This window comes from Heterocephalus glaber, unplaced genomic scaffold, assembly GCF_053883595.1.
Source record: "Heterocephalus glaber isolate CG9 unplaced genomic scaffold, H.glaber_assembly_v1.0 deba00001428, whole genome shotgun sequence".
Lineage (NCBI taxonomy): Eukaryota > Metazoa > Chordata > Mammalia > Rodentia > Bathyergidae > Heterocephalus > Heterocephalus glaber.
The window spans coordinates 25,151,475-25,223,563 of NW_028258293.1; the positions used below are offsets into that span (position 1 = coordinate 25,151,475).

Sequence of the window (72,089 nt, forward strand, 5' to 3'; positions counted from 1 at the left end):
TTTACATTCTCTTGAGAATGATGTCACACAGCACAACTGCACATCTGTAATCATGCATTATTTTCTTTTAGGGCAGAATGTAAACTCCCAGGAGTCTAGGCTAAAGGATAAATCCCATGTGTCCAGTAGCATTTATATTTATGTATAAAATTCCCTACTTCTCTTGCATCCTTTGTCACTAACACAGAAGACTCCATGTCTACAGAAGAGATATTTGTTCTAAAGAGTGAAGAATAGGGATGTTATTTTACTCCTTATGAAAACTGTATTACATTTAATCTTCTCCCCAAAAGCTGATAAACATTACTAGAACAGGATACTAAAAGCCTACATAGTTTTCAATCACTCTGTAGATACTTTTTAGTCTTTTATTAATGTTTACTATCTCTATATCTAATCTCAATAGTTCTGGATTTGTTCTCACTGGCTTTACTGGCCTAGCAGTTGACTACCTCTGGGTCTCTATCCCCTTCTTCCTCATCTATACCGTGGTGTTCCTCGGAAACTGCATGGTTCTCCATGTGATCCGGACTGAGCCAAGCCTCCATGAGCCCATGTTCTACTTCCTGGCTGTGCTGGCCTTCACTGATCTGTCCATGGGGCTGTCCACAGTCCACACAGTGCTGGGGGTCCTGTGGAAGTTCATTGAAGAGATCAATCTGGATTCCTGCATTGCCCAGTCCTACTTCATCCATGGTCTGTCCTTAATGGAATCCTCAGTTCTCCTGGCTATGGCCTTTGACCGCTACATCGCCATCTGCAACCCTCTACGCTATTCCTCCATCCTAACCAATGACAACATTAGGGCAACTGGGGTAATAATTTTATGTAGGAGTTTTTTACTCATACCTCCAGCTATCATCCGCCTGAAGTTTTTAAACTACTGCCGTCCTCATATCCTCTCTCACTCCTTTTGTCTCCATCAAGACTTACTCCGAATGGCCTGCTCAGACATCCGCTTCAATAGCATCTATGCTCTGGCTCTGGTGATCAGCACCCTGCTGTTGGATGCAGTGCTCATCCTAATCTCCTACATCCTGATCTTGCACACAGTTTTAGCCATTGCATCCAGGGAGGAGAGAATCAAGTCCTTGCAAACTTGTGTGTCTCACATCTGTGCTGTTTTGGTGTTCTACATCCCCATCATTGGTCTGACCATGGTGCATCGCTTTGGAAAACACCTCTCCCCACTGGTTCACATTCTCATGGGCAACATCTATATCCTTTTTCCACCCTTGATGAACCCCATCATTTATAGTATCAAGACCCAACAAATCCGAAGGAGAGTCCAGAGATTGTTCTTTCTGAAGGAATCTTAGGTTTTGAGATTTAATGTGAATGTATTTAGCAGTCAACAAGTGGAGTTAATATGGTGAAAGCAGTAAGAAATTAAAAATGCATTTACTCAATTTTATTTTAATGTTGTTTTATATGTTACAGTACTTTCCTGTCCTGTTTTCAACCATTATTTTTTGATGGAATTATCTTGTATGCTATAGTCATCAATTTTATATATAGGAAATTGCATGTAAAATATCCTGAGAATCATACTAATACATGATGTAGTTTCTTTAGTAACAACCTTATTGTGACCAGTTCAGTAAAAAGAGAGTATTTTTGTATCCACCCATTAGAAATAAATAGATTCTGGTGGCTAAAATCCTTCAAATAATTACCAGAAGATCAACAATTTTTTAGTCAATTTTATAACTTTATCCTATATTTCTGTTTTATACATGATTCCACCTATGCAGTTAGGTCAACCATATGAGTAAATAATGAATAAGTAGCACAAAAAGATTGGACTAGTTAAATCACAGGTAGTAAAGCAAACAGCAAAAAATGTTATCTTGTTGTTAGGTAATCTGCCAACCCTAACCCACCCTCTGAAGAGGGAATGAGCTTTTCATCAAGTACAGTAATAAGTACAAGAGTAGGAGGAAGTAAACTTTTGTGGTTTGTGTATATATTCAAGTAGTACAAATACCAAGTACCATTGGAAAGTCATTTCAATCATTTTAAAATGTTAACTTCAGCTTATAAAATTGTCTAATCTCATTCAAATCTCAGGTTACAATTAAAAGAATATAAATGAATACATCAGTACTATGACTGACTACTGCAAATGTTTCTAATTTCATCTCTCAAGACTCTGTGGTAGATTTTATTTTCCTTTATATAAATAGAGCTTTTGATACACATTGGTTAAATGGTATGCAAAATTGTATTGGGTAATACATTATGGATTTGGATTTATTATTGTCTCTTTCAGTTGTTTTAATCTCATGTTTGCTCTTCCTTTCCTACTTTTTCTATGTACTTCTTTTTAAAGTAAAGTTTTTAAGTGATGCTGTGACCACTGTAAAATATTTGTATGATAAATAAAGATACAAAATTCACCAAAGTAAATCATGGGTGTTAATGAAGTTTACTCATTTACACACTGTTTGTGTATTTGTTACCTTACAACATCATTTTTATAATGCACAATTAATTTATTTAATATTTTTAGAGCCTATTAAACTATATTTCCAACCAATAACTAATTCATCTTTCCCCTTCCACTACTTCAAATTCTTATCAGCCACTAATCTAATTTTGTCATATAGGTTTACCTTTGAAAAAATCTAATAGAAATAAAATAATGACTAACATAATCTTTTCTATTTGAATTGCTCACTTTCATTCCACTTTGGACATTCATTCTTACTGCTGCTTTCATGCATAGGTCATTTTTATTCCATTTGTTGTTAGTGTTCCATTGTGTCACACACAAGAAAGTGTTTAGTCATTCATGAATTTATCTACATCTTACAGTTTTGTTTTGTTGTTTCTGAATAAACTTACTAGTAACATAGATACCATATGATTGTGACAGTTTTCCTTAATGAAGAAAAATTTTTAAAAATCGTATATAATTATTAAAGCCCATTAATTGTCAGGTTAATAGGTCTCATTGTGACACTTCTGTGCATGCACATACAGAGCTTTGATCTTATCCAACCTCCCTTCTACTCTATCTGTCTTATATCTTTACAATTATAAATACAAGAACCATCAAATAATGATTATGATAATTTAAAAATAATTCATTTATTTTAATCAGAGGCAACAAGTATAATTTTGCTTTTAGTCTTCAAGACCAATTTGTGAGGTAAATCATAGTCATTCAATTTTGTCACTAACGATATTGAGGAGGGTGTACAATTATTAGAAAACAGTTGGACAGTTGATTTCAGAATTAGTACCTTTATTACAGCTACTACTGTTTCATATTATGTAGAACTATTTTTCTATGGTGGCCTTACTAAGTCAAAAATTTTATGCTGTAAATACATTAATGTAAGTGTATACTTTAAATGAGTTACCAACTGAAAATATTCTTTAATAGGCCATTTTTTCTCAGCCTATTCTATAATATACCAAAATTCCATCTCAGGTTTTGCACTTTTACATGTAGGGAGGTTTTATCTTTTTGTTTTTGTTCCAAGTGACTCTATTTATGCTAACAGTGTACCGACAACCATTCACTTAAGAGTTAATCAATACTTTTGAGCTTAAAAATATCTTTACTGTGCTATGATATAAATTATTTGAGTAACTCTTCTGCCAACTTGAAGTTGATAACACATTGTAGGCTATTTGCTTTCTACACAGGTCTCTGGCAAATCAGTCCCAAACTGGGTATTACTTACATCAAAGGGGAAGCTACATGTCTTTGAGGATTGAACTTTCTGAGCCTACAATCTAATTGTTAAATTACTTGACTGATGCATGTTGGAAGCATTTCACTGTGCCTCCTTACTTTGTATGGAACCTCCTCAGTTCTGCACCCTGTGTGGAATTTTGACTGCTCATTTCCCTTAGATTCATTCAGTGATCCTTCCATATCTTTGGCTTTTATTCAACAAGTCCTGGAACCTGAACCACATTCTACTTTCCGGATTGAAAATGTGTTTTATGGACCTCAATGACAGTCTTTGCCCAGTCTGCACACAGTCAATGTATCCATCTTAAGAACATCTCAAGTGTAATGTTACTCAAGTGTAATGAGCTATGGGTTCTCTACAGAGATGTAAACAACTTCTAGATCACTTCGTGTCTAGTGGAAGAGAAGGGAACTAGGAGAAGTCTTTCTCTCTTTGACTGAATATGCCACACACTCATTTTTACTCCAGTGTTCTTCCATTGTTCTAAGATATGTCCCATATTCCGAGGAGAATCTCAGAACTTGAATGGAAAAGATATATAAGTGAGAAATAGGGAATTACTGTCTCTTTCTTTTATTTGGCCTCTCCAAATACATTGGATTTCTATCCTTTCATAGCCTGATATTTTGAATGAGGACTAGACAATATGTAGATATAACTGTTCTTTAAGATGATGTCTTTCTTACTTTCCTTCTTCTTCCATCTCTCTCCACCATCTCATGCTGGAAGGGGTTCACCTATTTTTTGTTGTGGTTTTTGAAAGGAATTTTTTTATATCCAAGCTTCCTCTTCCCAAGCCTAATTCTATTTGATATTCTGCAAGGGAGATTCTTAACAACAGCAGGGCTTTAGTGAAAGCCAAATACAATCAACAATATTCAAATGTCAAAATTCATTTGCATTTTAAAAATCCACATGGAACATGTATACATGTATATAAATTCTTTTTATATGTACAATAGATTTGTGAAGACATTTAAACTCTACTTTCAACCAGGTCATTTCTTATGTTAATAAGTCCTAACCTTTGCAACATCTACTTATAGGACGGTGCAAATATATATTGGTATAATTTCTTTTCCATTGTACTACATTTAAAGCAGTTGCCAACACCACATAAACTACAAATATAAAAACTAAATGTCATCTTTGTATTTATAAATTATTACTCACATCTGTGTAACATTTATTATGTTGCAGACATCATTAAAAGAGCATTACATATACTTTCTCAATTTAAAAATTTACCAATTAGAAAAAATTTTTTAAAAGTAGTATAATTATTAATAGTGAAATGGACCATTAGTGACCATCTGACTTTAGAGATGATCTTCTTCATCATGAATCTACATTTTGTCCTAATGCAAAGATATTGGATCTCCTGATAATTATATGAAAATCACTGCACTAACTGAAAATCCTTAACATCCCAAGAGACTCCATTAGTAAGTTCTGTTTTGATTCTATACATCCGCTCCACTGTTTTGTCCAGTAATTTCCAGTATCCTCATCACTTTCCCAATTCTTCTAGTAACAGTTGCTTTTCTAGATTAAGTTTTCTAATTTTCTTCCACCAGACAGATGCACAATGTAAAGTTTAAGTTACAGTACACCCAGATATCTAGAAAGTATTAATACAGTATTAAATAGAGTCTTCTCAGCAAGGAAAGGAGGTGGTTCTGTGTCATCAGGTCTTAAAACAACCCTTATACAAGGCTGAGAGCCATTAACTGGTCTTGTTTCTGTGAGTCACTCCATTTTTATCCACCTTTGTAGATTAAATGTGATTAGTTCTGTGGATTTCAATTAATTCCCTATGACACACAAGTGAAATTGTTTAAGAAGACAAAGACTTATACAAGATCTGACAAAATTTAACTGAGGATATGTTAAAAAAAACTTACGTAGGTCAATAACTAAGAATTAGATTGCAACAATAGTTAAAATTCTCACAACAGCGAAAATCATCCACAACCATCTGGATTCACTGATGATTTTAACAGATATTTGAAGAATTAATTTAAAAAATTTTTAAACTATTCCATAAAATAGAAGAGGAAAGAACTCTTCCAAACTCATCGTGTAAACTTTGTATTACTCTGTGACAATAAGGGAAAAATGCAGACAAATATTCTCAATGAAGATGCATGCAAAAATCCACACTAAAATAACTGCAAATCAAATTTATCATCTCATTAAAAAATCATAGACATTAAGTACTCAGTTTTATACTAGAGATAGAAGTGTTTCAAAATGTACTGATCAATAAATATGAAACATCACATAAATAAAATCAAAGATAAAATTACATGATCTTTTCAATAAATGCAGATCAAACTTTCAATAAAATTAAATGTCCCTTCTTACATCACTTTTCTTTTTACTTCCTCTTCTGATCCCTTTCCTTACATTCAGTTTTTTAAAATAAAAAAAGTCAAGATGTGTGATGTACATGTGCCTATTCCCTAAGATAAATGTAAAATTTATGTACTGAAAATATGTACTAATAAAATGAAACAAACCATAAAAGAAAATGAACATTAAGAAATTGGTAGGACTATTTATGTCTGTCAAAGTCACCCAACCTTTATGCAAGACCTAGCTTGTAAGTGTTTTGTGGCTCTCCCAAGCTATTACTTGCTTCTTTTTAAGAGCCCTACAATACTGTTACATGCTTCTACATATATTTTAAGGTAAATACATTGAAGTACAAAAAAATTAAATGCCCCTTCATAATAATAACCATGAATAAACTAAGTATTGAAGGATCATACCTCAACACAATAAATGATACACATAGTAAATCCATAACTCATTATGCTGAAAAAGGAAAAATTAAAAGCATTTCCTCTAAAATCAAGAAGACAAAGTTATTGACTCTAATTATTTTATTCAATACAGTACTTGAAATTTCAGTAAGAGAAAGAAAGGAAAAGAAAGAAATAAGAAAGAGAAAGAAATAAAAGGGATATAAATTTTAAAGGTGAAGTCAAATTATCCATTTGCAGATAAAATGGTTCTATATCTAGAAAACACTAATTGTGCTTCAAATCCTCTTAAGATAAATTCAGTTAAGTAGAATACAAAATGCATAATAAAAAAAGTAGCATTCCTATGCACAAATAAAGATCTAAGATAGAATTCATGAAAATAAGACTGTTCACAATAGCCTTTGAAAAGGTTAAAAAAACACTGTAGTTGAAAGACTTCTACAATATAAAAATGCAAAATATTGAATAAGCAAGGGAAGGAGTCAATACAACATGAAAAAAGTAGTACAAAATACTTTTGTACTCAAGAAAAAAATAGACAATCTGAGCACAACTACATCTGGTAAATCAATTAAATATTGAATTACAAACATTCAAGTAAAAAAATTGCAGGTGTAGAGAAGTTCACTTGTGATTCTAATAAAAAATGAGAGGAAAGTAATACCAATTCTCCATGTGGTCTTTCAGGACATTAATATGGACAGAGAATTTTCCAGTTTTACTCTGAGAGTAGCATTAAAGCCATGGTAATTCAACAAGAAAAGTTGAATCATAGAAAATTACTCTTGAGAATAGAGATGCTAAAAATATAAAAGAAAACTCTTGGCAAATATAGTAGAGCTAATTTAATAGTCAAGTGTGAACCAGTATAGCTCAGATTAGTGAAAGATTAAAGGAGAAAAATATTCTAGTTGTATTAGAAGTCATTTTCATCTTTATTTATTAATTCCTTCCTTCCAAGACTTCTATTTAGATATTCAGTTGTGTTCTGAGGATAATGCCTAAGTGTTTATAATATATGAATATTTTCTTTATATTTGTAACTATTCCATGATATCTAAAAATTGGATTCATTCCCTGTAAGAAAGAATTTTCAGTGACCCAACCATACAAACAAATGATTCCGCTTGAGACACATTTGTATTCTGAAATCTTAGACTTATTCTTACAAGACCTTACAACTCATAGACTCTTTTAACCAAAGAAATTAATGGCATGGTATGTTATCTACTTAATATGAGAGAGTTTCTGAAATTATTCTGTACTAGGTATAGACCTACAGTAGGTGAGAGTCTGTGAGATTGTGACATGTTTGAAAAACCCATATTGTTCCATCTAGACAGTTATCACAGACATTGATAACATAGATATTGCAAAAGATACTTATTTACTTGCTCCTGGTTTAAAATTAATCTCATTATGCTATCTTATAAGTGAGAGATATGAGTTAACAATACTGTAACATTTAGAAAAGGTATAAGTCCCATCTATAATGAAGAGGCACCTGAAAAATAGAGAAACAACAGTACAAATTAAATTGGTAAATGGTTTAGAAAGGAACTAACAGTGTAGAATGTGGTAAAAATCCACATTCCATTTTGTTTGTTTAGTTTCTCATGGAAATATTTTATTTTCTAAAAAATTTGAGCATGTAAAACAGTCTATTTCTTTGGGATATTATACATTATGGGAAGGAGTGAAAATTACAACTGTGGTACTAAAGATAAAAATGGCCCGTGTACCTCACAGTCCCTTCTGAGCAAAGATGGACATTGCAGAACTACACAGCTGTGCTCATGCATTATATTCCTTAAGGATTTTGCAGGGACTCCCAGAAGTCTAGCCTGCAGTTTAAATCCCATGTGCCAATTAGCATTACAGTTTCTGCATAAAAATCCCTAATTTTCTGGCATCCCTCATCATGATCAATATAAGTTCCATGTCAAGACAACAGATATTTGCCTTAAAGGATAAGATTTAGGACTGTATTATGCTGCTAGTGGAAATTGCATTTAATTATATTTCCTCTTCAAAGCAGATAAACCTAATGAACAATTTGGTAATGCAAACTCTTATGAAATTTCCTGTAACTCCAGCAAATTTCCAGTCTCTTATTAATGTCTACTATGTTTATTTCAAATTTAAATAGTTCCAGATTTCTTCTCACTGGTTTTCCTGGCCTAGAAAGTTACTATCCCTGGGTCTCCATGCTTTTCTCCTTGACCTATGCCATGGTGTTCCTGGGAAACTGCATGGTGCTCCACGTGATCTGGACTGAGCCAAGCCTCCATGAGCCCATGTTTTATTTCCTGGCTATGCTGGCCTTCACTGATCTGTCCATGGGGCTCTCCACGGTGCACACAGTGCTGGGAGTACTGTGGGGGTTTATTCAAGAGATCAGCCTGGATTCCTGCATTGCTCAGTCCTATTTCATCCATGGTCTGTCCTTCATGGAGTCCTCTGTCCTCCTGTCTATGTCTTTTGACCGCTACATTGCTATTTGCAACCCTCTACGCTATTCCTCCATCCTAACAAATGAAAAAATCATGAAAATTGGGGTAATAATCTTATGTAGGAGTTTCTTACTCTGTCCTCCAGTCATCATCAGCCTTAAGTTCTTAAAATATTGTCGTCCTCATATTCTCTCTCACTCTTTCTGTTTGCACCAAGATTTAATTCAAACAGCTTGTTCAGACATCCACTTCAATTACATTTACGGTCTCGCTCTGGTGATCAGCACCCTTCTGTTGGATGCAGTGCTCATCCTCATCTCCTATATCCTGATCTTGCACACAGTTTTAGCCATTGCATCCAGAGAGGAGAGATTCAAGTCCTTGCAAACCTGTGTGTCTCACATCTGTGCTGTTTTGGTGTTCTACATCCCCATCATTGGTCTGACCATGGTGCATCGCTTTGGAAAACACCTCTCCCCACTGGTTCAAGTCCTCATGGGCAACATCTACATCCTTTTTCCACCCTTGATGAACCCCATCATTTATAGTATCAAGACTAAACAGATTCAAAGGAGAGTCCAGAGATTGTTCTTGTTGAAAGGAACCTAATAGGTGTTGAGATCAATTGTGAATGTATTTAAAAGTCACAAAGAGGAGATAAAATGTGAGAGTAAGTAATTATATATTTCTATTTCATTGATGTTTATGTTTTACAAATACTTTTCTTTCCCTTTTTCCATGGCCATAAGTCTGTGTGGTTGTCATGTATAATGTGGTGACGAATTTTATAAATTGGAATAGGCATGTACAATAGGTGGAAAGTCAAATAATGTGTGAAGTAAGTAGACTTGTTAATAGCATCCACACCTTTCTATGGCCAGTAGAGTGAGTGTATTTTTGTATCTTCCCATTATTTTATGTAAAATTTGGTGATTAAATTCCTTCAAGTAATTACTGAGAGATTAACTAGCCTCTTAATCCATTTTAGAATTTGAAGCTATATTTTTATTGTATATCCTTTGTCCTTGCTACTCAGTTCAGCCATATGGTGATAAGATGAATTAAACATAATGACATAGAAAATCCACTGTTGAAATGAGTTAAAAAGTGATTAAACAAAGGACAAAAGTTACAATCTTGATGCTAGTTTGTCCACAAACCCAAAAATCTCCAAGCCTTCCCTGTTGATAGTAAGATATAAATGACCAGCTAACTTCAGAGTACAAAAAAGTAGACTTTTGATGTTGGTTTATTTATCCAAATAATAAGAATAATAGAAACTACCATTAGAAAACCACTTACCACTTAAATAATTTGAACATATTGAGGAGTCCATATCCTTGCCTTTTCTAACTTAAATCTCTGGCTCCAATGTTTGCATATCAAAATGCCTAGATTTTTGATATGGCTACATAATATAAAATATTTCCAATTTAATCTCTCCATCAAGACCATAAAGTAGGTATAATTTTCAATTATATTAATGGGGTGCTTGAATGTAGATAGGTTAGACAATAAACCAAAGCTTTAGTAGGTAATATCTGATGGGCTTTAGAAATATTGTTTGTTTTAGTTTGTCTCAATATCATATTTTTTTCTGCAAATCTCCTATGGAAATTCAAAAGATTATCAATATCTACTTCAAGAACCTTAATCTAATAAAATAGAAAACATAGAAGAAATGGACAAATTCCTAGATAAATATGAATTACCAAAACTGAAGCAAGAAGATATTAAAATTCTATATAACCCAATATCAGTCAATGAAATTGAAAATGTAATTAAAAACTTACCAACAAATAAAAGCCAAAGATTTTATGGTTTCACTGCTGAATTCTACAAGAAATTTAGAGAAAATCTGATGCCAGTTCTCTTCAGACTTTTTAATGAAATTGAAAGGGATGCAATACTCCCAAAATCATTCCTGACAACAAGTATTACCCTGACACCAAAACCAGAGAAGGACCCAACCCAGAAAGGAAACTACAGGCCAATCTCCCTAATGAACAGGACACAAACATCCTTAATAAAGCACTGGCAAACAGAATGCAGCAAATCATCAAGAAGATTATACACCATGACCAAGTAGGATTCATCCCAGAGACACAGGAATGGTTCAACACACAACCATATCAACAGAGCCAAAGACAAACATCACATTATCATCTCAATAGTCACAGAAAAAAACATTTGACAAAGTCCATAGCCATTCATGGTAAAAACTCTACAGAAAAATTTTAAATATTTAGATAATCATTGTAAAACATTTATATAGGAAATAAAAGAACAAAAAATTACTACAGTAAAGCATGGATGATAATAAATTATACTTGTGTATGTAAGTTTCTTCAACATATTTCTACAATGATTTGTACAATATTTACCTGATATTTCAAAGGCAGATAGATTAATATGTAATCTCAAATACTAAATATGCCTTATTAGATAAATATCCACCACTTAATGAGCTTTGAGAAATATTTATAGTCCTCTAAGCATCATTAAAATCATCTGAATATTTCCGTCACCCTCACAAGTGTGTTTATACCTGTTTTCCATTGATTTACTCCCACAACCTCATATTGCCACCTAATTCAATTCCTGTCAGGTTTGTCATTAAGAGAAGGTCATGTAAACTAAATTGTAAAAAACATTATCCTATTTGTTTGTATTACTACACTTTCAATAATTGTTTTCAGATTCATTATTAGTGCTTGTATCCATAATTGAATTTTACATCCATTTGTGTTACATTGTATTATATACAAGAAAATGTTTATGTATAAATCAGTTGATCTATATTTTACTTTGTTATTTAAATTTTTAACAATGCAGCTTTAGACAAATGCAGCATATGTAATTATGAAATGTTTTTCCTCAAACTGGTATTATTTTTAATGTTCACACATTTACTCTTAAAGATGGAACAACCAGTACTGTAATAATTACTATAATCTTAAAACAATAATAAGTAGTTTGTATTTATTGGATGTGTGTTATTTGTCATGCACCTTGGAAGCACCTTGCTGTTAATCCTCAGATCAAATCTGTGGACTAAATCATAATCGTTCAGTTTTGTAGATGAGAATATTGAGACAAAAGCATTTTAAATCACTAGAAAATAACTGTGAGACAGAAAGTAACTGTGGTTTTAGAGTTCACACTTTTACTAAGGGTACTGCTGTTTAAGATTATGATGGAACTATTTCCAATTTATTTTGTTTTACCATCTTGGTGATGGTTATATGGTTTAAATTGTATGTTAATATAAATTTATGTTTTCATGTGAGTTACTCACTGATAATAATGTTCGATTGGCCACTCCTTTCTGAGTCAATATTATGACATACCATATTCATGTGCAGTGTTACATTTTATAAAGGTAGATGTGGAGACTTATTTGTTATTGTAGTTTTATCTTGTTCTAAGTGAATCTATTTATGTTAATGGTATGCTGAACCACATGTCTTCCTTCCCCTTAAAAGTAGATTAATGTTTTTGCCCTCAAATATACCTTTACTGAGGTGTAACTTAAACTGTTTACTAATTTTTCTGTCAATCAGAAGTTGATAATCTGTGATAGACTACCACTTTTCTCCTTGAGTCTCTGCCCACCTGTGCACCCTTCCCTTGTCATTGGCATGCAAAGGAAGTTGACCTGTCTTTAGGATTGGGTGTGGAAACTGAGTAAGCCTCTGCTCCATGGGCTGTGCTACCTGGGTGACCGAAGGAGGACTCCCACAATGCCTCCTTTCTCAGGGTGGTCTATCCTCTCTGCACCCTGTGTTGAATTTTGAGTGCTATTTTCTCCTGGAGTCACCTAGTGACCCCCCCATGACATTGGCTCTTACTCTACAAGCCTCTTACTTCCCTGACTCTAACAGTTTTGAATGTTCCTGCCTTAAAAATTATTTGACATAGGTTATCAGAACCAATGCAACTACCTTGGCAATTTCATGAGGTTGTATTTGCCTTGAAGTGTGTGGTTGTTACAGTGCTGTAAAGAACTCTTCTCTCTTTTTCACCCCAGTGGAAGTGAAGGACACAAGAAGCCCTCCTTTCCCCTCTCTCTCTAACTGAACATGCCTCATACTCATTTTCTTCCTATTCTGCTCTCTCATGTTCTGAGGTATCACACAGTTACTCTCTTTCAAATAATCAATCAGGAAATATGGTATTAGTGGCTCTCTTCTTTGAGCATTCTTGTCAAAATACTTTGGGTTTCTGTACTTTCATATCATGCAGATGAATAGGGGCAGCAGATGTACTGAAAAACTGGGACATTGTAGGCAATACCTCCCCTATTATTCTTTCCCATTTATGTCTCTTTTACCTTAATTCATGCTGAAAGGGATTTTGCCACAGCTTCATCTGTTTAAGAAGAATTTTCCCTGAAGCCAAAATGCCTTCCTTTCAATGCTACCTCTGATTATTACCCTCTGACTGAAGCATCTGACAGCAGGGCTCAAGAGGAAAAAAAATAAAACTAGCAATATTCAAATGGGAAAGTAACTTTTCATTTCAAAAATATTTTATGAATTAATATATATGAACATATATATCTTATGTGTTGTGTGTGTGTATACTCTTCTTTCAGTGATTTCTGTCCTTTCCCTAACATGTTCCAATTTTGGCAACATTTACTTATAAAATGCCATTAATTCATTTTTAGTACAAGTTAGTTTGTTCACTGTGCTACAATTGTCAGTTCATTACAATTGAAGCCAATTGTCAACCCAATATGCCTCTGCAATGTAATTTCTCTATTATATATAAATATTAATATTTAAATAACATTTATTGTGATCCAGCACTAATATAATATTTCGCATATACGTCCTCAATTTAACAAAATTGACACATAGGTCAGATGACTTTCCTGGGGTTTTGTGACAGAAACAGTGGAACATAGACCTAATTTTTTGCATTCTGACTAGGGTTATCCTGGTAGTCACAAGGCTACATTTTATCCCAATGGATAAACTATGTTTCCTGATAAATTTATTTTACTGACTAAAACTATTTAAAGTCCTATGATTATCCTTTCATAAACTTTACTTTGATCTTGTGTATCTTCTGCTCTATTTTGTCTTTTAATCTCCAGTAACAATTTCACCTTTCTGTCTACTCTAACAACAGTTTCTTTTCAGGAACATATTTCCCCAATTCCTCCTGATATGTCTGATGTACACTGTAAACTTTATTTTAGGTGGCACAGCATTTAGATATCTAGGACAAGTTAATATGTGTTAAATATAAGTCCTGAGTTATGAAGGTCCTAAAGTAACCCTTGCACATGTTGGGATCCATCAACTGGTCTTGTTCCTTTGGGGAGCTCCTTTGGGGAGTTCCTTTGGGGAGCTCTGGTAACATTCTGATCTACTTTTTTCCTCTTAGTGTAATAAACCTGCTTTACGTTCTTCCACTGGAATCTGAGCATTCTAGCACTGACTCTCACAGTCCTCCCTATGTCTATGGTTGCAAAGTCATTTTTCCCCTTACCTTGCCAATGCCATTGTTTTTGAAGCTATGTAGTTGGATCTTGGGATAGACAATTTAAAATTTATTTGTCCTTAGGCAGTGGACTTTCTCTTTAAACTAGGCCATCCATTTTAACTAAAATACCCTTTTTAGGCAGATTAGCTTATTTTCAGGTGTCTTTAGCCCCACCACAATCCTTGACAATCACTAACACATCATGCTTGGATATTTATACTTAGAGACAACATCCAGTGGAGTCACACTGTGCCATAGCATTGAGACTTGACGAGGCTGCACCCCTCACCCATTTAATTCACTCTTCAAGAGTAGCAGTAGTGACTAGATTCAGGGTCTATGCATGAAGATTCAAATCAACTGGAGATCATGACCTTCTAACCCAGGGTCCTGCTGAAAAGGGAAATTCCTGTATCTCTTCTTCTGCATGCAGAACAATGTTAGGGCACACATCCAGAACTCTACCAACAGCTGATACAAGACCCCATGAGGTCTGTCTTCCGAAAACAGTATTTGTTTTCATAAGGTGTTATTGAAAACCCGACTAGAACTTCAGTTCCTGAACTAACACATAAAAGGGTGACCAGAGATTGTAGAAGAAGTGACCTATCTCCATAGGAAGACATCCCCAAGAGTTTCTCAGGAGGGAAACTCTCCAAGATGGTGATACTCAGAGAGAAGGAAGTTATATTATTTTGGCCTCAAATTCTAACAGTTAGGACTAGAATTGTTGTATGTGAGGAAGCAAAGTTAATTCTTTAACTTGTAATGACATAGTCTCAATTTTGGATCAGCATAAATCTGCCCAATTAAAAGATTTGGGCCAGGTTTGTTTTTTTTTTTTTTTTTTTTACTATTTTTGAGAAAGATTTACATAGCTTTCACATTATTTTTCTCCAGCATATTTGGTTATATTAATCAGGTAAACCCAACTGGACCTGGCAAAAGTCTTGTTGAAAGTTTTCAAATACAATTTTTCAAATAAGTGCAAAACTCATTAAACTATTTCTTTTGGAAAGAGGTTTGTTAGTTTCTATATTACAAACTGTTCTCTTATCCAAGCTATTAAATATGCCATTTAAATTTGATTATAATATATTCACTTATGTAATTTGTAACTTTTTTTATATTCTTTTTTTTTCTTAAATTCTTTTATTGGTACATTTTAGGTATACAATACGCTTACATTTATCATTGGGTGCTTATACCTGTACATGATGTATCTTGGTTCTTATTTTTTTCCCATTACCTGTGCGCACTTCATCCCCACCACCTTTCCCTACTCACATAGACTTTGTTTCCATTTTTTTCTTTTCTTATAATTTTCCCTTTCCCTTCTTTCCTTTCGCCTTCCACTCTCTATACCCCTACCCCTTTGGACCATTGTTTCCTATTTCAAATTATCAATTATTCATTTTAATTCTTTTAATCCTTATTTACACTTTCAGTTTCTCACACTAGAGAAGCTATTTGGTATTTACACATGTGTGTCCTATTTATTTCATGTAAGAGTATAGCCGAATATGAATTCATTTAGATATAAATGTCTCTAGTTTGTCGTTCTTTGTGGCTGAGTAGTACTCCATTTTATAAAAAAAAAAAAATCTTCTTTATCCAGTTTCCAGGGGATGGGCACTTGGGCTGTTTCCAAGCTTTAGCTATTACAAACTGTGCCACAATAAACATGGGTGCAGATATATCGCTGTGGTATGATACTTTTAATTTTGGGGGGAAGATACCAACCAGGGGAATAACTTGGTCAAATGGGACCTCTAGTCCTAGTTCTGTGAGGTGTCTCCAATGGATTTCTACAGTGGTTGCACCAGCCTGCCCTCCCACCAACAATGGAGTAGGGTTCCTTTCTCTCCACACCCCTGCCAACATTTCTTACTGGTTGATTTCTTGATAGCAGCCATTCTTTCTGAGTTGAGGTGGAATATCAGTGTTGTTTTCATCTGCATCTCTTGAATGACCAGTGATATTGAACAGTTTTTCAGATATTTATTTGCTGCTTTTACTTCTTTGTCTGAGAGATGTCTGTTCATTTCAGATCCCCATTTTTGAATTGGGTCTTTGAATTTGGGGGGTCTGATTTTTTCAGTTCTTCATATATTCTACACAGTAGTCCTTTGACTGAGGTACAGCTCCTAAAAATTTTTTCCCACATTGTAGGTTGACTCTTAGCTCTGTTGGTAGTTTCTTTTTCAGTACAGAAGCTTTTTAATAAGATGAGATCCCAGTTGTTGATTCTTTGTGTTAGTTCCCATGCTACTGAGATTTTGTTGATACAGGCTTTTCCTATGCCAATGTCTTCAAGAGTTCTACCTAACTTATCTACCAGCAAGTTTAATGTTTCTGTCATAATATTTGGATCTTTGATCCACTTCAATCTTAGTTTAGTGCACAGTGATAGGTATGGGTCAAGTATTAATCTTTGGCATGTTGAAATCCAGTTTTTCCATCACTACTTTTTAAATAGGCTATCTTTCCTCCAATGATTGTGGTTGGCTCCTTTGTCAAAGATGAGGTGGCTGAGTATGTCTGGAGTTGTTTCTGCATCTTCTAACCTATTCCTTTGATCCTCAGGTCTGTTTCTTTGCCAGTATCATGCTGTTTTCATCACAGTAGCTTTGTAGTATAGTTTCAAGTTGGGGATTGTGATACCCCCTGCCATGTCTCTGTTGCCTAGAATTGCTTTTGCTATTCTAGGTCTCTTCTGGTTCCAAATGAATTTTTGAATTGTTTTCTCCAGCTCTGCGAAGTATATTGTTGGAATTTCAATCAACATTTCATTAAATCTATACAGTAGTTTTGGAAGTATGGCCATTTTCACTATATTACTTCTTCCTACCCAGGAACAAGGGGTGTCTTTCCATTTTCTTATATCCTCTTTGATTTCCTTTTTCACAGTGCTCTAATTTTCGGTGTAGAGGTCTTTTGCTTCCTTTGTTAGATTGATTCTTAGATATTTCATTTTTTTGGATGCTACTGTAAAAGAAATAGTTTTCCTAATTTCTCTCTCAGTGAGAAACTGGTTTATTAGTGTCATATCCAGCTACTCTACTGAATCTGTCAATTAAGTCTAGGAGTCTTTTGGTGGAGTTTTTTTGGTCTTCTATGTAAAGCATCATATCATCAGCAAATAATGACAGTTTCACTTCTTTCTTTCCTATCTTTATTCCTTTTTTTGCTTTCTCTTTTCTAATGGCTGTGGCTCATGTTTCCAGAACAATATTGAACAGGAATGGTGATAGTGGGCATCCTTGCTTTGTTCCTGATTTTAGCATGACAGTTTTCAGTTTTTGACCATTTAGTATGATGTTGGCTGTTGATTTTTCATAGATAGCCTTAATCAGTTTAAGATAAAGACCTTCTATTCCAATTTTCTGTAGGGTTTTTATCATGAATGGGTGTTGGATTTTGTGGAATGGCTTTTCTGCATCTTTGAGATGATCATATGGTTTTTGCCCTTGGCTCTGTAAATATAGTGTATTATATTTATTGATTTACTAATTTTGAACCATCCTTGCATCTCTGGGATAAATCTGACTTGATCAGGGTGTATGATCTTCTTGATGACCCTCTGTATTCTATTTGCCAGTATCTTGTTGAGGATTTTTGCATCTATGTTCATTAAGGAGATTGGCCTGTAGTTCTCTTTTTGGGTTGGTTCTTTCCCTGGTTTAGGAATCAAAGTAACACTTGCTTCCAGGAATGAATTTGGAAGCCTTGGTTCCCTTTCAATTTCCTCGATGAGTTTAAAGAGTAATGGTGATAGATCTTCTTTAAATGTCTTGTAAAATTTAGCAGTGAAGCCATCTGGACCTGGGCTTTTGTTTGTTGGTAAATTTTTTATTACATTTTCAATTTCACTTATTGTAATTGAGGTGTTTAGAATTTCTATATCTCCTTCATTTAACTTCGACGATTTGTATGCATCTAGGAATCTGTCCATTTCTTCTGTTTTCTGTTTTATTAGAGTATGGGTTCCTGAAGTAGGTATTGATGATCCTCTGGATTTCTCTTGGATCTATTGTGACTTCACCGTTTTCATTCTTAATTGCATGGATTGGGGCCTTTTATTTCCTTTTCTGATAAGGTTGGCTAAGGGTTTATTGATTTTATTTATTCTTTTGAAAAACCAACTCTTTGATTCATTGATTTTTTGTATCATTCTCTTAGTCTCCATTGCATTGATTTCTGCTCTGATCTTTGTAATTTCCTTTCTTGTACTAGCTTTGGGTTTGTTGTGCTCTTCTTTTTCTAGGAGCTTGAGGTTCTGCATTAGGTTATTTATTTAAGTTCTCTCTGTTTTCATAATATGGGCATTCACGGCTATGGGAAATTCACTGAATTTCCCATGTAGAACTGCTTTCTGTGTGTCCCATATATTTCTGTATGTTGTACTGGCATTATCATTTACTTGTAGAAACTGTCTAATTTCTTCTTTAATTTCCTCTGTGACCCATTGGTTATTCAGGAGGGTGTTATTCCATTTCCATGTGTTTGTGGGAGTTTTTTGGTTTCTTATGTCATTGATTTCCAATTTTATTGCACTATTGTCTGATAATATACAGGGGATAACTTCAATTCTTTTACATTTACTTAGATATCTCCTATGAGCTAGCATGTGGTCTATTTTGGAGAATGACCCACGTGCAGCCGAAAAGAGTGTGTATTATGAATTTGTGGGGTGGAACGCTCTGTAAACATCAATGAAGTCCATTTGTTCAATAGCTTGGTTTAGATCTAGAATTTCATTGTTAATTTTTTGTCTAGATGATCTGTCTATTTGTGATAGTGGGGTATTGAGGTCCCTCACTACAATTGTGTTAGTGCTTATTTGGTTTTTCATGTCCATTAATATTTGTTTTGTATAGTTAGGGATATTTGTATTTGGTGCATATATATTTAAGATTGTCATCTCTTCCTCTTGGATTGTTCCCTTCACAAGGATATAGTGACCATCTTTGTCTCTCTTAATTAGTTTTGGTTTGAAATCTACTTTGCTAATAAGAATGCTATCCCTGCTTTTTTCTGGGTTCCTGTGGCATGGAGAACTGTTTTCCATCCTTTTACTTTCCATCTATGAGTTTCCTTTTGAGTTAAGTGTGTTTCTTGTATACAGGATACTGTTGGATTTTGCTTCTTAATGCATTCTGCCAGTCTATTTCTTTTGATTGGTGAATTGAGGCCATTAACATTGATGGTTATAATTGATAGACTCATCCTTTTCATGATGTTTTACTCTTGTTGGCTCTTTTATTTCTTATTTTTCCCCTTTTCCCTTTAGTTTCTTACCTTGCCTGGTGGCTTCCCTCTGTTGGGCCTCATGGAGTTGTGGCCTTCATTGTTTTTTTCTAGGATATTGTTTAGAATTGTTTGGAGTGCTGGTTTGCTGTTTTTGAAATTTCTCAGGTGTTCTTCATCGTGGAAGTATCTAATTTCCCCATCAATTTTGAAAGATAATTTTGCAGGATACAGCAGTCTAGGTTGGAAGTTATTTTCTTTTATGGCTCGAAATACTTCCCTCCGGGCTCTCCTTGAGTTGATGGTTCGTGTTGAGAAGTCTGCTGTGATTCTGATGGGCTTTCCCTTATAGGTGATTTGTTTCTTTTCTCTAACTGCTTGTAGGATTCTGTTCTTTTGTTGGGTTTCTGGGATCTTGACTATTATATGTCTAGGTGTAGATTTTTTTTGATCATGGCTAGTTGGAGTTCTGTATGACTCACTTCTCTGTATGTTCAATACTCTACCTCTGTCTGGGAAGATTTTACTATTATTTCTGTGAACAGGTTTTTTTATGTCAATTGTACTTTTTCCTGCTTTTCTGTGGACTCCTATCAGTCTTATGGTATTCCTCTTTGCATCGTCTAGCAGCTGCTGGATTGATTTCTCATGGTCCCTTACTATTTTTAAGAAATTTCTGTTTTCATGGTCCTTAACTGCAATCCTGTCTTCTATATCTGATATTCTGTCTTCAGATTCCCTTAATCTGCTATGCATACTTTCAATGGAGTTTTTAATCTCCTGTACATCTGTTTGAATCTGTCTCATGGATTCCATTTCTTTCTTATGTTGGGTGATCATGGTTTTCATTTCTTTCTCATGCTGAGCATTCATGGCTTCCAGCATGTTTCTGAGCTCATTTTTTTTTTAAAATCTGTTTCTGTTCTAGAGCTTCTAATCATGTCTTTCAGTCTGCTCACCATCTCTGTAGTTATCTGGGAGATTATTTCAGCTTTGAATTTTTCTAGAGCTTCATTCATCTGTTTTGTTACTTCCTGTGCTCTCTCAGTTCAGGGTGTTCAGGTGGTTGATTATCAGATTTTTCTACCTCATTTCCCCCAAAATTTATCATTGTTGGGATGGAAGTCTGAGTTTGTGCCTTGCTTAAATGTCTTCTGATTTTTTTTTTGGTACTGTTCTTGATTTAATTCCTGGGTTGATACTTCAAAATTGCTTATTGTAAGTATCTTTGTTGCTTCTAATTAGAACCTTTGTGAAATGATTGCTTCTCAGAGGTGTCTTCCAGATATAGCTGGTCTTTAGGTTTTGAATCTCTAATGACTCTGAGGCTATCTCATTTTCTTTATACCAGGAAGGACCACTGACTAGATCAATAACAACCCCTTAGCCCAAGTGATACAATCAACAACACCATAGCATCAAGTACATCTTAGAAAATGACAATTTGTGGTAGTTATTAATCTATCACCTTTAACTGTGTGAATTAAATCAAAATCGAGGACCAACCCAACATATGTTTATAGTGAACAAACTCTTCAATATAGCAACTTTACCATTTGGGATGGGGAGTTAGAAAGAGTTGGGGAGGGAGGGATAGATAGTAAAAGGATAGGGGAAGGTTAGCAGTGAGGCCAGAGGACAAAAGCAAGACAAGGAAAAAGAGAATAAAAGAAAAATAAAGAAAAAATCCAAATTAGGGCCAGAATCAGAACAAAAAGGGAGATGAAGAACAATGTGGGACAGTAGGAGAGTGAATGTGAGAGAGAGAGAAAGGAAAGAGAAAAGAAAGTAAAAAAAAGAACAGAAAAATAAAAATTTGAAAAGATATGGAAAAAATTAAATATAAGAGGAAAAACTCCAATAATAATAATTTTGGAAATAAAAGATAAAAATGAAAGTGAAGGGCCTCCTTCAGGTTATGTCTCTGCTGTCACAATAGACAACTTGGGTAGCAGTGTGCAGATATATGTCAATGAGTCTCACCAAGCCAGTCATACACCCATGGTATTCAGGCAGATTTCTGGCCACAAGCCCCAAGTTGAGCTCTCTGTCTTGTAGGGTTGAAGTCTGCAAGGTTGTACTGAAGCTTCCAGCTGCCCTTCCCCTGAAGATAGTCCAGGTTTCCATGGGAGGTGATGATCCCTCCAACTTACCCAGTATGGTGGTCTGGCGGTCTGGTGTCCCCTGTGTCTTTGTAGTGTGGAACCAGGTATCAGTACAGCCAAGAGGCCAGAGAAGGGGGAGGGGTGTCCTGCAGGTGCCTGCATGACTAAGTGGATCATGCGTATGGCCAGTGGTGAGGGTTCCTCACCTTCTGACTGGTCCCCACCAGTGTGCTTGGCATGGGCTGGATCTATTTTTTATATTCTGATAACTGTAACTAAGTTTGTGAGTTATATTGATGTTTGCAAAGCACCATTTCATGCTCTGACTGCTATAAATTCCAAGGAATCATATATAACATATAATAAGTAAAAATAGTGCTAGTCTTTGTGTACCAATACTGATCTTCAACAGAAAACTGAAACAGGATTATAAACAAACATTTGAAAATTATTATAAATTAAATTATCTTCCTTATTGCTCAATTTTAGAATAAAATATAAATTATTTCTACTGAATTTGTTAAATATTATATATAAATATTAAATATAAGTTCAACATTACATATAAATATATATATACATATGAATATTTTTCTTTCAAAGTTTCTTGCTATAAATTTAGGATTATATTGGAGAAAATAATACCATGGACAATATTGTAAAACTATTTCTCACAAACAATATTTTTCAGAAACACAGGGGTCATTTGTAAATCTGTCATCCTGGCTTAGTTTGTCAATGTCATTTCATGCTTTTGGATCAAATTGTCTAAGAATTTAACTTATTGACTACATAGAATTTATTTTGCTATTTAAATAATTTATTTATACTTTTTGTTCACTGAAGTTAAAGATAAAAGAATAATGAAACCATTTGGTCCACAGTTGGCATGGTTTTGTGAAGAATGTTCTGTCATGGTGGGATGTAGTATGAACAAATCAAACACTGTATGTATAGAGTTTACATTTTGAGAGTAATGGAGTAATTGAAGTTCATCTTTAAAAGCAATCTAATAATGAATGCTTCTAAGCAGGCATGATAATATTCTACGACAATTCTCCTACAAACAAATAAAAACACTCCTGAAAAACATGAAACTCAAAATAATAAGTTAAAAGATAATTTGAAATTCAATGAAAGCAATCAAATATATATCAAGGATACTTTTAATTAAATACTGAAAATATTTATATAATATAATAACTGATGTGTCAGATTATATTATGTTAAAAACAACAGAAATCTCTATAGTACAGGTGGGATTATACAATGTCAGTGTCATAAATGAAACAGGTCTGAACAGTACAGGTTTAGTAATTAGTTCCAAATTCACGCAATAATGCTGTAGTAATATAGGAGAGAGTAAAGAGCTGACAATTGTGTGAGATTAAGAAATGCTTACACCTCAGGATAGAAGTTGAATGAAAATAGAGAAGAAAAATGAAGCACAATTGAAATGTACAAATAAATTAGATAGCAGCTACACATAATGTGAAAAAGTCATAATTCTACTCTGGTGTATAGTTATTTTGGCTAATTTCTATGTGTTCCTCAATTGCATTATGCTATAAATGGTCATTTCTTTGGGACTTTATGGCCCATTGCAACAATTAAAGGCACATCTGTGGTATCCAAGATAGAATTGACCTAGGTATTTCACATCCTCTTGAGGGTGATGTCAGACTTGGCAGCAGTATACACACTTGTCATCATACATAACCACCATTAGGATTGGATAGACACTCCCAGAAGTGTAACCTGCAATCTAAATCCCATATGCCCATTACCATTTCTGCATAAAGATCCCTAATATTTGGCTTTCCTCGTGACTAACACTACAACTTCCATGACTAGACAACAGATTTTTCCCTTCAAAAGAATCAAGTCACAATTTTGTTGCATTTATGAAGTTTACAAAAATTATGTTATATTTTATTTTCTTCCCCAAACAGAAAACATTGCTAGAACTTAGGACATCAAAAATATATGGAACTTAAAATAGCTCTCAAAATATTTCTTTATTTCCTATTCATGTATACTGTCTCAGTCTCAAACTTCAATAGTTCCAAATTTGTTCTCACTGGTTTTCCTGGCCTAGAAGGATATTATTTATGGTTTTCAATCCCTTTCTCCTTCATCTATGTCATGGTGTTCTTGGGAAACTGCATGGTGCTCCATGTCATCCGGACTGAGCCAAGTCTCCACCAGCCAATGTTCTACTTCCTGGCTATGCTGGCCCTCACCGATTTGTGTGTGGGGCTCTCCACCGTGCACACAGTGCTGGGAGTGCTGTGGGGGTTTATTCAAGAGATCAGCCTGGATTCCTGCATTGCTCAGTCCTATTTCATCCATGGTCTGTCCTTCATGGAGTCCTCTGTCCTCCTGTCTATGTCTTTTGATCGCTACATTGCTATTTGTAACCCTCTACGCTATTCCTCCATCCTAACAAATGAAAATATCATGAAAATTGGGGTAGTCATCTTATGTAGGAGTTCTTTACTCATTCCTCCAGTCATCATCCGCCTGAGGTTCTTAAATTATTGTCGTCCTCATATCCTCTCTCATTCTTTCTGCTTGCACCAAGATTTAATCCGAATGGCCTGCTCAGACATTCGCTTCAACAGCATTTATGGTCTGGCTCTGGTGATCAGCAACCTCTTGTTGGATGCAGTGTTCATCATTATCTCCTACATCCTGATCTTGTACACAATTTTAGCCATTGCATCCAGGGAGGAGAGAATCAAGTCCTTGCAAACTTGTGTGTCTCACATCTGTGCTGTTTTGGTGTTCTACATCCCCATCATTGGTCTGACCATGGTGCATCGCTTTGGAAAACATCTCTCCCCACTGGTTCACGTTCTCATGGGCAACATCTACATCCTTTTTCCACCCTTGATGAACCCCATCATTTATAGTATCAAGACCCAACAGATCCGAAGGAGAGTTCAGAGATTGTTCTACTTGAAAAGTGCCTAAATTTTAAGACTTAACGTGAGTGTGTTTAGAAATCAACAAGTGGAGTTAGAAGGGTGAGAATCAGTAAGTAATGAAAAATAGATTTTCTAAATTTTATTTTAATGATATTATACATATTGCAAATAGGTTTTCTATACCTTTTCTCACTGTTATCATATTTATGTCAGCAAAATTATGAGATGTTTATTGATTTTATAGATGTGAATGTGCACATACATGTACTGAAAGTCATATTAATGTATGGGGTGGATTTGCTTGATCCAGACCTTATTAGAACCTGTTGAAGGAAGGCACTATTGGATCTACTCTGTATTAACAAGGTAAATTTTGGTGATTAATACTCTTCAAGTAATTACCAAGAAGTCAGATATAACTTAAATTTATTCTTAGTACTGTATTATTTATTCACATGGCCGTATAATTGAGAAAGCATAATAGGGAAACTGGAATGTTCAAATAATTTATAGTGAAACAAACAAAAAATATTAATGTTGATTTTAGATTATCCACTAGTGGACAATATATGTACTCTCAGCCTATGAACAGTAATGAGCCAGAGATATAAACAATGTGTAATTGCCAGAATAGGGATAGATTTTTGCAACTAAAATCTTTTTCAAATATCATGTAGCATTAGAATGCAATTGGAAGCAATTTTAAAAACTTGATTTGAGTCCAAATTGTTGTCTAATTTTGCTTAAATCCCTGACCCAACCTAAAAGAAAATAATATGCATAGATTGTGTCTTTGATGAATTAATGCAAATATGTTTATAATTTAATCTTCTTGTCATTAATGGGGAAAATATTATTTTCTGTTACATACATTAATATTTTTAAATGAATGTTGGTTAAATTATACAACAAATTCTGAGTTGGTACTACATGATAGGATTTAGGTATATTATCATTTTAGTTAGTTTCAAATCTCATTTTGCCTCTATGATTTTTTAATGCAGTTTTTAAATGCTTTAACCATCATGAAACATTTATATGATAAAGTAAAATTGTTCACCCTTGTAAACCATGTATAATAAAATGTATAAATATTTACATTTTTGTGCCTTAAATGGTCTTGAAATAATTCTGCAATAATGTGTATCTGACGTTAGTACTGTTTTTAAGGCAAGTTTAGTATAATTACAATTATAATTATAATTACAAATAGTACAGCATCCCTGTTAGATAATATGTGCAGATTGATGGGCTTATACTCATGTAACCAGCCACACATTCATGATATAGAATACTTACATCACTATCAAAAGTGTCCTTATACCTGTTTTTGATCCAACCTGTATCACAACGTCGTTTGTTTTTTTATATATTAAATTCTTTTATTGGTACATTGTAGGTATACAACACAATTACATTTCTCATTGGGAATTGTACCTTTACATAATGCATCTTGGTTCTTATTTTTTCCCCATTCCTAGCCCTCCCTTCATGCCCTCCACCCTTCCCTATTTACAAAGACTTTATTTCCATTTTTTCCATTTCTCAGCATTTTTCCTTTCCCTTCTTTCCTTTCCCATTGTCCCTCTCACTACCCCTACACATTTGGACCTTTTCTTCCTATTTTGCATTATCGATTATTCATTCTAATCATTGGTACATTATAGGTATACAATATAATGACATTCATCATTGGAAATTTGCACCTTTACATAGTCTCTCTTGGTTCTTATTTTTCACCCTTGCCCAGCCCTCCCTTCAACCCCTCCAGTCCTCCCTGTTTACAAAGATTTTGTTCTTATTTTTCCATTTTCTCATATTAATCCCATTCCCTTCTATCCTTTCCCCTAGCCCTCCCACTTCCTTCCCCTTTGCCCCTTTTCTTCCTATTTCACATTACCTATTATACATTTAGTCCTTATCTACACTTTCAGCTTCTCACACCAGAGAAACTATTTGGTATTTATACATGTGTGTCCTATTTATTTCACTTAAGAGTATTGCCTCAATGTGCATCCACTTAGCTATAAATATCTCTAATTTCTCATTTTTTATGACTGAGTAGTACTCCATTTTATTTAAAACCCCCACATTTTCTTTATCCAGTCTCCAGTTGATGGGCATTTGGGCTGCTTCTAAGTTTTAGCTATTACAAACTGTGCTGCAATGAACACAGATGCACATATATCACTGTGGTATGATTCTTTTAATTCTTGGGGAAGATCCCCAGCAGTGGAATAGCAGGGTCAAATGGCACATCCAGTCCAAGTTTTTGCGGTATCTCCATATTGATTTCCACAGTGGTTGCACCAGTCTACACCCCCACCAGCCGTGGAACAGGGTTCCTCTTTCCCCACAGCCCCGCCAGCATTGGTTATTGGTTGATTTCATGATAGCAGCCATTCTTTCTGGAGTGAAGTGGAATCTCAGCGTTGTTTTCATTTGCATCTCTCAAATGACCAGTGATGTTGAACATTTTTTCATGTATTTATTTGCTATTTCTACTTCTTTGTCTGAGAAATGTCTGTTCATTTCAGATGCCCATTTTTGGACTGGGTCTTTAAATTTGAGAGGTCTGATCTTTTTAAGATCTTTATAGATTGGAGATAGTAGACCTTTGTCTGAGGAAGAGCAGGTGAAGATTTTTTCCCACATTGTGGGTTGTCTCTTCACACTGCTGGTGGTTTCTCTTGCTGTGCAGAAGCCTTTTAATAAGAAGAGATCCCATTTGTTGATTGTTTGTGCTAGTTCACGGGCAACTGAGGTTTTGTTCATAAAATCTTTTCCTACACCGATGTCTCCAAGGGTTCTACCTACCCTCTGTTCCAACTGGTTCAGAGTTTCTATTTTAGTATTTACATCTTTAATCCATTTTGATTTTAGTTTAGTGCATGGTGAGAGATATAGGTCTAGTTTTAATCTCTAGCAAGTTGAAGCCCAATTTTTCCAGCACCATTTATTAGCTATCTTTCCTCCAGTGAGGGTGTTTGGCTCCTTTGTCAATGATGAGATGGTTGAGTGTGTCTGGCGTTGTTTCTGCATCTTCTAGTCTGTTCCACTGGTCCTCAGGTCTGTTTCTTTGCCAGTACCATGCTCTTTTTATCACAGTAGCTTTGTAGTAGAGTTGCAGGTTGGGGATTGTGATACCCCCTGCCATGTCTCTGTTACCTAGAATTGCTTTTGCTATTCTGGGTCTCTTCTTGTTCTAAATGAATTTTTGGATTGTTTTCTCGAGGTCTATGCTGCTGGGATCTCAATTGGAATTGCATTAAATCTACATAGCAGTTTTGGAAGTATGGCCATTTTCACTATGTTAATCCTTCCTACCCAGGAGCAGGGGATGTCTGTCCATTTTCTGATAACATCTTCAATCTCTCTTTTCAAAGTGCCATAATTTTCAGAGAAGAGGTCTTTGATTTCTTTCATTAGGTTGATTCCTAGGTATTATAGTTTTTTGGATGCTATTGTGAAAGGAATTATTTGCCCTATTTCTCTCTCAGTGAGTCTGTCTTTGGTGTAGAGGAAAGCTATTGATTTTTGTGTGTTGACCTTGAAACCAGCTACTTGACTAAATTTGGTTATTAAGTCTAGAAGACTTTTGGTGGAGTTCTTGGGGTCTTCTATATAGAGTATCATGTCATCTTCAAATAATGACAATTTGACTTCTTCATTATCTATCTTTATTCCTTTTACTTCTTTCTCTTGTCTAATTGCCATGGCTAATGTTTCCAGAACTATATTGAAGAAGAGTGGTGATAGTGGATATACTTGTCTTGTTCCTGATTTTAGCGTGAAGGCTTTCAATTTTTGACCCTTTAGTATGATATTGGCTGTTGGTTTTTCATAGATGGCTTCTATCAGTTTGAGGCAGAGACTATGTATTCCAATTTTTTGTAGGGTTTTTATCATAAATGCATGTTGGATTTTGTCAAATGCTTTTTCTGCATCTATGGAGATAATCATAAGGTTTTTGTCCTTGGCTCTACTGGTATGGTGTATTACATTGATTGATTTGCATATGTTGAACCATCCCTGCATCCCTGGGATGAATCCCACTTGATCAGGGTGTATGATCTTCTTGATGATCTTCTGCATTCTATTTGCCATTATCTTATTAAGGATTTTTGCATCTATGTCCATTAGTGAGATTGGCCTATAGTTCTCTTTTTCAGTTGGATCTTTCTCTGCTTTGGGGATCAAGGTGATGCTTGCTTCCAGGAATGAATTTGGGAGTATTGCTTCTCTTTTAATTTCATTGAAGAGTTTAAACAGTAGTGGCAGCAGTTCCTCTCTAAATGTCTTGTAGAATTCAGCAGTGAAGCCACCAGAGCCCGGGCTTTTCTTAGTTGATAAGTTTTTAATTACATTTTCAATTTCATTGGTTGATATTGGGTTGTTCAGAATTTTTAGGTCTTCTTCGTTCACCTTTGGTAATTCGTATGTATCTAGGAATCTGTCCATTTCTTCTGTGTTGTCCATCTTATTGGCGCATAGGTTCTGGAAGTAGGTATTGATGATCATCTGAGTTTCTGCTGGATCCATTGTAATTTCACCCTTTTCATTCCTAATTGCTTGGATTTGGGCCTTTTCTTTCTTTTTTCTGATAAGGTTGGCTAAAGGTTTGTCAATTTTGTTGATTCTTTCGAAGAACCAACTCTTGGCTTCATTGATTTTTTTGTATTGTTCTCTTAGTCTCCATTGCATTGATTTCTCCTCTGATCTTTATAATTTCCTCCCTTGTATGAGCTTTGGGGTTGTCCTGCTCTTCTTATTCTAGAAGCTTGAGGTGCAGCATCAGGTTATTTAATTGGGCTTGTTCTGTTTTCCTAATATGTGTATTCACTGCTGTGAATTTCCCTCATAAGACTGCTTTCATTGTGTCCCATAGATTCTGATATGTTGTATTGTCATTGTCATTTAATTGAAGGAACTGTCTGATTTCTTCTTTAATTTCCTCTGTGACCCATTGGTTATTCAGAAATGTGATGTTCAATTTCCACGTGTTTATGAAATTTTTCCTGTTTCTTTTGTTATGGAGCTCCAATTTCATCACACTATGGTCTGATAATATACAGGGGATAACTTCAATTCCTTTGCACTTACTTAAGCATGTTCTATGTGTGAGTATGTGGTCTATTTTTGAGAATGACCCATGTGCAGCTGAGAAGAATGTGTATTCTGATTTTGTGGGGTGAACACTCTGTAAACATCTGTTAAGTTCATTTGTTCTAGAGTTCAATAGAGTTCTAGTAGTTCATTACTTATTTTTAGTCTAGTTGATCTATCTGTTTGTGACAGTGGGGTGTTGAGGTCCCCCACTACAATTGTATTAGTGCATATATGACTTTTTATGTCTGGTAGTATTTGTTTTATATAGTTGGGTGCACTAGTGTTTGGTGCGTAGATATTTATGTTTGTCATCTCTTCCTCATGGATTGTTCCCTTTACAAGGATGTAGTGTCCTTCTTCATCTCTCTTAATCAGTGTTGGTTTGAAATCCACTTGATCTGCAAAGAGGATAGCTGCTCCTGCTTTTTTTCGGGTTCCTGTTTCATGCAGTATTGTTTTCCACCCTTTAACTTTCAGTCTGTGAGTTTCCTTTTGAATGAAGTGTGTTTCTTGTATGCAGCACATTGTTGGATTTTGCTTCTTGACCCATTCTGCCAGTCTATTTCTTTTGATTGGTGAATTGAGACCATTAACATTGATGGTTATAACTGAAATGTATTGTCTTGTCATTGCCATGACTTTTTCTTTTTGTTGGGTTCTCCTCCTTTACATTTAATTTCTTGTCATGCCAGATGGGTTCATTCTGCTTTGCTTCCTGGGGTTGTGATCCTCAATGTCTGTTCCTAGGATATTGTGTAAAATTCTTTGGAGTGCTGGTTTGGTATTCACGAAGTTCCTGAGGTGCTCTTTGTCATGAAAGTATCTTATTTCTCCATCCATTTTGAAAGATAGTTTTGCAGGATACATCAATCTGGGTTGGAGTTTGTTTCTTTTAGAGCTTAGAATATGTCACTCCGAGCTCTTCTTACCTTGATGGTTTGTGTTGAGAAGTCTGCTGTGATTCTGATCGGCTTTCCTTTGTAGGTGATTTGTTTCTTTTCTCTATCTGCTTGTAGGATTCTGTTCTTTTGTTGGGTTTCTGGAATCTTAACAATTATATGCCTATGGGTAGATTTTTTTTGATCGTGGCTAATTGGAGTCCTATATCCCTTACTTATTTGTATGTCAATCTCTTTTTCCCTGTTTGGTTAGTTTTTTGCCATTATTTCTGTGGAGAGATTTTTTATGTCATCTGCACTCTCTCCTATTTCTTCATTGATTCCAATCAGTCTTATGTTATTTTTCTTTGCATCATCTAGCAGCTTCTGGATTGATTTCTCATATTCCCTTTTAATTTTGAAGCAATTTTTCTTTTCCTGGCCACTAATTGCAATCTTATCTTCATATCTGAAATTCTGTCCTTACATTGGCTCATTCTGCTGTGTAGACTTTCAATGGAGTTTTTCATCTCCTGGAAATCTATTTGCATCTGTTTTATGGATTCCATTTGTTTCCTATGTTGGGATTCCATCCTGTTCCTCAGCTCCTCTCTAGATTTATTAGTCATGTCTTGCAATAGGGGCACAATTTCTCCTGTTATCTGAGAAATTATTTCTGATTTCATTCTTTCCAGATCCCCTTTTATTGCCAGTTCAGTGGGTCCAGGTGATTGAGTATCAGAGTGTTCCAACTGATTTCCCTTTGGGGTTGCTGTAGGTGATTTGGAAGTCTGGTTTTGAGACTTATTTACGTGTTTTCTCATTTTGACTTGGGGGGCTGGGGGTGCTGTTAGTGCCTGCACGGATTACCTCCTCTGAGCTTGGAGAGGTGAGACAGGGGCCTGGAGCAGCAGTAGGGATGGTGGCCCAAAAGCCCTTTCCTCTGGGCTGGGAGCAGCGGGAGGGATGGTGACTGGGAAGCCCCTTCCTCTGAACCAGGAGCAGTGGGATGGCGGCTCAGAAGCCCCTGCCTCTGGGCTGGGAGTGGTGGGAGGGATGGTGGCCCCAAAGCCCCTTCCTCTGGGCCAGGAGCAGTAGGACAGAAGGTGGCCCAAAAGCCCTTTCCTCTGGGCTGGGAGCAATGGGACGGTTGGTGACCAGGAAGCCCATTCCTCTGGACCAGGAGCAGTGGGATGGCAGCTCAGAATCCCCTACCTCTGGGTCGGGAGCAGCAGGACTCAGTACCGTGGTCTGGTGGTCCGGTGTCCTCTGAGTCTTTGTAGTGTGGAACCAGGTGGCTGTACAGAGGAGTGGGGCAGGGGGGTCTAGTGGATTGTTGCCAGGGCGTGGGCTGATTTGGCATGTTCCATGCAACTCGGGACCTCGGTAGGGTGTGGGCAGACCTGCCTGTCTGCAGTGGGGTGATTCACAACATCAAGTTTTTGAAGTCATTGATCTCATTTCTTTGATACAAGTTTGATGTTACATAACATAATGCTTTTGAAATTTGTCCTTATTACTATTTGTACCCGTGGTTGTTGTTAGTATCCGATTGTATCATATACAAGAGGCTACCAATTCAGTTATCTATTGATATTCTTCTGTTTTGTTGTTTTAGCTTTGAATAAAGGTCCTATAAAAATATACACAGTATATGATTATAAAACATTTTTGCAGAGTGGTAGGCTTTGTGTTTAATATTTATATTTTTATGACTAAGAAGACAAATACAATAATAATAAATATGATATCTTCAAAATAACAAGTAATTTATATTAATTAGATGTCTATTATATGCCAGGGAGCTTGGAATCACCAAGCTCTGGTTCTTTCTATTAAATCTCAGCCCAAATCTGTGTGGTAAATCATAATCATTCAGTTATACTCTAAGGATATTGAAGTAAAGGGATTTAAAATTATGGTTCCAGAAAATGATGGTGGACATTTTGGTTTCAGAGTTAGCACTTTTATCAAGGTTGTGGCTGTTTGATAGTTATTGTTGGAGAGCTTTCTCCATTGTTCTGTTACTTTGTTAGTGGTGGTAATACTCAGGTATGAGGTAAGAATTTTAAACTCTTAATTTATGTATGTGTATATTTGCAAATGTTTCACTGACACCATTATTTAATACATCATTCTATTCCCAGACAATAACATGATATTCCATATTTGTATATGCCTGGTTTTGTACTTCAAAGTTAAGGGTGGAGAGGCTTCAGTTTGTTTATTTTTGTAATGTTATTTTATTCAATGTGATTCTGCATTAAGTTTCTACTGCCTACTTTTCCCTTTAAGGCAAGTTATTCCATTTAAGCTTAAAGAAATCTTGGCTGTGTAACTTCCATTGCATGAGTAACTTTTCAGTCAACTTACCTGCTAACTCTGTCCACTCACCCACAAAACCATTTCTTCTCACATTCATTAAAATCTAAGCTGATAAATCTTTGAGGATTGAGAGAACAAGGTAAGTCTCTGGTCTAGGGTAATACTGCATGAGAGACCCATATTGGAAGGATCTCCTTTTGCCTCAACTCTGTACAGAACTCTATCATTTCTGTACCTTCTGCCTAATTGTGACTGATATTTTCTCTTGAATTCACTTAGTTTCTCATGTATAACATTGTCTCTTATTATACAAGCCATAAAAACTGACCCACTTGTCTTCCTCTCTGACTGAACATTTCTTTTCCTGGCCCTTGGCTAAAACATCACTTGTCCAACATGGGTACAGTCAGGCTAAGTCTCTTGCTAACTTCACAAGTGTGCATTCACCATGACTTGTGTAACACTTGTAGTGCTGTGAAGAATGCTGAGATCTCCTAGTGCTCAGTGGAAAAAATGGAAATCAGAGGCACTCTTTCCCCTTTTCTCTGACTGAACATGTCATGTGGTTGTTTTACTCCAGTGCTTCTTCCCCTTACTCCAGTGTTTCTTCCCCATACCAGATACCATGCAAGGGAAAGCTCCTTCTGACATGCAAGCAGGAGAAACATGGTATTAATCTCTTTGCTTTTAGCTTCCCTCTAGGAACTCACTGGGTTTCTGCTTCCTCATACCATGATAACTTGAGTGAGGGCCAAAGAATACATAACTGAAACTGGGATCTTTACCATGATGTATTCCCTATTATCCTTTTTGTATCTATATCTCTCTTCCCCCATTTCAAGTTGAATGACATTCTGTTGCTTTTTTGTATTTAAAAAAATTTCCTCTGAATCAAATCCTATTTCCTCCTTATCCTACTTTTAGCTGGTATTCTGTGGTAGAAGCACTTAAAGTTAGCAGGGCTGTAGAGAAAAAAAAAGAGAATATTCAAAATGAAAAATATCTATTCATTTAAAAAAGTAGTTCACACATCATGATGTACCAGATGTCTCTGAGGTTGATGTTAGTTTTAAGAAGTTTTCATCTTTTATTCTCTCCTCTGATACTGACACTTAGAATGGAAAATTGAGAATAAAAATGAAGAAGGTTTATTTTGCTATGTTGATTTTGAATCTATGCATTATGGTAAAATTATTGCTTCAAGAAAGGATTGGTGATCATTCATGATCCAAGATTGACAAGTCACAGTTCATTGACATGAAAGTCACCATGGTTTTATACAGTTTATGCTACTAAAATTTATAATGATAAAAATAAGAAACATTACTATGTAATGTGATGTGGACACTAATTAATAGTATACACTTACTGTTTTAGGTCCAACATGAAAGCATCTTGTATGCTTGTGCACAGTATAATTTTCATGTTTGTCTTATCATTTCCATGGTTAATCACTTTTGCTTTCAAGGAGATCTATAAATGTTGCAATCAGAACATTGTTGAGGCATTTTCAGTAAGTCAACACTATGGAATCAGTGACGATCATTACTCCTATAATCTAATACGAAGCCTTTCATAAAGTAGCTTTTCCTTTCTCTAAGAGTTTAGAGAGAAAGAGAAGTAGAAGTATAGGTAGTCCTTACATGCTTCCCACAGTGAAGTATTAGTATAATATTTTGTATATTAGAACCATTTTCTTGTTTTGCATGGACACACTATCCATGTGTTGCAGTAAAACCAGTAAAATAAACCAGTAAAACCGGTAAAATTATTCCTGCTGGTTTGTGTTTTTGTTTTGCTTTACTGAGTTTGAACTCAAAGCCTATGCACTGAGCTATATCCCCAAGGCCTTTTTAAATTTTAATTTTTGAGACACATCTTTCTACGTCACTAAGTTGCCCAGTATGGGCTCAAGCTTGAATCCTCCTGTCTCAGCCTCAGCCCTCCATTAGTCCACCACCATACCCAATTCCACATATCTCTACTCTAACTAGTTTGCAATGTTTTCTCATCCTCCATAAAATGTGAAATTCAATTTGTAGACCTAAAATAAATTTTAAAAACTAGAAAACATATTGAGTTGTATTATTCAGTTGTATTGTAAGTCATTATTTTATATTTAACAAAAAAAGAAGAAAAGAATAATTATGAATGGGCTTTGAATATTTTCTTTAGCTGTATCTTCAGCACCTAATCTAGTTGATAATAATAATAGTTCAGAATGATACATACTTTGAAACCCAATAAACATAATTTTGTACTCATATTATTAAACTGATTCTTTGAGTATTTTCTATGAACTGTGTCCTGTGTCACTTTATGTAATTTAGTCTTTAAAAAAAAATACCATTTATAAGTATACTAACCCAACTAAATGGTTACTGATATGATTTACCTTTTGTTCTTTATAAATCTATGGCATGTTAAATGACATGCAGTGGGTAGCACAGCTGGTGTTCCACTAGCAGAAATCCAAACAAAGGTTATCTCACTTTGATGCACTGCTGCATTTGTCACTCATGGGCAATGCCTTTCTCAAACACTCTTCTCTAGACTTCCTTGATCCCATGACACTCTTGCTTTTCTATATATCTTCACAGTTCTTAGCCTAAAACCACTGAGTACTCTTATTTTCATTATATTATTTTTATTATTCAGTGTCATTACCAAAATTTTGTGTTGGCAAAAGAATGAAAAACAAAAATACAGTATCAGAATTTTACCACTGATTAGTGTATTTTCAAGGAATTATTGAGAATAAGGTCTGATCACATTACAAGTTGATCAGTGTGTAACAGATGAAAGCCACATTGCTAGACAACTGTTGAAAAGAGTCCAATGAAAATCAAGGAAAACATCAGCTGAATCGGTCAGAAAATGTTAGAAAATATTTTTTTGAATGCAAAGGAGATGATTATATGGGAATAGTTTGTGTCAGTGGAGTGTGGTATGAAGTAAAATTGAAAGCAAGGTACTAAATGGAAACTTTCTGGAATTAAGTCTTTGTCAAAATGAAAGATAATTCAAAGAGGTTATTTTATTGGTTTTCTGTTTCTTCCTTTAATATAAACTGACATCCAAAAATGTATTATAAAGTTCACATACTTTAGAATTGTTTTTGTTATCAATTAGACACTGTGCTGCAGATCCAGCCAAAAGGCATGTATGGGGCACTTTTGAAAGTCTTATAGTTATCTAGTAGTGAATGAAATGCTGAGTGGATGGGAAAGTGAGTCCTCAAGATGGATCCAGTAACACAGAATCAGAAGAGAAAGGCTTTGGTTGGAGAAAATTTTTGTCATTTCACTGAAGCTATCTGGTTTGTGGTTCTGCTTTAGGTCCCCGTAATTCTTTCCTCTGGAACCCATGGTCTGCAGCCAGTCCTTCTCACTGAGATCTTTGCTTTTACTCACTTTCCATTTTTTTCTTAAAAAGTACTGAGGCTATTACCTTTCAATGAATATATCACAAGCTTATAGGTACAAAAAAATAAAACTCATAAGTACAAAGAAATAAGTTTCTCATGAAAACTATTGCAGATATCATCTCAACTACTCAATGTTCACAAAATGAGCAGAGATGGCATACAGTCTGAAACGTCCACATGTGGCCTTCCTTTGACACTTTCAGTCATCAAAAAATAATCCACAACCTCATATCTTCTATTGTAACTCATGTCCATTTGCAATTCTCCCTAGCACTGCTTATTGTATTCAAAGCAAGCACGCTATTGCAGCTTTGGGATTAAACTATATCCACAGCCTAAACAGGAGAGACTATAAATAATTGTGAGCAAATGATTTGAGAAATCTATAATCCTCCTTTCCTTGGTAACCAGAACTTGTCTAATGCATGCAGTGTATTATTATTTTTAAGAATGAAATTTCACTACTCTCCTTTGATATTTTACCCCTTATTTCTAACAATTTATATATTTTTCATAACTTTGGCTTATGATTTTTGTTAAATTTTATCTTTTCCATGTTCTTTACAACTCTACCCTACTCTAAATAAACAGAGACACTTTCAAAACAAATGAACAAAAGCAAAGCTAATACAACTCAATGGAAAAATTTTATCAGAGCCTTCTGTGATTTCAGCTCTTACAATCTTGAGAAATCGGATTTGACACTCATCACACTTAACCTGTTTTTCTGTTTTGAATGAAGTAAAAAAAACAAAACAAAACACTTCTGCCCTTAATTCTCCAAAAATATCTGTAATGAGAAAGCTAAAAGTAGGGCCAGAGATTTAGCTCAGTGGTGCCACGCCTACCTCACAAGCACAGGGTCCTAAGTTTGATCCCCTGTACAAAAACAAAACAAAACAAAAACTAAAAGTAATGATAGAAACCACACAAGAGCTTGTGAGTAGAATTTGAAGGAATCTGAGGGATCTCTCTTCATTTATAGGAAATCTAACTTGAGATCGACCATTGGTGGAACAAGAAACCCCTCTTTTTTCTTCTGTTAATTCCCATTTGGCAATATTCCACTTTTACATTCCACTAAGACACTTCCTCATGAAGACTGGCTCTTACCAAAGCCATAAACTAATTTTTTGTGAACTCAGTTAGCATGAAAGAGTCTGGCCAGGTAGTCAGACATGACCATCAATAACAAATATCTTTTCACAAGAATGGGACATGCCTCCATTTCTGGGCTCTCATCCACTGCCTCAGAAATGTGCTCTAACATGTTTAGGCATAGCAGAAAGGAAGTCACAGACTCTTTCCCCTGAATCAGGAGTGTGATTAAGCTGGAACTTGAGACTTCTTGGGCACCTTCTGAACACAGCAGACATCTACTGTCCAATACAGGATCCCGGTGTTTGTCATCTTGTCTATACTGCAACTGCAAACTCACTGGGCTCAGCCAGATGGGCTGTTTTGGTCTAGATCCTAGGGCTCACCCAGAGGCTGCCTGCACAGAGTTCTGTACCCCAGGAGACTAAAATTGGGCAATCTAGGAAAATATCTATGGTCTTCTGGGCCCTGGTTCCTTTCAGTAAGGTCAAGAAGGGCTCACAGTTGTTAAATATCAAATAGACTCATGGGAAGAGTGTATTTCTGAGACCATACTGGGAAATTATCAAAATCCCTATCGAGGGCAACAATGCATGTTATAATTCAGTCTAACAGAGTTAAACAAACCAGAGAAAGACAGAATATGGTTGTAGTTTCCATTCACTGAATGTATGAATCTTTTATCAGAATGTGATTCTCAGAGTACAAGGGTCTATTTATTAGTTTTATATGTACACTCCATAGGAATCTACTATTTTCAGAAAAAATGGCACACAATATATGGGGGTGAAAATAATAGAATGATTTATCTGCAACATTTTTTTGGTACTGGGGATGGAACTCAGGACCTTGTGCTTGCCAGGCAGGTGACGGCACCATTGAGCTAAATCCCCAGCCCTATCTACAACTATTTCTAAAAGCTTTTTTCTTGTGCTATATCTGAGGCAACTACAGTTATATAATAATCCTTATACAATCCTTAATAATATACAATAATACACAATCCTTAATCCCTGCCCACGTTCTGGTATAGGAAGACACATTTGTAAGGAAAAAGTTCATGTACTCTCATGGCCACAGAACTTCTTCAAGTTTAAAACACCGTGGTGTGTCACCTGTTTAAAACAATAAAGATCCATGATATAATTGCTTTCCATTGGATAAGGGAAGGACATGAACATTAGAAAAGTTGAGTCACTTTGTTCATCTACAGAAATAACAATTAAAAAGCTATAAATTCAATGCAGTTAACATTTCTAAATCTCATAGCCTTTTATAGACAACATTTAAGGTGATGAATGAAATAGTGATTATTAATATAATAATAAAATCATTTTAAGTGGAAAAAGTACTTTGTGTAATTTATTATTGTCTTTATGTAACATATTATGTAAATAATATAGAACTTTATGGACTCTTAATGGATTATACTTACACTAAATGGTCAAAACCCAATAGACCATCATGGAACCATGTGATCCAGATTTTCAAAATTAAAAGAAAGAGTTTCACTTTAGAAGGAGCAAGATAACAATGAATATGTATATTCACACATATATAGTATACTTACAGATAAAGCTTTTAAAATTATTTTAACCCTGTAAAAATACAGATATAATATTTCCACTGGGTGATCTATAATAAATACATGGGTTTAGCCTACTTTAAATTATTAAGTTTTATAAATACAGAGCAAATTATAAAATGATAATTTATTAAATTGTTAGAAAAAGAGATTAAAAATACAGTATTCAAATACAAAGCAAAGGAAAATGTTTAAGGCCACAATGTGAGAATTTGTTTATGTCTAAATCCAACGAAAAATTTTGAAGATTCTAAATTTGGGTGTTATCTGTCTGATACTATTAGAATGATTCAGGTTAAAATTAACTCCTGCTGTTCTGAAAACACATTAATGAAACACTGTCTATTCAATGGATCTTATCTTATTCATGTTTCTCTATTGTAAAAAAAAAATGAACTAACTAAAATACTGCTTTCAACTTAACAAACTGATGTTTTATTCATACTCATGTCCCTGTACACATTGGAACAGTTGCTTAGAAATGGATATCCTCTACAAAGATAAACTATGGCTTGTACTTATAAATGTGAGAAGCATATTTTGGGTTTACTTCACAGAGTCCATATTGCTAAAGGAAGAGTTTTGCCCTGTAACTCAGTGGTCCTTCACAGGCCAACACATATTCTTTGATGGTAAAATCTTTTAGACAGTTATACTAGCATTTATTTGAGAGGCCCGACAGGTTAGAAAGAATTAGTCTAAGAGACAAGCATGTCCTTGTGTGGGATGGATCTCTGTACTACTGAGGGTGTATCTCTTACTTTAGCCACAGTTGCAATACCACTCACTCGTCAAAGGTGTTCGTCAGTGTCACTTGGCTGTCATCACACAGTGATCTCTTCCCTGTGCTAGTAACTCTGTTCATGGTTATTACTGGGGTCCCAGTGTGGTTTGCCTTCAGAAATCCAGTCTAATCCAGTAATTCCTTAAATGATTCAGGGCCATGAGTATAACTACATTAAATAGTGGAAGTAGAGCAATGAAATGCAATAAAATAAACTGTGCATCAATATACTGAGATTCCTTAAGAGTTATGACATTACAAGTTGTAGCTATTTTTCCTTTTTCCTATTGTGGAAGAAATTAGCCAGGGATTGTACATGTATTACTAAAAAACAATGAAAGACATGACACTAAATGTTATGAAGGATGCTCACATGTACTCATTTAGACTGAGAGTAGTACATAAGTACTTTTCTGTACACATTCTTCTAAATCTTCCATGCTAATTCACCATGTCCTTTGTGAGACCATAGATTCTTTACTGCATTTTAAAATTAAATTATTTATGCTAAAAAGTTCTGATATAGATAAAATATATCTGCCTAGAGCAATTTATATCTTAAGAGTCTCCCTGCTGGGGACAATTACTTTGAATAATTCTTTTGTACAGTAAAGCCAAACAGATTGGGGTAATCTGTTTGGCTTCTGCCCTGTTGGCACTGAACAGTGTTAGAAGTGAGATAGAGGCTATTGAGAAGACAGATTGATGTTCAATTAGAAATGGGAAAATCTCTGAATCTCAATGACTCAACTTCTTTATAAGTTAGTCTAAATGTCCCCTTCAAGATTTTTCCGTCCTTCAGCTTAGTGTGTTCTTCATGAAGTATGAACACATCAGAGTGCCTTCTTTGGTACTATGGAGGCCCTCCCAGAAGATTTCCATTACATTCCAAAAGTCCAAGGAAACTTTTTCATCAAGGTCTTCAAATCATGTTTCTAACAACATAAATGAAACACCAAGAAAATACATGTGTTTTTTTCTTGGCCATGGTTGTTCCCTTCTATAGTAAGAATATATGATATGGATTAGTTGCCCAGTGAATGACATGATAGGTGTCAATTAGGTGAAAGTAGTGTTCAATATCAGGAAGGAAAAAGTACCAATATGAGAAGGATAATGACAATAAAGCAAAAATTTAATAGCTGCCTATTCAAAACTAAGCCTTTACTGAGACCATTAGTGGGTTTCAGAAAGCAATTAAGAATGCCAATAAAGAATGGGAGGAGTGAATCAATAATGCCAATTCTTTTTAAGATACTTGCACAAAAGACATAGACATAGGCTATAGAAAATTCATTAGTGTTCATGGTTGTATGCCATGATCCAAGGAAACACTGAGCAGTCGAGACCATATGTAGTGCTGGTTCTCTTTTTAGTATAATGAAAATTCTGAAGGAAAAAGAATAGAAGCAACTGAATACATTCATAGTAAGACTGTGAAAGGTTAAAACAGAATTGTTTTTAGTTAAAACACGTGTTTTACCCTGAATTGGATATTATTGTATGGGAATTCTCACTCATTGCTACATACATTTGTGGACATGGGTCAAATCAATTTTCAGGATATGTATGAGTTCTGAAAAGGAATGTTTTCTTATTCCAAATGAATTGTTTACATTCAAGTTGAACTCTATACACAGACTCTGTACCTGAACTTCATAGTTGGCACTTTTGCTCAAATCTCCTAAGGTCTCATGGTGTTTCTAGAAAGTCTAGCGGAGAGCTATTTATAGATTATTGTGAGTAAATGTTTTGCTTAAGGCTTTAACAACTACGTATAAATCATCACCATTGTTCTCGGTTCCAAGTGCATTTGAAAAGGACCTTAAAAAATCTGTTTTGTGGAATTAACAGCTGCATTTCTCTGTGTTGTTGTGTTCTACAATTTTTTTCTCTAAGTCACTTACTTTTTGCTAACATGTTTCAAATAATGAGAGTGTCTGCTGACTCAACTCAGTTCTTCATTGCCAGTGAAACGTGTAGGAATCCCAAGAAAATCTTTCTTTTTGCTCCTGGAAGGTATCCTTGTGCGACAGGCTAAGCAAGGCTTATTTACACTGCCTGTCAGGGGATCCACAGACCCTGTGCTGACAGCTCTTGACCTCATTCATTTCTCTGTGTGAGTAGAAGTCAGTAGTGGTAGCCTAAGGGATGACTAGGCTTAGCTTTGTTTCTGCCTTGCAGTCTAAGCCCTGGCCAATGAAACTTTGGACACTTTGAACATTATTTCCCCTTTCCCTAACACCTCACCTCCTAAACATTCTTCAGCTTTGTTTTGATGTTGTGTTTAAGTTACCTGGAAACAATTTGATCCTTAAAGTATTATTTGTAAGATTTATTAGGCATAAACATAAAACATTATTCAAGGATCAACTACTTTGCACTCTAGGCCCTATTTAAAGTACTCTACAGAGTGCCCCAAGAATTATGAGGTCTTCCAGTCTGGCTAGGAAAAGCCCCTTACTAAGACCATGACTACCACTGGACCCATTGGCTCTTGTAATTCAAGATGATGGTTTTTTGGTCCCAGATAGTTTTCCACACACACGCAAACGGCCAATATGGCAATAAATACTTGAGGTGCCTTTCTGCAGATGTTTCTTTGTACAGCTCTGTCTTCTTCAATCTTGAATGCTACTTTATGCTCACCAATAATATTTCAATTCCAGGAGTGCACAGGCTCTGTCTAGGTTTCTCTTCATTTTATTTTGACTTTGAAACTCTCACAAAGCACTGAGGTGTGGCAATTTTAATATTTACCTTATTTCCTAACTGTCTCAGAGATGATGGCCTACTATTGCCAGATATTCATTGTTTTAGAAACAGTTGCTTCATACATTTTTTTCTGTCTGTTTTGGTTGTTTTAGTTGGGAAGATAAATTCAACCCCTCTTGCTTCATTTTGGCCAAAAGTAGAAGTATCTACTGTTCATTCCTCATTGATCATATGTATGGTCATTCCTTCTATATACCAGAAACTGCCATAGGTATTGGAGATATAATAGGAAATTCATGGTAAATCACGAAAAGAGAGTAAAAACTTACAACAAGAAAGAGATATTAAAACTTTGAAATGTGAGGGAAGAGTTGCAACCAATAACTTTACAAATAAAAAGAACAGAAAGCCAAACCTTTCAATGAGGCCATAGTAATTCAGACTAAATTGCCCTGTTGCCATTTAGATTAAAAAATCTCTGGCATTGCAATACTATAAAACAGAATAACAAAGATGGACATTTATAACAATGGTAACAAAGAGATATTTCCTAACTATCAGCTTTTCTGAAAGTTGAAAAATCATATTTAAAATTTATTTATCTCAAAAATCCAAACCAATTTCAAACACTAAACAATCACTTATCAGGGATAAGCAGATGTAAAAGAAGAGCTCATCACATGTTTGTGTTGAACAGTTGAGATACAAGTGATCTCATGCTTACTTGGGAAATAAATTAAGGACTCTGGAGTATTGAGGAAAGCAAGTTTGCCAACACTTTGGTTGCAAGTAATTTGTTTTTTGTGGCATCGCTTGTGTGCATATTGAAAGCTTTCTCATGGGAATAATTTGGCTAACCTCCCTTTGGCACCTTCTGTTCTATAATTTATTACTTATTGAAATAAATAATTTTGGTACCAGGCAGATGCCTCTATCAGAGGTATCTAATATTTCAAAAATCCATTAATTCTTCATGTTGGTAAGGATGCTGATACTAAAGGTAACTGTGCTGTGGGACTCATTTGTTAACTTGAGCTGAGCCTTCTGGTGTCATGGTGAAGTTACCACAGAGTGTGCTCAATAAATAGAGACAGAGCATTGTCTTTAGGAGTTGCTTACCTGCAGTTTTCCTTAGTTTTACAATATAAACTCATTGAAGCTCCAATTCCTTAAAGAAGAAAGAGAAAAGAAAGTTAAGAAGAGAAAATAGAAGAGCCTAGTTGAGGAGTCCAAAAGAATGTTGTAGAAGATGAAGAATGTTAGAGTAGTTAACTGAGGGTGAGTCAGAATCATAACAAGAGAACAGGGTGTTTCTTTGTGGGATGACTGGAAAAATTATGTCCAAAAAGGAAATTTGGGTAAGGTTAGAAGTAAGACATTAGAAGAAAATTTAAATACTTAAAAGTAGTTAAATACCTTTTAGATCTCCCAGAATATTCTGAAGAATATCTGTTTTCATAATTTTCATTAAGTTTATTGGTACATTTTAGGTATACAATATGATCATATTCATCATTGGGAATTTGTAACTTTACATGATAATATCTTTTTTTTTATCTAGGATGGGTAATCTACCATACAGATAAATGGAAAATGAGTGCAAGGAGAATTGTATATTAGTAAAGCTAAAAAAATCTACCTTGATTATTGTCTAGTTGAAGATACACCCTTCTTCCTCTATTTTAAAGTTTAGTGGCATCTAATCTTCAGTTCAGTTCAGAAGACAGTATGGTTCCCCAAAACTTTTTGTATATCATTGTTTAAAATGGATGAATTGTTCATTACTGGCAAGTTTTATGTCTCTTCTAGAGATTAGGGAAAATATGGTGCAGTTAGCATATCTAAATTATTACTTCATTCATTTAAACATACTTTCCTATCTTCCTTGCTTGTTGAAGCATGTCCTCACTGAGATATGTGAAGTGTGCGATCCCAATCTTAGAGCACATTTAAAGTTACAATGGGTCAGGGAAGCTCATTTAGGTAATAGAAAAATGGTAATAAGAAATAATATGGAGTAAATCTCAAGTGTAAGAAAAAATAATATATTGCAAAGGAATTCATAAATTCTTATGATATCAAATAGACACAAGAATATTTTAATAGAGAACTGTTGTATATGAACAGTCCTTTAATCGGCTGAGGTAATTATTGTTAGTTGAGATAAATAATTATTGCAGTTAAGAATGTGCTCCAAGGTACACAAAAATTCTGATGTGAGAATGAATACATTATTTCCAGTGAATTGAAGCAATCAATCTTATTAGATTGGAGAGTGACCCAAAACATAAAATCATTTGTGAAATACTGTCATTGGAAAGATCAGGGATATGGACATATGTATTAAAAATCAATCAGGGATGACATGGCCTAAGTGTATACCTGAGTTTTACACTGTTTGTTGCAGCTTGTTGATGGTGTTTCTTGATGCTGATGGTGATGATAGCAACTGACTCATTATCAGAGATAAAAGGAAAAATGAGTTTAAAGCAGAGCATGTATCCAGGATATTCTGGACCAGAGTTAAGAACATGAACAACAGTTCATAAGTGTACATATGAACCTATATTATGACTATTTGTGTATGTTCTTAAACTGGTGTGGGATTGTGCTTGGTCAGGATTTTATGTTTATAAAAGAGCCCCTTGTCTTAATGCAGTGAAATGCGGTGTGTTGAATAACAGTATGGGAGTTGTTTGTGGTGTGAATGCATGCTGTGGTCTACTATACACTATGGCTTCCTTTATGTTTGTTTCAACTTGAGTGACTATGATACTTGATGTGTACCTATGTGAAAATTGGATTAAGCTAATTTTGTCCTTGGTATCCAAAGACCCTTAAAAATTTCATTCTTCCAGGAGCTCTGTGTGTTGTTTGTGATTCTCCTTCATCTATGTACAAATGCTCTGTAAAACACTCATCACTAATTATGTAGTAGGATACAGTAGACATTTGGAGCTGAGAATATCTGCTTGTAGGACTTAAGCACAGTCTACACAAAGATAGAAATGTGCAAATTGTGATTTATCTGAGATGTTCTCTTCAAAGATAATTAACACTTATAGAAATATAATTATATATATTTATAAATAAAGATTATATATCTATATAAAGATAGCTTTGTCCATTTTATTTTACATTTACATAGTTCCAAAACAGTGCAAAATCTCTAACTTTGGCTGAGAACAAAGAAAGGATAGTTTCTTATCCCAATTCTGAGCTTACAGATTTTTCCTGAAAAAGAATACTTCATCAGCTTTTGCTTAATTATTTCTGTGGTGTTTTTAACTTTTAGCCATATTTTCAACTAATACAATATCACAAAACCCAAAATGGTGTTTGGATTGCATGTCTTCTATATAACCTCACTTATTTATTTCCCTTACTACTTTGTTCCTCATATTCAAATGTAATCACATCAGTATTTGCTGTTTCTGCATGGAGAACTACAATTGTAAACACATTTAAATCTAAATGAATTCAATCAATTGCAGATAATATCTCTTTCTTCTTCTTAAGAAAAATATGTAGAATGATAACACTTCCTCCAATTATGCTATTTTAAGACATTTACTTACTATGGCTATTTATTATTCCTAATATACTATATTTATAATTTGGAATAGAGATAGTTCAAACATTTTACAAGGAATTGTTTGTTGATATTTGATACTCTTCTAGCACCAGCAGGGAAGTGAAAAAATGTCATATTTAATGATTTCATCTCTTAGAGTTTTATAGGTGTTTTCCATTGAGAAAATAAGCATCTTTTAAAATAAAATGTGAAACAATCATAAAATTCATCTTAATAATGAAAGGCATCATACAAACTTTTTAAAGATGAGTTGGGGCTATTATAATACAATGTGGTTTGTCTTTCAGGGGGAAATGGCAGAAAAAATGTCCATGTTTCAAGAAGCTGGAGTATTTACAGGTATAATATAGTTCTGGAAATAAGTACAAGAACTTCTTAGAGTCTGGGAAAAGATGACTGAAAATAAAAGTAGATACAATATAATTCAATAATACTAAAAAAAGGAGGAATTTTTAAAAATTGCATACTAGTTATACAGAATAGTGTATTTCATATTGGGTTATTCATATCATTTTTCCCAAGACTTTTTTAAATGATTTTTTTTCTAAGGATGGAGATAAAATAACACATCCTTTAGTTTTCATTTCCACTTAATCAAAGATTGTGTGTTTTATTCCAAAGGAAGTCTACTTGATCTTGCATTTTAATGACAGTTACCCATTGTCTTAATTCTAGATAGTTATTCTGATAGGTGGAAAGCTTCTAGGGTTTAATTATTTAATGTTGGTCCAGAGGAGTTAGATGTGTTATCTCTTCCTAGTTGAAATCTATACTTTTTTTCCTTTCAATAGGAATATTTGGAAGCTGATCTGGCTGCATTCCAGGAGATCGTCTTATGGAGTTTACAAACAGTAGCAAGTTTCAGCCACTCTCTCTCCTTCTAGCAGGCATCCCTGGACTAGAAGCTGTACAAATATGGCTCTCTATTCCTCTGTGCATGATGTACTTAATTGCCCTCCTAGGAAACTGCACCATCCTCTGTGTTATCAAAACCACCTCCACCCTTCATGAGCCCCAGTACATCTTCCTGTCTATGCTGGCAAGTACAGATGTGGGTCTATCTTTATCAACACTCCCTACAGTGCTCAACGTCTTCCTCCTGAATCACAGGGAGGTTGAATTCCACTCTTGCCTAACACAGATGTTCTTTATTCATACCTTCTCCTCCATGGAATCAGCAATCCTGCTGGCCATGGCCTTTGACCGATTTGTAGCTATTCGCAACCCCCTGCACTACACTGTGGTTTTAACTCCTCCTCGGATTACTGGGATGGGATTTGCAGCAGTGGTTAGGGGTGTGGTGCTGATGGCACCTTTACCGATCCTGCTCAAGAGATTGCCTTTCTGCAAGGGCGTCATTTTGTCCCATTGTTATTGCTATCATCCTGATGTGATGAAGCTGGCCTGTGGCCCAGTCAGAGCCAATATCATCTATGGATTATCTCTAGTCCTCTGCTCCTTTGGAATTGACTCTGTGTTCATCGTCATTTCATACATCTTGATTTTGAAAACAGTGTTGAGTATTGCCTCTGGAGATGGTCAGCTCAAGGCACTCAATACCTGCGTTTCCCACATCTTCACTGTCTTCATCTTTTATGTCCCACTCATCATGCTGGCCTTAATTCACAGGTTTGGCACATTTAAATCACCTATTCTCCATGTCACCATGGCCAATCTCTTCCTCTTTTTGACCCCTGTCCTTAATCCTTTGGTTTATAGTCTAAAAACTAAACAGATAAGGTCAGCAGTGGGCAAGGTATTCAAGAGAAGGGAAGACCTGCTCAAGTAGCCACCTCTGATCTTAAGGGAAAGAGACACACTCATTTTCTCTTCCTTTTACCTGTCTACTGCTCTCTGGGAAGTATGCTTCAAGGTTTGGGTTTGTGAAAATTTAGGTATTTTCTTCCTATCTGACAGAAAGATGATGATAGTTTAATTATTGTCAAAGCAGGAGATTGCTAAATGTGTTAATATACCAAATTGTATAATGAGCCTATATGTAATCATTGGTGTGGATATGTGTATATGTTTTTGTGTTCTGTTTTAAAGGATCACAAGGAGCCTGAAAATTTAAAGACAAGATAAGTTGGAATGGTAACTAAGTAACTAATGATTGTCTTCTGAAAAAGCAATTAAACCAGGATTAGTCAACATAGAATAAGAAAAAATCAGCTTATTCTTATAAATTTCAAATAAATGTCTAAATATACCTCCATTAACATAAAAGGAACATATGAAAATGAGGAGAAGCCTACAGACTTTTTTGTATTTTAACCGGGAATTAGACATGGAAAATTGATCATTCAAATAAAGTTGATCTATCATCTAATGCCTGATGGATTAACAAATAGTGATATGTGCATATAGATACACACATTCATAGTGAGATACTATTCAGCCATGAAATAAAATAAGTACTGATACATGATATGACATGGATGATCCTCAGACAAATTATTCTAAGTGCAGAAAATCAGACACTTAAGGCCCATGTTATATAATTATATTAAAAATCCAGAATAGGTAAGTCTATAGGGACACAATGTTTCCTCGTATTTTCCAGAGTCTAGACGTAGTTGGGAATGGTAACTGGGTAATGGATCTGAACTTTTATTTTGTAATTTTGACTATGTCCTGGAAGTAGATAGAGCTGGTGATTTATACAAAATTATTAATTCATTGAACTCCACTGAATTGTTCATTATAAGGTGCTTAACTTTACACTCTATTATTTTAACCTGAGGAAAAAAATTTTTTTTAAAGACAGAGGTTGCTGTATTTTAAATACACTAAAAAACACCACATTTAATGGAATATCTGTCTTGGAATGAATGCCTTATAGGGTAAAAGCTTTTAAAGTATATTATTGGATTGACTGACATATTTTGAATAAAGATGAACTATTACATTTAAACTGTTGCACCAATTGTAAATTCATGAAAGGTAGTGACTGTACGGTGGTATTTAAGAGGACAGTTTTATTCTTAGGTAAATATACTGAAGTATTGTAAATACTATCTTGTATGGACTTTTTTTTGCAAATGACTAAAAATAAGTATGTGGGAGAGTGAGCAAAGAGTGTGTGTGAAAAGATAGAAAAAGAACAAATGCAGATGCTAAAGCAAGAGGAGCAAAATTTCAACAAATACGCGAATCATGAAAAGATCTATATAAGGGTAGTGTGTAACTTATTAATGTTGACTGCATGTTTATATAGACAAATAGCATATCTACAGGAATACCTTATCCAAACATGATATTGAATGAGGAGAGAAAGGTGTATGACTAACTGCAAGAAAGAAAGCGTGGATAGACGATACTCTGAAGAAAGGGTGATAAAGAGCAATAAAAAGAAGTAGATATCAAAGCTTTAGTCAGGAGTTTATTTAATTGGTTACTTAAAATTAATTTTATAAGGATTCTAGTAAATTAACATTCTATTAGCCTGTTTCATATTTTTCCAGGGCACTGAAATATTGTTGGAATGGGTTGATGACCACCAAGCTGATATTACTCTCACAATGGCTGGAATTACCCTCATGATCTTTTGGAAATTATTTTAAATATGCTGCATAATTGGCTAGTATTAGACTTTTCAATTTTGACATCCTTTAAAGTAAAGAGTATTTTGAGCTTTTGCTGTATTTAAAATATTTTTTGTATGCTATTCACACGTACACACGTGTTTATGTCACACAGACGTGCTTCAAGAATATAGGGAACAGCCAGGGATATAGCTCAGTGGTGCTGCACCTGCCTCACAAGCACAAGGTCTTGAATTCGATCCCTGGTACTGGGAAGAAAAAAAAGAACATAGGGAACAAACCAATAAAAATGTATTTCTACTATTCTCACGGTCACTTGATACATAGCAGAATTCCTTGGATCGCAGATATGTGCATTTTCCTCACACACCAAGCAAATGATTCTCTAGTGGACAAAGATTGGTACCTTGTAATTCAGTTCAGTTCTGACACTATGTACCTAGAGATAGTGTCCAACACACAGACTGACGTCTCACTCCCACTATCCCTACTTAGTAATCATTGGGCCCACTTCAAAGTTATATTTATTAAAATTTTGATTGAAGTTTTGGATATTATAGAAAATTAAATATCATTCTAATTTTAAAAGATGAGCAAGAATCATCTCAATGAACAATGAACAAACTGTGTATATCAGTATAGATAGAAACAAGCACCAAACTTTTTGAATGAACATGATCTTTTCAGGAAAATGAAGACACTTTAGTAAAAGCGGGATAGGGAAGAAAAGGCAGACAGTTCAGATCATGGAGAACCTTGCATCTCATATGCATTGGATTAAGTTTATCATAGAAAATATGGATTCAATCACAAAAATTCAAAATAAAGATTCAACACAATCATGTTTGTTTTACAAAGGTTATGCAGCTTTGTAAAAGCTCGTTTGAACATGAGGTATTAGATGGAGAAAACGTGGTTATTACAATAGATGAAGAAGGAAATAAACAAAAGCTTAAAATTTTGAAGGAAAATAAATATATAGATAAACATATTAAAATATTTTAATAGATGCAATTAAATGGAAATTCATGAAGACAATGTGAAAAAATGTGAGAACTGCATAACAATAACAAGATTTCTTTACACTATAATAATAACAAAGATCCAATCATCATTCATGTCCATAGGGAATTTAGAAAAAATAAACTTTTGGAGCAGAATTTCATGAATGTAGTTATGAGTTATATTGAATTTAAGGACTCTTCTCATAAAGAACATACCTATGTGTACACACCTTTCTGAAGATAAAAATAAACAATAAAAAGTTTCTCCAAATTATTACATACAATGTGTTCCACAACTGTGGAACAAATAAAAGACAGTAAACAAACTAACACTGGTATAATCTATAGAAAACTTGGGATAAACATTATGCAAATTATGGTCGTTCATATATTGGTGGGGAAGATGGAAAGAGTTTTCTTGGATATGATTCAACTCTTAGATATACAAACAAAATAACATATGAAAAAATTTCTGATTTTTCTACTAAGATCTGGACACTTAACAACTTGATACTTAATTGGGTAGAAGATATAAATGAAGTTTATTCTATTAGAAATAGTGTAAAAGAAGAGGGAGAATTTTAAAAAATATATAATGAACTATAGAGTAAAGAAAAGAAGCCAAGAAGTAAGAGAATAGGAAAAGATATTTGTTGAATTCTTTAGACTGTTTTAAAATTATTAAATCGTAAAATTAATTTGGAAATAGGGACAATAATAGACCTGCTTCTGACAAGGAATAACATAAATACTGTAGTCAAGCCTTTCTCATTTGTTTCCATTTTGTTTGTAAAATATCTTAACCTGCATGTCAAGACATGTAGGAGCATAGAAAATATTATGAATATACATTATTTTTATTCATAAAAGCCATAATTTATTATATTTAGTATCATATTCATATCTATTTCCACAAAATGATGCAAAATTACAAGGATCTATTAAACCATTATAAAAATTTCTTCACCTAAATCATCAATTTTTCTAATTTTTTATCTTCTCTGGATCTTGCAAGATTTTCTCAGAGCAGCATGGATCTGCTTGGTCTTCAGGCTATACACAATTGGGTTGAGCATTGGGGGCATAAAGAGATAGATATTCCCAAGGACTGCGTGTGCTACTGGAGAACTTCTTAGGCTGATTCGGTGCATTACAGTTATTGCCAGGAGGGGTCCATAGTAAATAAACACAATAAAGATGTGTGACAAACAGGTATTGAGTGCCTTCATCTGGCCTTCTCTGGAAGCAATACCCAGCACTGCTTGAAATATCAGAACATAAGAAATGGCTATGAATAAGAAGTCAACCCCAAAAGAAAAGATAACCAAAACCAACCCATACAAAATATTGATTTTGACTTGGCCACAAGCTAGCTTCATGACATTTGGGTGGAGACAGTAGGAATAGGAAAGTGTCTGGCCCTTGCAGAAAGGCAGCTGCTTTAGCAGAATGGGCAATGGAGTCATGAGTGCCATGCCCCTCAGCAAGGCTGCCAGTCCCATTTTGGTGACTCGTGAGCTGGTTAGTATGGTGGTATATTTCAGGGGGTTACTGATGGCCACAAAGCGATCAAAGGCCATGGCCAGCAGGATCCCTGAGCCCGTGGAAGAGGATGTATGGATGAAGAAAAGTTGAGTGAGGCAACTATCAAATGCAATTTCATAGACGCCAAAGATAAAGACCTTGAGCACTGAGAGAAGTGTAGAGACAGACAGGACAATGTCAGCCCCAGCCAGCATGGACAAAAAATGGTACTGGGGCTCCTGAAGACTCCTTTCAGTCCTCACTAAGTATATCACTATGCAGTTTCCTACCATGGTAATGATGTACATCAGACTCAGGAGTGGTCCCAGCCACAAACGGGAGCCTACCAGCCCACGGAGGCCTGTGAGGATGAAGAGAGAAGGCTGAAATACTGTGGTATTGAATTCAGACATGGAAAACTGTGAGGATCTCTGCTCAAAACAGCTTCTCAGATGTGTAGCCTAAGGAGGAAAAAATGAAATATCATATTTGAAAGACTACTAATTTGACTAAATGCTCCTGATGAGCACTAAAGACTAAGAACAAAGGACTTATGGGTAAAATGACAGTAACTCTTTTGTCAGAGAAGAAAAAATTCTTCATCTTCTGAGATTTCTGTGAAATCTGGCAGTACCTTTATTAGGAATCACCACTCGGGCAGATATATGTTAAAACTTGGGTTAAAATGAACAAACAGTATATTCTGCGTTCATTCCTCTCTAAATAAGTCAGCGTAGGAAACTAGGCTGAGGTTACGGGATAATAAAAGAAAAGTGTACTTCTTTTCCTACTTTTACTTGGCCCAAACTCTCTGCAGAGCCTGCTTCTTTTCCTACCTTTAATAAAACTTTGCTACCTTAAAAAATTAAAGAAAAGAGTTCCATATTAAAAATGTGGGCTACTTAAGATTCTTTTATGAGGAGAACCTGAAGCATAAATGATGTCAGGCAATATAGGTAACGACTGTTTCTGAACTGTTGATCACTATAGGAAGCCACCTGAACAAGAAAGAAACATCCTATGTGATATATTATCCAATAATCTGCATAATATATAATATCCTAACTGAAGAAATCATACCTAGCATACATTAACTAAATATGTTACTGCAAACCCCCATCCAGGCAGTTTTATGAGATTTTAGTTGATCATCTTAAATTTATAAACAAGTTTGCAAAAACCAATAGCAAGGGCCAGGGATTTAGCTCAGTGGTTTCACCTCCTGCTGCACAAGCACAATGACCTGAGTTCAATCCCCAGTACCAAAAAAATTAAAAAAAACAAACCCCAAAAAACCAATAGCAAAATGATCAGATTAATTTTTTGTTATTTGCTAAAAGAAAATTTTTAAAAGAGAAATTTAAACAATAGACTAAAAAGCAAAATTGGCAGACAGTATTTCAATCTTTCTAAAGGAAGTTTGTTTCTCCTTAAGCAGGCAAGAAAGTTTTCTGTTAGAAGTTGAACATAAGGCTAAGGTGCACATAAATAGCGCCATGCATGTTAAGCCTACAAGAAGCCCTGAATTCAACAAAGAAAAAAGAAAAATAATCTGCATATAGAAGACATTTCCAAATACCGATAAATTAAATGCCCAAATATGAAGCTGATTAAAATATGGTATTATTGTAACTAACTTTCTGAGTGCAAGAAAAATGAGTGGATTTACTTGTATTTTAGAAACACTTAAGTGACGCCTTGATTATTGCAGTACAACCTCTTTGGAGAACACTAATTTTTCACGTAAGATTTAGCTCTTTCTAATAATAGTTAGGACTTTTATAAGACAATATTTCTGAACAGTAAAAACTATTTCAAAATTATTGATAAAAACATGTGAACACCAAAATAAATAATGCAAAACTTAAACTAATAAAATGTGAGGGAGAAGGAAGATAAGAACAGGAGAAATAGTGGAACTTTTAGAAGTGTAAATCTAAAGTTTAGATACACAATCTGTAATTGTGGGAATAAAAATGTACTATTACATAAGTACCATAATAAGAAAGGTGTATATACAATATTTAAATATATGGACAAATCAATAAACAAAGTAACAATATGAAAGATATGAGTATTTTTTTTAGACAGAAAGAAGGAAATCAGCCTGCAATTCACAACTGATAAATGGCATGAAATCAAGGTCCAGTTTTATCTGTTATCCAAATAGAAAATTTATTAAATTTTAATTATTTCATGATATCTACCATTTATAGATTATCATATGACAAGAATACTATATTCTGATCTATGAAGAAGAAAAATAAATAAACTTTAAGCTGGAGACTTTCATCCCTTTAAATCCTGTCCTTGTTATCCCAAATTTCACTCTTTAAAAAATAAAATACCTAGCCCCAAATCCTATAAGGAGTACGTTCCCCATATTTCTCATCTCAATGCACCTTGGACAACCTCTTTGTACAAATTATATATGTATCTTCTCTTTGGAAACCATTTATACAACATTTCAGTCATTACATATTTATTGAACACATACTATAGGTAAGAGGTTTTATGTTCCAAGGATACACTGAAAAAGTACAGTATCTCTTGCTGCTACTAAAGTGTATATTATTATGAGGGAATTTAATCCTGACTTAATTCCATCAAGACATCATTACTAAAAATAACTTCTATAAAATCTAGAAGTATGATTATATTAGTATTTATAAGGGAGCCAAATGACTTTTTCTCATCATATCTTAAAACATTTCACAAACTTTAAAGAGAAACTAAATTGAATAGTTTTCATTCACTGTAAAGTCACTATCATATGGAAGAGAATACTTTTCACTAGATATATGTGGTTATTTTCCTAAAAGTTAAAAGAAAAGAAATACTGCAGTTAATATTTGGATTAATGTAACAATTTATCGGGGAAACACACATTTTTATTTCTCTCTTCAAGAATTACTGATATTCAATGTTCTACTAAACTAATATGTATGTTATAGGGCTGAGATATTACTTTTAACTCTTTGAATGGTTTATAAAACTAGATTTCAGAAATAAATACCCAAAGCCATTTCCAGACTTCTACTATTGTGTTTCCTCTGACAGAGTCCAGGTATTACATTAACATACAGATGTTTCTACACTTGTGTAGAATGAAAAGGACAACTATATGATATCAGGAGAAGGCATAAGGAAGGGAATACTGTACCTGTCAATGGAGAGGCCAGGTGACTGTCCTCTGTCCATGTTTGAAAGAATAACTGAAAGGGTAACCTAGGTTAGGGAAACAGAGGACCTGGCTGGAGTCATAATGTGGTGATATTTTGCATGGATGAGATTCTATTTTGTAATGACCCTTAGGAAATCACCAAAGGCTTTTAAACAGAAGGTTGATATGAACACATTTTCATTTAAGAAAATTCACTCAGGGTGCTTTGTGGAGAATGACTTAAAAAGGAAGGACTGGATGAAAATAAATACATTTTGAGACTATTTCTAGGGGCGAACTGAGATGAGGGTGTGTTTGACTATTTGAATAAAAGCAAATGGACCTCAGCATTATTCTAGAAAATTGTGGGCATGATTCTTTAATCACTCCTACATAATAAAGCCTCCTGCTTTTACTTAAGGTTATATTGTAATAATGTACACGTCATATCTTGGAAGCATGCCCCTCTCAACATTGACATGGTAAGCAGATGAACGTTACTTAGAAAAAGGCTAAGTAGGGCTAAGATCAATAAAACAATATTTTTATCTTCACACCAAGTGACTTTTTAGGGCTCAGGAAAAAGAGTTCTAACTATTACATTCTTTTTTTTTTTTTTTTGGTTCTCCATCCATATGCTAGGTAGATTCCATGTCACGCTAATGTTTAAATTTACCTTGATGACTATGGCTGGAGAACTTGAATGGGCTGGCACTGCAGTTCTACTGACTGAAGTTTCATGGGAGTACTTATTGCTTTGGCTAATGGTCCCAATGGTATTTTATGAAAAATTTCAGGCTCTCTCTCTCCCCACCCCTTTTTCTCTTCTTATTTTTTTATAAAACATATATTCTTAGTACAACAATTGGCCAACCATTTCCCACATTTTCCAGACTCTGTGGGCTTAATGGGGTAAAAAGAGAGTTTAGGGATGTTCAACCAGAGGATCATTAGCTAAAACGTTAACTGAGGATTCTGAGACCACTGTAGACAGAGAAATCTAGTTATCATAAATTCTCAGACACAAATGGACTTGAGTTAAAATTTTAATGAGATATTTGTGATAACTAGCTTTCTTTGGTTGTGGTGATATGAGAGAGAAAGAAGAAAAACAAGATTAAGATACGTCTTATTTCCTGAGATAATTCATGATAAACAACAATAAAGTTTGAATCAATCAGTGATGGGGAAAAATTGATATATTTTATATTGAATCTAAAATTCAAGTGAATAACAAAGGATCTAGAGGAGTCAGATGTTTTTGAAATTAAAATTGAAAAACAGTATGTTAAGTCTCATCATAGTGCCCTCATAATAAAGATAGAGAGCTATAAGCATAAGGATTGTCACAGAATTTATTGGAACACATTAGATCGTTCAGATATAAACCACACATATATGACAGATTTACTCGACAGTTATATCAGGATAATTAATGTATACAATCTATTTTTTTTCAAGAAATATTGCTGGTAAAACAGTATATTCATATGGAAAAACAGAATTGTTAGTTTGATATCATACACAAAATTAGCTGCAATTACAATTAGACTTAAGTGTGGAAGCTCTGGGAGATATTCTCATAGAAAATATATTTAATCCTTGGTTAGGAAATAACTTATGATAACTTAAAAGATGTGAAAGATAAAAACAAGTAGTGATTTAGGCTTCATCAAATATTTCAAACTCTATGGTTCTTTGAAAAACATTACTAAGAAAATGAAGATTAATGTATACTGAAAGAAAAGTATTTTTTGAAATTACATAAAGAAAGTTAAATATTACAAATACTTTTAAAATATAGTCATAATGTAGTGGTTGCAAAAATAAATAATTGATAATATTGCTTCAGTTATCGCTATTACATTTATGAATTCAATTTCTAAATCAATGGAAACATTACACTCAACACAATTTATTGTTTATTTGCTTGTTTTGCTTTTGTTTTCTAAAATAAATAGTCTTCTGTGTAGTAATAACACCCGGTGCTATCACTTTGCCTCCTTGACCTGTGTTAGTCTAAGAGCAGTGGCCCACGTGTTAATTGTTAGGGATGTGACCCTGAGTGTTTGACAGGCTTGTTTCTTATTCTAGCATATGCTAATTTTTAGACTTTTATCTTGAAAGCCAGTTAACCTGAATTTAATTTGAAAACATACACTTTTGTAACAGTAAACAAAGTATTAACACAAGTATAATATGGCATATTTTAAACATTCAATAATTTATTCATTAACAAGGGAACTATAAGATTTAAATTAAGTTACAGAAAGTATTTGAGAAACAAGGTTATCAAGCATGGCATTTTTCATAAATATTGGAGTAAGAATGATAGATCAGACAAAAAGTAAATTCATGTACTACTCACAATAGAAAAAACCTCTAGGATTATCTCTCCATGATCTCCAAGAAGAAACATTACTGTTATATAATTTATTTTAAATTACTACCCACCATTATAGTATTATAAAATAATCTAAAACATAATAAATAAAAGAGCAACCAAAATATCTAGTCTACAAACAAAAGAAATCATCTGTTACATCTGATAGACAAAATGTAGGTTTATATTAATAGGAGAGCCAATATTCTTTTTCAATTTCCGTGTTTGCAATATTTCTTTAAAAATGAATGAGAAACAAGAATATACCTCACCAAAATGTACAGGATTCTTGAGTTCAATACAGTTAAGAAGCAGATGAATGGATGCTTTCTGTCCTACCTTTATGTACTTAAATCCAAGACATTACTTTACAAAGACAAAGAAACAGTCATCCCCCTCTCTTCAGCAGATATAACCAAGGTTTACCACTGAAGACAGCTTTAGTACTTCAGTAGTCTTCAGATATTGGAGAAATTTATTTTAATAAGCTTTATTAACTTTTTTTTTGATACCAAGAATCGAACTCGGGTCTTTGTGCTTGCGCAGCAAGTGGTGAAACCACTGAGCTAAATCCCCGGCCCTCTTTATTAACTTTTATTAGCCAATTCTTTACCTTCCTTTCAATTTGCTTTCCATAGAGATTCAATGTCCAACATGGATTCTTTCCTCATATCTGTTCTTAACACATTGGTTCATATGTGAAAACAAAAGAGATATGAAGTGTCCTGCATACTGTGCTTTCATTAATGTAAAATAATAGGAATCAGTGAAGTTGGGAAAAAAAGGAGAATCAGACTTTTTTTTCCCTATATGACACATTTTCTTTGGTACATCTTAGCATGATTTTACTATAACCTTTATAAGAACAGAAAATTATTTTATAGTTCAAAATATCTGATCAGAAAATATATTTCTAAAAACTTGTGTGTTTCTCTTTTTTAGAGTTCACATTATTTACCTATGAGACGTTATTTACCTATGAGACTTATTTCAGCACAAATAATATATGCTTGATTTTCTATGGTTGTGTTAAATTGAATTTCACATTTAGTTAAAGGCAAGCATATATTGATTACATTGAAAAACAGGCCTCTGAAACTTACCTGCTTTATCATCCAAGGAAAATAATGAAATCGTGCCTCAGTGTCACTTAAGTTACCCAATCCACCTAAACATAACGTGTACTTAAGTTGCTTCATTTTTTTTCTGTTAGAGTTAAAAAATGCAAACTAATTTAACAAAATAGTTCACAGATTCAAGTAAAGAATTTCATTGAGACAGATAGTGGGTGGTAAGGACTCAAAACTACTAGTTCTTTTTTCTTTCTGAAGCGGTCTCTCACATCTGCTTCTATTCTGATTTGGGCCTATTTTCTTATAATTTTGACTGGTATTAGCTTTCACATAACTAGCAAACATGACCGTGAGTCGTCACTGTGAGTAGACACCACAAGTTATTTGGCATCTTTCCGCTGTTGCAGTCTAAATGGAAAATGACTTCACAGTTCTAGCCTAAAGCATGAAGGGGAAAACTGTACTCAGTTCTTAGTCTCTGAGGCGAACCGTCTGAGAAGGTACACTTTGGAATCTCGATAGTAGTGGTTTTATACTCTACAGAAAAGTGAGGAGTTCCTCAAAGGAAAACTGTCTCCTGTCTTTTCTCATACTCAAGCTTGGGAAATCATACATGATTCTTCTGGCCAGAAAGACTCATAAAGAAAATAATCAAGTTTGAACTTATCTCCCCAGAAGGAATGTAATCATTATGTCGTGCAAACCAATACTAATAAAAAATAAAAATTGAGAAAAAAAAAGGGAAGGCGATGTAGCTCAATAGTGAAATGCTTTCCTAGCATGTGAAAGGCCCTGGTTATCGCCAGTGCTGCAAAACAAAAACAGATGTGATAAACAGAAACCTTTGAGAAGATAGGATTAGGGAGGGTATTCGGAAGCATTATGCAGTAACAATATTCCATTTCTTTGTGTGGTAGTAGGTATATGATATGATATTAAAATACAGTGTCTATGTTTTGTGTGCCCTTCTATACTTTTGTAAAAATCTTAATTGTATTTTCAATATAATTAAAAATAAAAAGTGTTTCTGGAAATAAAAAGATTATAAAACTGTTTTAGAGACAAAAGTTCTCTCAATTTTGGCTGTGCCTTCATATAGCAATTCAAAACAAGCTCCAATCTCATCCATTGTATTGATCCACATTCTGATATTATACAATTTTAATTAATAGAATGTAAAGCTATGTAACTTTTATGATTGTCGTCTGCAAGTCTGAGGCCTATTAATAAGAGGTATTAAAATATTTTCTGGATGAACATTTGGACTATTATTTAGAAATGCATTGAAAACTCTCTTAAGGTAGCTTCAAATTCTTGCTGATTCTACTATTTCTTTATTCCCACAGGCAAGTAAGTCTTTCTTTTTCACTTCCCATTAACTTTGAATCCAGTAAGTGAAGTCTTCGCTTGCTTATGACTCTAGCGTTAAAAGAGAAGAGAATAAACTAATTCATTTTTCTTTTTCAAAAAAAAGAGAGATTCATCCTTGTTAAAGAAGAGAGATTCATCCTTGTTTCAGAATTCAGAATACAAATATCTATTCTAAGTATGAAACTGGAAACAAAACAAATTACAAATAAACTATGAACTGAGTGAAGTAACAGCATGCATAAGAATAACCATTTTGCAGACTCATAAATTCTTTTCAGACAGCTCCTTTCTATTTTATTAATCATTACAGGGTTCAAAACGTCAATCAATATCAAATATATGGTCATAAATTCATCATCATCTTTGGAATTTTAATGGGTCAATTTAAGCACCATCAGAAATCAAGTATCATGTGAGATTTTGGTTTCTTTATGCTACTAGCCATTCATCGATACTTTGCTGTCAGAGTTAGACCCTTCAATTTAGCATTAGAACTGATATAATTTTTATTCAACATATATACCAAAAACATTAAAATTGGGTTTCTATTGCCATTTCTTCTTATTCCTACCAATCACAATGCGCGGTTACAGTTTCAATCATTTATTTAAGCCTTCCGCCTGTCTTTTCCACCTTAATCCTCCCTATTTTCATCTGTAGTATTGGATATTGAAGTAAAAACTTCCCAATGAGTTACATTCCCCAGCCCCTTTTATCTTTTATTTTTTATAAATGTTTCATTAAGTCACTAAATTACCCAGGCTGGGTTTTAACTTGTGATTCTACTTCTTCAACCTCCCAGGGTGCTGGGACTGTAGGCATGTACCATTACTCACAGCTCAATTCCCAATAAAAGGGAAAAACCTGAACATTTTTTTCACATTTGAACTCATGGTGCTTGGTACACTATTTAGCAGATAGAAGATCCTGAATAACATTGTCTTTTCAGTGATTGCATCTTCTAATACAGAAAAAATCTCATTCCCCAGCAGCAACGCGTTGCACCCAAAATCTCTTGCGCAGGGCAGCTTGGATCTGCCTGGATTTCAGGCTGTAGACCAGAGGGTTCAGCAGTGGTGTCATGAGGAGGTAGGCATTGCTCATGGTGGTATATAGAACTGGGGAGGTCTCCTGGGTATAACGATGCAGTACTGCAAGGCTGATGAAGGGCAGGTAGAACACAAGCACTGTGCACAGGTGACAGGCACAGGTTTGCAGTGATTTCCAGTTTCCGTCTTTGATCCCCAGTTTCATAACAGTACCCAGGATCTTCACGTAGGAGATGAGGATAAAGATAACATCCACTGCAAATGTGCAGAGTACACATACCAGTCCGTAGACACTGCTGAAAGTAACATCCCCACAGGCCAGGTTCAACATATCAGGGTAGTAGCAATAGGAGTGTGAGAGAATATTAGTCCCACAGAAATAAAAGGCCTTGAGAAAAAAAGGCAGTGGGGCCAGTAGAGTGGCACCTCGTATGAGGGCAGCCCCACTAAGGCAGCCAACAGTGCAGTGGGTCAGGATCCTGGTGTAGTTAAGTGGAGAACAAATGGCAACCAAGCGGTCAAAAGCCATGGCCACCAGGACACCTGACTCTACTGAAGACAGGGTGTGGATGAAGAACATTTGGGTCAGGCAGGCATTAAGGCCAATACGGTGGACATCAAACCAGAAGATGGCCAAGACACTTGGCATTGTTGACAATGAAAGGCCAAGGTCAGTGAGTGCTAGCATGGCCAGAAAATAGAACTGGGGCTCATGAAGATTTTGTTCCACACTAACTAGAATGAGAAGAAGAGCATTACCCCCTAGAGCCATCAGGTATAAGAGACAGAAGGGGATGGAGACCCACATATGTGCAGCCTCCAGACCAGGAATACCAATAAAGGAAAAAGTGGGCCAAGGAGAAGTGTCATTGAGAGCCAACATGGTGATATCCAGGTAAAACGGCAACCCAGGATGCTTGAAAACTGCAAAAAAGAAATTATGTGTCAGGGAGGTCTAAAGCCAAATTAGAAGAAGCTTGTTCATACATGGAGTTATAAAACTGAGACATGAAGAATTCAAAACTGAATACCAAATTTTGTTGGTGAGGATGTAGAAAAACAAGAATTCTTCTACTTTGCCAATGGTATGCAAAAATGTGCAGCTTTTTTGGAAAACATTTTGGCAATTTCCTTTATAGTGCATAAATATAGATTTATCATACAGTTACTATTATGTAGCAACTCCATTAGAAAGAATTTACCTAAAAGAAATAAAAACATATGCTCACATGTATATTCTTACAAAATAATTCCAAAAGCTTTATTAATGATAGAAAAAAAACTGGGAAGAAACAAAATAATTTAATAGATAAATGAACTATGATCTATGTATTTAATTTTAAAAAGGAGAGAGATATAACAACATGCTAGATCAGTGACATGCTATGTGAAAGAAGACATTAGAAAAGCAAAAGTCATAGTGATAAGAGGTTGGTCAGAAGGCTAGTAAGGAGTGTGAAGAGACAGCTAACAAATGGACTTGAATAGACTTTTAGGAAAGTACATATGTTTCATACCATAATTGGTGTGATGATTCTATGGCTTTATATGTTTTAAAAATAACATCAAATTTTACGCTTAAAATTTAAAATTTTTTGTAATAGGGATTTCAATTCTCTTGCCGCCGTCTCTCACAGGTTTATACCACCGTGTCCAGGTAAAATTAATATGTTTTATTGTGTGTAAGTAAAAACCCAATAAAACTGACCAAAAATAAATAGTTGTCTGTCTCATGACTTCTTAATAATACTGTCTTCAGTCATCAAAGTATATGTTTTCTGGACATCTTCTTTCATTCCTCCTTTTCAACTTATTCATAAAGAAAATGCCACTCAAGTTTGTAACAGTCAAGTTCTTCAGTTATATTATTGGTGAGTCAATCGTCCAGTTAATGCTTATTTCACCTTTTTTCATACTGTGGTTATGATGAACACAGGCTCAAGAACAAGACTGCCAGGTTTTGAATTATTACCCTAAACATTACTAACAGTCCATTTTTTATTAAATCCTATCTCTGTGCCTTCTTCTCTATGTTAAAACTGGGAATGCTAATCTTATACTCCCTAGGGTTGTAAAAAGGAATAACTAAGAATAAACACTATCTAAGTAGCGGTCATTTTTAATCTTACCACTATTCTCTACTGTAATCATTGGTGCTTTACCATAAACTCTGATCATTTCTCTTCTGAAATCTCTCAAGTATTTCTCAATGAATGTCTTGTTCATATATTTTGGAGATCTCTGTAATTATAAGTTCATGTCTTTATACCTTTGATTGACCCAATTACTCTGACTAGATCATTTAATCTTCCCTGTGTCTTTCAAATATAGTGTGTTTCTGTTCAATCTTTAATTAACCTTTAATTAACCACAGATAATATTTATTCTTGAGAGTATGCCCTGACCATCAAACACAGAATTAAACTTTATTCTGAATATTTCTGGATACATCTATGTCATTGCACTCATAAGTTTTGGAATTTGTATTATCTTTCTTCCCTATCATATAAAGTACATGTACTTGAAATCTTATCTGTTTTTGTTTTTCTCAGATTTTTTTTTAAAGAACAGGTATTACGGCAAATGATTTTTATATAAATGCATAATTGACTTAATGATTGAAGTAAACTACTTGACTTCACTGAATCCCAATTTTCTTTTACATAATAATTTATAATAATGGCACTATATTTAAGAATTTCTCTGAGGTCAAATTCTGTAAGATGATAGAACAAAAACAGCGCATAGAAACTTGCCTAAAACTTAATCAATGAGTGTTTGCTTCTGAGCTTTCATATAGTCAATTCAACAGAAATCTATGCATAAATGAAATGATAGCATGATAAAATAAAATCCCATGTTTATTTCACTATAAAAGAAAACTAATCATAGTAAATATAAAAATACTTCTGTAAAACAATAAAATCCCATAGTTTGTGTTGCTCAACACTACATATTAAGACTGTATGTAATTTTTTATTAAAATTTTTTCATAAGCTAATCAGATATGCAATAAATTGTTCATATGAATGAGTTTATATATACATATATATGTTTCTCTAATTCCTTTAAAGTACTATTTGTATCTTTGAAAGCAGTGTAAAAATGTAAGGTGATGTATTTTACCAAGTTCTAGTGACTAAGAGTATCTTAAATTTTGTTGGATAAAAGAACAGGAATAAACAGAGAAAGCAAAAAAAAGAAATTATCTGAGATACAGAGAGAAATAAGAGAAGAAAGGAAGGAAGGAAAAGGGAAAGAAATTTTATGAAAAAAGAATTAAAGAACAGTAGGTGCCTGGTTTGTCTTGTATTCCAGGGGTGAATTTGGTACATAATTACTGGCACCTAGTACTTGAATTTGTATAAGCAACCAGACTAAATATTATTCATATTGTATATGACGTAAATCTAAATCATATATCAATACTGAATGCATAGTATTTGAAAGTAAATGAATGTTGATGCTTCCTCCTCAAATTCTAATCAGAATATTATAGCTATTTTTGTCCAGATTTTTTTAGAGTGCCCTTGATGGAAGTAAGTTAACTTTGCAAATGCATATTGTATCTTCATGTTTGCAAATTATATTCATAAGTTACCAGCTTGAGCACTCCAGGGAAGGCTATCGAAACAAAATCATAGTCATAAAATTTTTAAAATATGGAATTAAAAATTCAACTTTTTATACAGTGTACATATATGATTAACAGATAATCTTTAAATACATTGTTGATGAATCCAAGAAATATTACTTAGAAAACACAGAAAAAATTAACCAATAATTTAACTTTAAAATCATTTTACTGCTTAAGCACAGTATTTAAAATACAATATAATCTTCAAATCACACATATCCTAACTCAGCAGTACTATTCACTTGTGTTAATCTCTTTAAACTGGGAAACTAGTTTCTAGTTCATTAATTTTTAAATTTAAATTTTACTTTTAGTTATTTTCACATCAGTTTTCTTCAATGGAATTTCTTAAGGTTTAGATGATATTTGATCTTACTTATCTCTGAAATATTTCACTCACTGCTCAATGAAGGGCCTTTCTCTTTCAGAAGAATCTGTTTTCAGATTGTCCTTCCCTGTAAATCACAACTCCCCAGGTCCATGTGAAGGCGAGGATTACTTCTTGGTTTGACAGTAATCACACACCTACAGGAGAAGTCTCCTAGGTACTTCAAGAGCTCTACCGAAATTTAGAAAGCCTTAGGGATTCCCAACTATTCTAGCCAAAAATCTTAAATTTACTTTCTGCCCTAGGGATGTGAGAAAAAAAGGGAACATATCTTAGACTTTATTTGTTCTGGAGTGTTTCTCTGTACTGGAGAGAAAAACAACTATCATTTTATCTGTTACTGTGGGTCTGATCCATTTTTACTTTATTAAATTAAAATATAATAGGAGCTATGCCAAGATAAGACCAACTGTTTTCAGTTATTTGGTAAATCAGGTAATTTTAAACGTTTTTATTACAAATATGTACTTGCATGTTGTCAACACTTCAAATATATAAAACCATTTTATATAATTTTTTTTAATGCCAGGCCATCTGTAAGTAAAATAAAGAAGCTGTGTCTCTCTAAACTTAAAAATTACATTAACCTAATTTGGTACATTAATCTAATTTAGCACATGTTACTAGACTATTATTCTATACTTTGTTTTTTCCTCTAAAGAATTTATCAAAGACATTTTCTCATAGCAGTACAAAAATAGCCCTCTGAGTTTTAAAAAGTTGCTTTATAGTAAATAGCTAGTAGAATAAGAATGTAATATAAATAATTAAATATCCCTTTAGTGATTTTTTGGAGTGATCATATTTTGTATACTTGCCAGTGTACTTCTATAGAAAAAGGTCAAGTTAATGTGTTGAACGAAAGTATATTTATTTTCATATTTCATTGGGGACAAACATCCTTTCAAAAATGTTGAATAAATTTGTATCCACAAAGGTGTAAGATTGTCTGTTTTCCTTTCACACCTGCTGAACTCTAAAATGTTCTAATGTTAGAATAAACATGTGCATTGGTGGTCATTTAATTTGTATTATATTTATTATCAGTTATGATGATAATTTTTGAAAATAAGTTGTTGGGCATGTCTACACTTTACTTTATAATTTTCCAAGCCAGACATCTTAAAGGATTAAAACTGGTATTTTTTGGAGTAGTTCTAATTCAGGTGTACTTTTATATTGCAAAATACAGACAAAGTAACTTTTTTTAGAAACTATGATTTAATGTAGGCATTTGATTGAAAAACATTATTAAATCCAACTTTATATACAGAGTACGCCTCAAAATTATTTCTTCTCTTTATGTCTTTGACCTAATTCTACCTCTAACATGACAAAATATTTTGCTTCTAAGAGTATTTTGGAGAATAATAGTGAAACTCATCTTTTTTTCAATGATCAGGTTTTTTTGTTTTGTTTGGTTTGGTTTGGTACAGGGGATAGAACTCAGGTCCTTGCACTTGCAAGGCAGGTGGCAGAAGAACTGAGCTAAATCCCCAGCCCGTCAATGATCATTTTTGAAGTATAATGAAACATAGTAAATCTAACCATTTTAAGGTGGACTATTCTGTGAATTTTCACATCTATGCCTTCACATAAACATCACTAAAATAACGATGTAGACATTTTAATCACTCCAAAAATCTCTGTGCATCTAGGAAGCAATTCCTTCCTCCATTATTTCTAGTTCTTTGGAACAATTTTTCTGATTTCTGATCCCAAAGATTTATCTTTCAAAGAAGGTCATACTAATATAGTCATATATTTATATTGTTAAATAAGTATATGCTCTTGAGATTCATCTATATGGTTGCCTAGATAACATTTGATATTTCTTACTTGACATTTAATCTAACTACTGTTATGAACTTATCCATTCATGGTTCAAAGAATGTACGGGTTGAGTTTTGTAAATTCAAAATATAGGCCAAACACTGAAGTAATAGGTATATATGTGGCAATGCTCTTATTTTAATTGGTTGAATATCTGTGAGTGGAATTTCAATGTAAAATAAGATTTTATATTTTTTATTATCCACATATAAATATGAACATTGCTCCAGATTCTTTTCTGAGACCTGGTATTTTCCCAATAATATCTGTTAGAGACATAGAGATATGTCATGGTTTTAATTTTCATCTATTAAATGAGTGATCCTGTTGAAATTTTTCATATCATATTTTCTCAGTATGTCTTCTTTGGTAAAGTAACTGTTAAACAGTTCAGTTGTTTTTATAGTGTTATTTTTATTTTCTTATTCCTGAGTTGTGAGAACTCATTATATATTCTAGATCAAGGTCTTTCTGCAAATAGTCCTGAGAAAATATTTCATTACAGTCTGTGAATTATCCTTTATTTTCTTAATTGTCATCATTCAAAAAGCAATTTCAATTTGGGAAAGCAAAATTTGTTATTTTCTTCTTCTCTCAGGAATATGATTTTTGTGTCACACCTAAGGAAACATTTCCTAATTCAAAGTAACAATTGTCTTCCATAGTTTTCTATAGGTCATAGTTTTAGGTTTCATATCCATGTGTGTGATTTCTTTTTAATTATTGCAATGAAACCATTTATATCAAATTATATTGACATTTTTTAAAACATCGACTAGCCACATGTAAGACAGATTTTGAAATATTTATATTTTATCTGTAGAGCTGTTATGTAACTAGTATCATATCATTTTAATTATAGCAATATAAATTATTTTTCAAATCAGCAAAGATATTTTAGGTCTCTTCATATTACTTGTATTATATGGATATTCAACCTTTGAAAATATAACATCTGTACTATTAAAGTTAAATTTCTTTCAACTGATACATAAAACAACATTGTAGATATTAATAGGGTACAATAAGGTGTTTCAATGTATGTATAAAGTTTAAATCCAGTTAAATATATCTCTCTCCTCAGATACATATCCTTTATGTATTTGTGAAACATTTAAAGACCTTTGTTCTTTTTTAAAAATATGAACTACATTTTCATCTACAGTCATCCTACTGTGCAATGGCACATACGAATTCTTTCTAATTTAGTACCCATTGACCAACTTTTCTCCTATTCTCTCCAGACTCTTGTAACTACCATTTTATCCTCAATTTCTATGAGATCAACTTTTTAAATGTATTTTTTATATTTAATGTACCATTTTCATCTACCTGATGCCTTCAATATTTTCTTTTTTTCTATTTAATTATTAGAATTCCTCTGAATCAGACACTAAAGATAATTTTCTTATTATTTGCTCTTTTTCTGAACCACAGCAATGCACAAAATTTAACAACAGACTTGAAGTTACATTTGCTCCAGAAGTCATTCCTGAGTGTGAAAAAAGATCATATGTACAAATTCTCTACTTGATTAATCTTTTCTCCCTTTTGCAGCACTGGATTTAATGCATCATCACAGGAAACTTTGGAGGATACCCTCTATTAGATCTTCCCTAACACCAGTGCTTTTCTAAAATTCTCTGTTCCTTTGCAGATATAAATATATGTCACCTTCAAAGTATCATTCCACTTATGTTTTCCATCAGTTTTTTTCAACTGAAGTCTCTACCAATATAAAAACTGGTAAATAAAGATTTGGGAGTACTAGATAATATTTACACATACTCTTCAAATTCTTCTGTAAAATGATAACTAATCAAACTATCAACTATTCTATTCTACCTGTATAATTAAGATTTATTGTGGAAGCTTGTCTATGAAAGACAATATTTCTTCCTTTTTATTCTTTTTTTTTTTTGGTACTGGGAATCGAATTCAGGTCCTTGCGCTTGCAAGTCAGGTGCCAGAACCACTGAGCTAAATCCCCGGCCCTTTCCTTTTTATTCTTAAGTAACCTCAAATAGACAAATCTTATCATATGGAAAGTCTCTCAAAGCGTCCAATGTTTCCTACATTTATGTTATTTGAAAATGTACCCTATAAATTAGAGTTATACTGTACTATTAGTAAGATACGCGAGTCTGTCACATAGTGGATACACACAGAGATTGAGACAAACCAGTGAGTGTTTGGTTAATACATGAGCAATGAATTTGTTCTTGCACTTTCCATATTGGTTCTCTACCATAATTGTTGGCTATCTGAATCACAGATTCAACACATATTTAACTCTTCTAAGATGGAACTTTTGGAGAAGAGTTTCTCTTACACAAGACTCTCCTGGTAAAAAGAGAAAATACTGAGGCAAATTTCCAGAAGGCTGGTAGGAGGTCATTCAAAGTAAAATATATCCTTTAAGGTTGGGGTATTGTGGAGAACTTCTGATGTTAGTCCTTCGGACAGTCTCAGTAACAGGCTTCTTAGGAGTGTATCTGCCCACTACACATGAAATAGTTCTTTTATACCCACTGAAATTATTTGTGACAACTAAGAGAAAGACAGAGTAATTCTATTAATAAATAAAATATTCACCAATGGGAAGATTTCTAATCCACTTGAGTATGAAAAGGTTAATTTAAAAAGTGTTCTTTTCTAATAAATCATAAATAAAGTCAACATTTGGGAGCTCAATGAAAAGAAATTAGGGCTTGAACACAATAGGAGATTTACTCTAGTATTACAGTTATTGTGAACAATAAGACAGTGAACTACAAGTTACAGGTTTTGGACCAAGTTTTGGAAAGTAAATATAAATGAATTCAAAAAGTATTGCTTGTACAAAAGAGAACACTATGTCTTAATAGTGTTTCAGAAGAAAACTATCAAGTTAGAATATTTATAGAGTTTTGGGATCTGAGCTCAAGTTATCTAAGATATCTCTTTGAAAATGGGATCTTAAAGGCAGTAGTTAAAATGTATGACATAAAAGTTTATTCTTGATGGAAATGGGGTAACATAAGAAAAGCAGTTCTGTCAAATAAATTATTGTATGGTAGGTGAACTAAGTACTATGTGAACAATTATCAGTTTTTTTAAATAATTTTAAATTTTCCAGATAATCATGCTGATTAAGTAAATTTCTTAGCAATAATTAAATATTTGAATACGATATTTATATATCTATCTCTCTGTGTAATAATTTCTTTGAATAAATAAGAAAATTGACACAAATAACCTTGGTTTACATTCCAGATACAATCCGTCTATGGGCATCTGCTGCTATCAGTTGTATTGACCATTGCATGAATAGGAATGGGACAAATTATTGCATTTAGTGAAGCTGAATTTGGGTGTTGTGTGTTGTTTGATTCAAGTCTGAATTATATATAATTTTTATTTATCCTTAAAACCTCAAATATGTTATTTTTATGAATTTTGTAATGCTACGTAATATAGGCATTGCTCACTGTGTCTTAAATACAGATGCGGTATTGATATACAATTATTAATACATATTTTCTAGGAAAGGGATATTGATTATTTTTAAGCAATGAACTATTTATTTAATGTCTTTTCTGTACTAGGCTTTGATATATCTTATCAAAGTGATAAGTAATTCTCAAGTAAGTAAATATCAAGTTATCAAGTAATTTCAAATGAAAAACACCCATTCCTGGATCATTTGTGAAGTACTTTTATAAATCAATGACTTTACCCTTCAAATCAAGAAGAGAAGAAGGCTTCCCAGGAGACCGTATTATCAAGAGAGAGCTGCTTGAATAACAAGGAAGCTCAAATCAGGTCACAGGCTTTCTCGACTTTGCACAAGAAGGCAAGAGTGTACTTTGTGGTACTTTAGCAAAGCTCTGCCTTGAAATGTCAGGTGAGGGAGAAAACCTGGCTTACCTATATCTGGAACAGGACTAACATCAAAGAACTCTGCATAAATCAGTGAGTACAGAAACTTTGTTTCATTTTACAGGAAGTCATAGGGGCTTACCGGATGCTTCTTTCTGTGAGTCAGTCCATCCTTGTTTGCTTTTCTCGTGGACTTGGGCAAGCAGTATGAGCCAAATAAGGAAGGGAGGGAGCCTAACATATTCCTTCACTGGAGAAACACAGAACCGTTCTTGCCAATTCAAACATGACCATAATGTTTGGCCTCCTTCCTGAGCATAAATATTTGGGAGACCAAGGAGTATAGATTCTAAAAATGTTTAAATAAATAAATAAATATGGGAAAATATAAAGAAATAAATAAAATACTTAAAAACCTACGAATAAGGAAGAGGCATGAGAATCCTGGCACTAGTCCCTTAATCATGAAAGGGAAGGTGATTTGGTTTAAGCAGAATGTGCTCTGACCAGAGAGAGAAACATGTTGCCAGACAACATTTGCTATCCTTACAGCAAAGCTCAATATTTAAAAATAATCCTAATGGAACTCCTGAGGCTAATAGCTATATTTTGAAGATAGGGTATGCAATTATATTAATCCTTTCTTATTTCTTCTGAAAGTCTCATCCAAATCAACATAGATTGACATTTTGAACAATTGAATAACCTGCCAAGTGAAAGTAGAAACCAGTAGAAAGAGTACCTGTGATTCTCACCCTAAATACCAGGGCAATGAAGAAATTTTAATGAAAAAAAATCTATTGTTGTTTTCCTCTAGGACTTTTCTCCTGACCAAAGATTAGACTAATGTGTGATTTGAATAAGACCAGCTAGGAAATACTCAGGCCACTCCAGCTAGGGTCTGTGTACCCTAAGCAAAGAATTAAATTTTGACTGCATATCTCCACAAGGCCTGATAATGGTAGCCCTGACATTAATGACTGTGGATAGGTGAAATATTGGGATGAATAATATATACAACATTTGT

The 72,089-nt window shown here is 34.2% G+C and overlaps 6 protein-coding genes across 6 annotated transcripts; 4 read left to right on the forward strand and 2 right to left on the reverse strand.

Moving 5' to 3' along the window:
• Window positions 1-374: 374 nt before the first annotated feature.
• Window positions 375-1,319, forward strand: LOC101710894 (olfactory receptor 51V1). Its single transcript, XM_004863474.1, has one exon. It carries the CDS (start codon window positions 375-377, stop codon window positions 1,317-1,319), a length of 945 nt encoding a protein of 314 aa, XP_004863531.1.
• A 7,279-nt stretch (window positions 1,320-8,598) lies between these two features.
• LOC101717155 (olfactory receptor 51V1) lies at window positions 8,599-9,543 on the forward strand. Its single transcript, XM_004863352.1, has one exon. The coding sequence runs from the start codon at window positions 8,599-8,601 to the stop codon at window positions 9,541-9,543; it is 945 nt and encodes a 314-aa protein (XP_004863409.1).
• A 14,273-nt stretch (window positions 9,544-23,816) lies between these two features.
• On the forward strand, window positions 23,817-24,761 carry LOC101702117 (olfactory receptor 51V1). Its single transcript, XM_004875569.1, has one exon. The coding sequence runs from the start codon at window positions 23,817-23,819 to the stop codon at window positions 24,759-24,761; it is 945 nt and encodes a 314-aa protein (XP_004875626.1).
• Window positions 24,762-47,066: 22,305 nt separating this feature from the next.
• LOC101716808 (olfactory receptor 51G2) lies at window positions 47,067-48,020 on the forward strand. The gene has a single exon (XM_004863351.2). The coding sequence runs from the start codon at window positions 47,067-47,069 to the stop codon at window positions 48,018-48,020; it is 954 nt and encodes a 317-aa protein (XP_004863408.2).
• Window positions 48,021-51,772: 3,752 nt separating this feature from the next.
• LOC101716462 (olfactory receptor 51I1) lies at window positions 51,773-52,717 on the reverse strand. The gene has a single exon (XM_004863350.1). It carries the CDS (start codon window positions 52,715-52,717, stop codon window positions 51,773-51,775), a length of 945 nt encoding a protein of 314 aa, XP_004863407.1.
• Window positions 52,718-61,272: 8,555 nt separating this feature from the next.
• LOC101716116 (olfactory receptor 51L1) lies at window positions 61,273-62,288 on the reverse strand. Its single transcript, XM_004863349.2, has one exon. The coding sequence runs from the start codon at window positions 62,224-62,226 to the stop codon at window positions 61,273-61,275; it is 954 nt and encodes a 317-aa protein (XP_004863406.1). The 5' UTR covers window positions 62,227-62,288.
• Window positions 62,289-72,089: the final 9,801 nt, after the last annotated feature.

Coding starts and splice junctions, on each gene's coding strand:
- LOC101716808 (XM_004863351.2), top strand. CDS start 47,067: ATGGAGTTTACAAACAGTAGCAAGTTTCAGCCACTCTCTCTCCTTCTA.
- LOC101702117 (XM_004875569.1), top strand. CDS start 23,817: ATGTATACTGTCTCAGTCTCAAACTTCAATAGTTCCAAATTTGTTCTC.
- LOC101710894 (XM_004863474.1), top strand. CDS start 375: ATGTTTACTATCTCTATATCTAATCTCAATAGTTCTGGATTTGTTCTC.
- LOC101716462 (XM_004863350.1), bottom strand. CDS start 52,717: ATGTCTGAATTCAATACCACAGTATTTCAGCCTTCTCTCTTCATCCTC.
- LOC101716116 (XM_004863349.2), bottom strand. CDS start 62,226: ATGTTGGCTCTCAATGACACTTCTCCTTGGCCCACTTTTTCCTTTATT.
- LOC101717155 (XM_004863352.1), top strand. CDS start 8,599: ATGTCTACTATGTTTATTTCAAATTTAAATAGTTCCAGATTTCTTCTC.